The sequence below is a fragment of the Pinus tabuliformis genome, chromosome 2_2 (genome assembly GCF_031772625.1).
Source record: "Pinus tabuliformis cultivar Carrire ecotype Pingquan chromosome 2_2, CPIR1, whole genome shotgun sequence".
NCBI lineage: Eukaryota > Viridiplantae > Streptophyta > Pinopsida > Pinales > Pinaceae > Pinus > Pinus tabuliformis.
Window position 1 is genome coordinate 431,661,474 of NC_142300.1, and position 72,089 is coordinate 431,733,562.

Here is a 72,089-nt window from a genome sequence, read left to right on the forward strand (position 1 = left end):
GTGAATTTTATCCTACACCCACTAGGTTATCGATATGTAATTTCAGTCATTTTGATTTCAAAAGATATTTTAAAGAAATGCAATGATTTCATTTGTGTATTCAATAAACACAATATTCTAATGGAATTCTGCATTTGTGTTTTACCTATATATATTCCATGGAGAAGTGTTAGTGGTGTGACATCAATTGTCCTCAAGCAGAGGCTTTAGTTTTACTCTTTTTGGAAGCAAATACTTTCTTCCAACATTTTTGAGTTCCATGAAAAATTTGAAAGTCCTAATAGTATTCAATTATGGGTTCAAGAGAGACATAGTATTCAATTATGGGTTAAAGAGATCCACACTGAATGATCTATCGGCCTTATCTTCACTTAGTTTAAGACTATTCACTTGGAGAGCCTACATGTGCCCCCACTTCAAGAGCATAGTAAAGTCATGTAGAACTTAGAGAAGCTATCTTTAAGCTTTTAGTGAAGAATGGAAAAACGTCTGGGTTCAATAACAACCAGTTGAGCATTAGCTTCCAATAATGCTAGATTTTAACATGGAGCACTTTTGTGATTTGGAGGAGATGCCCCTCGTATTTGTGACACATCTTCAGTTGTGAACTGGACTATTACTAACTATCATTTCCTTCGAAAGTTACCTGATGACTTGGGGAACCTCAACTCTTTAAGAATGTTAAGGAAGGAAAGAAAGTACATTATGCTAAGTTCTCTTATGCTTTTCAAGTTTTTCTTGGATATCTACAACGTTTTAGGTAGGAAAGTACATTCTGTTAATGAAAATTTGTCTTGATAGAAAGGCCCAATTTCAAATTCTAATGCTTTCAAAAAACATTATATAACTGTAATGTTTCTAAAAGGAAAGCATATTTTTTCAATTTAAGTATCATGATCCCATATTCCAACTTATTTTTCAGTAACCCATTAGGCTTTGTAGCTTTGAATAAATCCATGTCTTTTGATAAGATCCTCTTCCAAATTAGAACGCAGTTTCCTTTTGGCAATAACCACATACAATGTCTTGATTTTGTTATTGAGAAAATAGAGGTTTTGAAACAAGCTTGTGCCATACAAGGACTTGATTCATTGATTATGTATCAATTATGGCTCTTGATGTAACAATGTCTTGATTTTGTTGCTTGAAAATAGAGGTTACGCTTTACTATTTCACAGAATTTCTTACAATCTTTCCATAAGTATTGATTTGTAATCTCAGTCACTGAGGGATGACAGTAATGAAAAAGGTAATATTCCATGGTTTGAAGTTACCCTCTTACTAATATTTTAAATATATCACCACAATTTAACTGTTAGTTAAAGGAATTGTATTTGATTTGTAAACAATTCATTGCTTGATTTATAGATTTTGATTTTTTCCTTTTTTATTTTTTTCTCAGATTTGGTATGAGATGTCTTCCAATATTTGGGTTCCCTAGTTTCCCCACCATAGCTATGAGGTTCAGATGTTATTAAGAAGATCCATCAACAATCTAGAATCAGAAAATGTATTCTTTTTATATTGTAAATATATTCCTATAAGATGTCGACGAAATAGAATCTAATTTTTGGGAATATTCTGGAAAAATCCCATTGATTTCGAGTCATATATTCAATAATGAAAACGATTTCCCAATAATAGAAACTCTCATTCTCTCAGAATGTTACAACTTTTCTAGTAAGTGTACTTTGAAACATTGTTGTTGTTTTTCCATGGTGTTAATGCAAATAAGCACTACAACTAGTGCCATTATTTAGATTAAGTGTCGAAATCTAGGTGATCTTGTAATGATGGAGTGATTGTTTTCTAGCTACTAAGGCCATATGCATTTTTATCTCTTATGTTGTCTTGAGATATTCAAATTTAGAATAAGAATTGAGGTCTCGTTTCCACTGTAGATTGTAGTCAGTTTCTTGAACATAATATATAGTAGATTATATTTTACTAATCAACTATGGATGTGATCCCTCGCAGGAAAGGAAATTCAAAGTGACTTTGATTTCACATTGATTTTTCAAAACATCCAAACAGGAAAGGAGATTCAAAGTGACACTGATTTCACACTGATTTGTCAAAATGGAGGCCAGAGAAAAGGAAACTTTGTATTCAACAATGCTCTTAATTTCATATGTACATGCACAGACATATTAGTAGAAAATATTGAAGGGTTGCCTAAGTAATATTTTCCATTCCACTACATTCTTTACAGCTTGTAAATAAATAACTCGGAACAATTCATTACACTACTTGTTATTCTTTATTAATTAGTGGTTAAGATTTTGATATTGAACTGGCTAAGATTTTTCTTCCTTCTGTGAAATTGTGTGTTCTATAATGCTTCTTTTCCATTCACTATGTATAGCATATAAAGTGTGTCTAATGGAGTAGGAAGATTGGAAAGTCTTGTGATCCTTGAACTATGTTACAAGGTAGAAACCCAACGGGGCAGGGTAGGTGCATCCCCACAAAGGGGTCACAAATACCAAAGTTGGTATTGGCTAGTGCCTTGAGCTAGAAAATTTCCTTTACCCTTGTATTAACAGTGAATCCGGAGAGGATTCTAATATTATCTTTATAAGATTTATATTAGTTAAGATTGATGAATAAAATTCATGAGACATGAGCTAGGATGTCCTTGCAAGGTGGTTGTTGATTATTGGAAGCTATGATGGCCATTATGTCAAGCTAGGTGGTTGCACTCCGTTGATCATGAGCACGATTGTGATCAAGATGGAAGACTTCATAGTCTGGATTGATTGTTTAGCAGTGATAATTAGTGGGCTCATTCGGAAAAGCTTCTATTTCACTAATCCTTTTTATAGAGTTGTCAGATTCAATTTCCAAAGGCTTTAATTAGACTATAGAGTTGAGTTCTGAGAGAGTTGTGATTCACAGTGTTAAGTATAGCAGCTATGACACTTGAATGAAGACAAGCATAGTAGATGTATCAGACTCTGTTATAAGCTTACCTGCATATTATAAGGGACTTGGTTGGCTTTTTTATAATTTTATAAACAAGTTCCATTTCGTGGAAATGTGAAAAAAACAATGATATTGCCACCATGTGGCTCTTGTCATATATGGTTTTATACTTTTTCAAAAAATTCTCTAAGAGTTCACAATGCTAAGATTCACTAGGACCTTACAAATTTTTATTATTTAGTGAAAGACTCACCAAGATCTTACAAGATTTTATAATTGAGTAAAATATTCGCCATGCCTGGTGAGATATTCGCCAAAAAATTATATATACATATTATATTATTGATAAAATCGCCTTCCATTTTTCCTATATACCATGGAGATTCACCCATTTATTATACATATAAATTTGGGGGGCTTCTTAAAATTTTCCTTGTAGTCTGAGATGTCACTGCGGAGGCCCTACAACAATTTGAAAAGTAGCAACAAATCATCCTAGGGGCCATCCAGACAATACTACAAGAGTTGCAGACCCGCGTGTCGCAAGTTGGTACAATGTCTACCAGCTTGGCTATCAGCACATCAGAGGCTACCAATATGTTGTGCACAAAGGCTTCCAGTGTGCTAGTGCTGTCAGATGCAGCACTCACAACAGAAAATGAGGCTGATAGACCCAATATCATTGCCTTGAAGGGAGTGGCATTGAACCTGGCAGCGCTCCCATGCAAAGCACTCCACCTCTTGTAGGATGGAGTCATTGCAGAGCTGAGGGGCCATGAGCACCGCGCCCTCCAGGTGATCAGTGAACAGAAAATACACGAATAGATGGCCTTACAGAGGAATGTTTCCATCACCACCAAGGCCGAGGAGACCAGCCAGAGCAAGAAGATCATACAAGTCGTGGAGGAGTCCTACAAAATGGTCCCGGAATCGGTCGTTCCGGAGGAGGAGTCAGTCGAGGTCCACATTTGTAAATTAGCCACAGGGGTGCATGACACTCGGACAGAGATGGAGCGGGTTTAGTTGGAGCTGAACCTGCATATTACAGAGCTCCAGTTGAGGGCTCGGCCTTCAACACCACCAAAGGTAAAGGAACAGAGGACAGTCGCTGTCACAGAAGTAATTGCGGCAGTAGAGAGTGCAGTAGCAGACTGCACATAATTGTTCCAACAGTCGTTTGAGGTCCTGACCAACTTGCAGGAGGACCCAAACATCCAGAGGCTAGAGACGGAAGTGCGCGAACTCCAACAGTGCTATGATGAAGTTAAAGGCAGAGCATGAACCATCGCACTGACACAGAGCTTAGCCAAGTTGTAGGAAGCCAGGCAACTGAAGGAACAGGTGGATGTAGTGCTGCACAAGAAAGTAGTGTTGAATGTGCGACTAAAGCCCTGGCTGGAGGAAGCTTATGCAGTCACAGGAAAAATTGAAGGCAAGCTTGCGACTCTGCAAGCAACACAACAACAGCTTCAGGCTGACAGCGCAAGGGCAGTAACCGAGAATATAGTCGAAGATGTGAAGCAAGCAGTAACTCAGTGCCCAACCGAAGTTGCAGTCATTAGGGTTGAGCTGGACAGGCTTCACGCAAAGATCTTTGTGCCTACCAAGTGACTCGAGGGCGAGTCACGATGTTTGTGTTGGGGGCCTGTTGGGAGCGGGATCCCCTAAGGGTAGTTTTGGGGCTAAAAGCCCGTGTTTAAGTCAATTTTTGTAATATTATTGTAAATACTCTACATTTTGTGGTCGTGAAGTGCGAAGGTGTTATGTGTCATAAAGGGTAGTTCGCCCTTAGTTTTGTAAAGTAAAGTCAATTGTAAGAGATCTACCCATGTTCCACGAACCATGGGATTGCATAAAAAGAGCTAAGCTCTAAGTAGTTTGGAGACAGCATGTAAGAAATTCATAGCTTTAGAGCAAGAAGTCTAAGTCTTGGGTTGTAGTGTAGTTAAAGGCTCTGCAGCTGATTGCGTAGAGTCATAGGGTAGAAGTTTGCAGCTGAGTGCACGAACCCCTACAGCTATGTGCGCAGGGTGGACAGAGTCTGTAACACTTGGAAGATATTAATAAAAGGGGTTATTCTGCAATTTCTATGTATTTGTTCTGTTGATGGGTTTGGATATTTTATGTATGAATTTCCTTTATTATGCTTCCATGATGCGCGAATGAATATAGTTACATTGAATAATTAAACGCAACTACAAATATCTGATTATGCGGTGATAACTTTAAGTATTCAGAAAGATAAGAAAATCACTTAGGGTAATTGAGGAATCTGCACGGCGCGCTACCATAACAGCGCGAAAGTACCTGAGCCCCAGGTTAGGGCTGCACGAAGGTCGATCATATACTTTCGCGAAGGTATTAAAAGTCGGAATAGAGGGTTTGTCTTACAAGCCCTATAACGGGATCACCTGCGCGAAGGCAAGGATAGAAGAAATCAAATGACATCACAACCATCTCAGGGTACGAAACTTGGTTCCAACATCCCTTCAAGCCAACAGAGACATATCACAAGGCAGGTTGCTTAATGAGTATATATATTTATCAACCATTTAATTTATATGACTACTCTAGTTGATTAATAACTCATATTTCTTGGATGTGAGGAAATGTGTTAATGAAACAAGACTCAAATACATCTAATAGGAAGAAAGTTTAACCCTTTCTGAATCACTTATGAATCATGATTATGAGTGAGTGTGCATTTGCGAAAAAGGCAACTAACGCTAATGAATAAGTATCACTAATTACAACCTTCAAATTCTAAAAAATGAACCAATCAGAACCTATAAGTATAATTATGTCGAAAGGCATTTTCTTTACGGGTTTGGGGTTAGAAGACACTATTCACCCCATCTAATCACATGGCTTTAATTTTTTCCTCCTTCATCCAGTGAAAACCTGACACATGGAAGGGTTTTGCGTGAGAATATTTCTTTGTTACTCCTCACACATAGCCAGTCCATTCACCTGGTACAACATTTAGAATTTTGCAAATGCGATCGATTAGTTTGGATATCATGTACTGTCATTTGAACCCTTCCATAGTTGCACCTTCATAAGTTTCACTCCTAAATTTTCGGAGCACGTGACGGACTATTCCAAAAGTGATATAGTTTCCCTGGAGACCACCCATCAAGAATATGAGAATATTGGAAACAAGGTATGACATATCTCCAGAAAATAGAAGTAATTGGATGAATCCCACTGAAAAGAGGCGTTACTATGACATTTGTTTGATTCCATCATTCATCAACCATTCTTTCATTCCCAATGCATCCAAAATCAATGTTAGTGATGTTAAGAGTATTCATGTGGCCAAGGAAATCAACGAAGGAAAATAAATTACCATCTCCTACTTCAATGTTCTTCTTACATACCATTTTCACCAAGCCACTTTCCGAGCATGGGATTCAACTGTCTCTATGAATAATGAAACATTTAATGTAATGTAGTTTCTCTTGATGGTCGAGAAAGGATTTATGAGGAGTTTTATTCGGTCTGTTATGATTCTTTGATTAACCCTAATCGTGGACAACCTAGCATAGATATCGAAGCCATGTGCAGGCTGTGTGATGAACTGGATGCCTGTTTGGAATCTCTCAAAGGGATTGTGAAAGAAGAACATTCAATGTTGATCCGATCTTCATTCACATTTATTTATCATGTTTGGATCCACCTAAGTTCTCAAGGAATGTGGTCGAATGCATTACGATGAAAACACATGCAGAGGATATTTTTAAAATCTAAGAACTTTCCTAAAAGACACGTGTACAACCTATCTTGGTGACTATCGATATGTTCTTTTAGCTCAAAGAAACATGGAGACATAGAGGAAGATTGTGACCTCATATTTGAAATATGATGGTTGTTATGAATGTATGTTGAAGTATTCAACTTTGTTTACATACAACTTGGATAAGAGGATAATTCCTCGTTACGAAGTAATAGAGGCATTGAATTCCATGCAAGTGCAAGAGTTGAATGAAAGATACCGATTTCAACATTTCTTCTCTAACAGATAAATATTTCATAAGGAAATACATTAATAAGAATGTTGAATCCTCAGATCTATGGGATATTTACAATGGTAGGAAAGTTGGAAAATTGATCATTAAAAAGGAGACACACAACGTCTCAATCAAAGACAAGGTGACATATATTGAGTGTGTCTCAATCAAAAGGATTCATGAAATTTTTGAGAGTTTGTCAGTGCCTTCAACATGAATTTTTGTTTGCATGAATTTTCTTTCTAAAGTTCTTTTCTTTGGTCACAAAGTATGAATTCTTCACCTTCTGGTATTTCTATGGTGTCATTGGCACAAGAAGGGTCCAAAAAGAGTCCTTGTAACATCAAAGTCATACTACTTCCAACTAGCAATTTTAAGAGGTCGATTCTCAATTATGGGCACAAATCCTCATACCATTTGTCCTTTATTGCCTTCGAATGTGTATTTACACTTTCTATACCAGTAAAAAGTTAGATAGAAAAAGTTAGATAACAATTATTGTTTTGTTATTAACACTGCACAATCTGTGCTTTTGTCATGAATTCATGCATTTATATAAACAAGTCACTATTTTAGTTATCAAAAGTTAGGTTGTCTCTAAAGGCATACTTGTATTTTTAGCAAAGAGACGATCTTTGTAAAAACAACCGAATTGATAACTAATATTAGTGAAGATTTTTGTGAATTATTTGTACTTAAAATGTTCATGGATTTTCTTCATTTATTTAAATGGGCAGTGTATTCTACAATGCTTGATTCATTTGTTTTGATATAACAGTTGGGTATCCTTACAAATATATGCATTTTGGATAGAAAAAAATGTTTTAAATTTTCACTAGTTTCTTTTTATCTTTGTACACATTTTCATTCTATATAATATGGGAACATAGTTAAATAGGAAGCCATTATTTGTAGAACTCAACCCGAAGAACTTCTCATTTCTAGGACTTAACTCTAAGCCAAGTAATTTACGTTATATTATATTTTCAATGTGGTTTAAGTATCCTTGGGTTGATCGTCGCGTTGCAAGGTTGTTATGGGTTAAGTTGTGCAAGCCCTGTGCCCACAACTTTCCAAGAATGAACATATGTGTGGATGGATGACCCCAAATTACTATTTTAGATTTCCTGCTATATATCAACATAACAAGGAATAAAAATCAAATTTAAATTTTCACAATTGAAGTAGTATAGTAAATAACATGTTTTTTGTATGTTTTACTTAATAGATTTAAAGTTAAGAGGGATCTATGTTGGTTTATTCTAGTCATTGAACTTCCATAGGACTTTATGTTCTGTGAATAAAAGAAAATAACTTCAAAAATAAATTAGTGCAACTAATATGGCTGAGCAAACTCCTCGGTGTCCTTTTAAATTTTTATAGGAATTCACGAGGGACCTTACCATTGATAATCTCATGTAAGACTATAGAAAGCTCATCTAGAGATAAAGCTAGGTCACAAAGTCTCCTTTGTTCTTTGGTAAGCTTACACAATACCATGTCAAGGCTCCTCATGCAGGTCTATAGAAATCTAATTCAGAGATAAATCTAGGTCACAGAGTCTCCTTTGCTCTTAGATAAGCTTACATGGAACCAAATCAAGGCTCTTTTGGGTAGCTTCTTTCCTATCTACATAGAGGCTTTGGGTTTCGAAGGCCATTCTCTAACATTCAACAAATTCTCTTTTCATTTTTTCTTGGTTGGAGGTTCAACCCAAAGAAGCTTTTAGGGCCAAATTATTCACTCTGGTATCTAAACCATTTATAGTATATATTTAATATCTTTGTAACATCATGATAAAACTCCCCTGAAAAACCATGGCTTAGAATAAAACCAAAATCATGTGAAAAAAGATGTGAATCCCAAACATGTCAACTAGCCATTAGTGTTCATGTTTTTTTGAATTTGCGATCCTCCAGTGGCCATATATCTATCTATGTGTTTGAAGGAGTCAAGTTGTGAATCTTCACGGGATTTTTCTAAGTTGATTGAAGACTCAGCATCATTGCTTAGCCTAAAGACTAAGCATCATTTAGTTCTCGTGCTCCAATTTCAGTGATGGGAGATAGTAATTAGCAATGGTGATGACTAACCATCATTTAGATAGTAGATAGTAATAATGTTGAAATTCAGAGATCATTTTTATATATTAAAAAATATCTTTGTCTTTTATTAAAAAATTCCTCATGGATCGGGTTAAAACCAATCACCGTATCACAAATTTAGTTATACAACATTTGGTTACATGAAAATTCATGAAGAGTTTTGGAAGTGAACAATCACTTTGATTTAATTGGACTGCATATTTTTTATATAGTCTAATTAATAAAGGGCAATTTATTTATTTACTCTCGTATATTTATGAGTAAATAAAATGTTGGAAGTGAAAAATCATGAACTGAGTACAATGTTTTTGAAGTGACAAATCGTGAACAAATAAAGTTTTGGAAGTCAAAAATCACTATGATTTAATATCTTCTATTCATATCCATGGTTCCTTCAAAACACAAGTAGATATTCCTTTTAAGACAATTTTCTTTACAAGGAGGTGCTTTCACTGTGTAAGAATTCAAGAAGGATATCTTTTAATGTTTTATTGATAAGCTTAGTATACAATTTTGAATAAGCTATAAGTTAAATATTGAGTATTGAAATTTGAATATAAATTAAAAAAACCAATTTATATTTGGATTTTAAATTTAAAATTAAATATAAATAAATTAGTATAAATTTATTGGAATTACGCCGAAAGGCGTTTTCTTTATGGAGTTGGCTAGACAAACATTGGTTAGCCCAGCCAATCTCATCGCAACATTTTTTCATTCCCTCCTATTGAAAATCAACACGTGTAAACCTTTATGATAAACATTTATTGATATATCTCCTCTTTATCTCTCACAATCTTGGCCAGCAGTATATGCAGACCTGACTGACCACCTTTGCCTTGTTCACACAAACAGACAATTGTCGACTCGCCACACCTCATCGCAGGACTCCATGCCGTCACGAGTAGCTGCAAGGTAAGCGGAGACTTGAGGAACCATGATTCCCAAGAAGGGATTCTTTTCCATCACTCTAATAGTCAAAACATGCACAAAAAGGATAGTGTAAACGAACACTATGTTGGCCTCCACACCTGCAACTATGACAATAACACGGTCTATAACTGGCCTATTTTTCAGTAAATCCTTATCGTCTGCAGTTATATTGTTATCCTACTCACTCTCCAGAAACCCCACATATCCTCCTAGTGGAATGGCTCTCAATGAGCATTCCACATTTTCCACGATTTTTCAGATTAAATTTCAACAAAGTGGGGTTGAAGCCATTGGTGAGTTTATTTACACAAATATTCTGCAAATATGCTGCAAGAAATTTCTCTCCCTGGTGCACACCTCCACTGCTTGTAAGACTGACTTTTCCCCTTCCAAATTTCCCGTTGCAGGAATTGATAGAAGCAACACACTTGACAATCTAGTTAGAGGCTCAATCTGGGAATCTAACAGGGTTGAATCTACTGGTTCAATGCATTTTTTATTTTTTTGAGTGCCTAGGTCAATTGAGAGACCCTTAAAACACAATCAGGCACTCCAAAACTATGACTTATGAACTATGACAATCATCAATATTTCTTTTGGAACCATTTACTAGAGAGGGTGCAATTTTGGATCATTTTAATCGAATCATTGCGGAAGACCCCAACGAGAATGGTACTCTGGCGGAAAGATCATACTCCTTTGACCTCACTAGTGAACTAATGCCCTATTTCCATGTTTTCGAAAGTGAAGAGAAATGGTAAATTAAAGAAATGTTATCCAAATACTTGAAAATGGATTTCATTTTTGATGTTCACTCACTTGATACCCCATTGCTAATGTTTTGAAAAATGAAGGAAAGGTGTAATTTAAAAAGAAATTCTAGCCAAATATGGATTGCATTTCGAGTGTTGAAAAACTTTATGAGCTATGTTTTTCAAAAACAAATGTGTTTGCCTAATTTCATGGTTCCTATTCAACCAAATTTGTACATGATTGGATTCTGGTTCCTATTCAACCAAATTTGTACATGATTGGATTCAAACTTTTAGTTAAACTGACAATAATGGAATTGTCACTATTCTATGATAATCAAAGATACAAGAATGGGAAAATTCTCATTATTGGATTTTCTTTTTGTTGGTAAATATGAAGCTCTATCACGCCTCAAGACAAGCTGGCTAACTACCAAAACCGCCTAAGTCTTGATTCTCTCTCTCTCTGAGCTAAAATTCAGAGCTCCACCTTCGGCTATCCTTAACTCCTAACTATTGAGCTACTTCATGGTGTCTTTGAGTAGACATGCCTATGCCTTTTTCAGGCTTTGATCCTCTGTGAAAGCCACTCCTCATAGTTGATTGTATTAATTGGGTTAACTTCCTTGCCAATCATTAGCTCTCTATGTATAAGTCTCTATGTTGTGGTCTCTTTGCTCATTATTAAACACTTGGAATAGAAGCATAAACATAGAGACATCAAGTTGCAGTTTGATCAAATTTTATTAGTACTACAAAAAATATATATAATTTTGATTTTTGTGAATAATGGAGAAAGGTTATGCATTATTTGCTAGCAGTATAGATCTGAACTTTGTTGTTTCTATTTTTAATAACTAATTCTTATCATGATGTGGCACGCATGTCCATCCTGAACGGTCAACCTGGGAGTAATACAAGTAATGTAGTTGACTTACAACTGTCGAACTGAAATCCTTTAGCGATGAGGCCATGAGCAGGGATTTGTTCTGTGAAAGTCACCAAGGACTTGCACATGGCCCCAAATGCAAGCATAAGCACATGTGTCCCATGAGGGGAAAACATGTTTCCAGGGAGATATGAACCCTGTTAGGGACAATAATGGCTCCCTACTTTCACTAAACTGACAACCCTCCATTGACTAGTTTGTAGCATTCTAGAAATACATGTCTCCTTATTATGTATATGTATGTATGTGGAAGTTCAGAGTTTGATTTGAGGGGAAATAATTTTAGTGCTTGAAATACTTAGTCAATGCTTGCTATTCATTTATAAATATGTTTGGAATAGGTTTTTGGGAATAAAATCCAAATCTAATAAGTATCACTGCTTACAGGGGCCTGGTTCTAATGTGACTCCTTCTTCAAGTTCTAGCTGTAGTAGCAAAGGTAAGGGTCCTATGATTGGGGGAGTTGCTGGAGGGATTATAGCACTAGCACTTCTTCTTGTTATCTGTTGCTTTGTTCATCAACGTCGTAGTGGGTTAGCTAGTGACAAGAAACTTGGATGGTTTCCCCTACCACTCTATGGTGGTAATTCACACACCATTGGGAGCAAAGTTTCAACTACTTCTGGAAAGAGTGGTACTGGGAGCTATGTGTCATCTGCACCTTCCAGTTTTTGCAGACATTTTACCTTTGCAGAGATACAAGAGGCTACCAAAAACTTTGATGAGTCACAGATTCTTGGTGTTGGTGGTTTTGGGAAAGTTTATGAAGGAGAGATTGATGGTGGTGGTGTCAAGGTTGCAGTTAAGAGAGGAAACCCACTAGCAGAACAAGGTATCCATGAATTCCAAACAAAAATAAAGATGCTTTCTAAGCTCAAGCATCGCCATTTGGTGTATCTTATTGGTTACTATGAAGAAAATTGTGAGATGATTTTAGTTTATGATTACATGGCCAATGGACCACTACGAGGACACTTGTATGGTAACAATAATTTGACTCCTTTGTCATGGAAGAAAATATTAGAAATATGTATTGGGGTTGTTTGAGGTCTTCATTATCTTCACACAGGGGTTGCTCAGACCATCATACATCGGGATGTCAAGACCAAAAATAGAATTCTTGATGAAAACTTAGTTGCAAATGTTTCATATTTTGGATAATCAAAAATGGCCCCAACCCTTGACCATACTCATGTTAGCACTGTGGTCAAAGGTAGCTTTAGATACGTGGACCTCGAATATTATCGTAGGAAGTAGCTCACTCAAAAGTTAGATGTTTCTTCATGTGGTATTGTGTTGTTTTAGGTGTTGTGTGTTTGAAATGTTATTAGTCTTTCTCTTCCTAGAGAACACATAAGCATTGTTGAATTTCATATGTTTATTCATTTGGGTATTGTGTTGTTTGAGGTGTTGTGCACTCGACCTATTATTAATCCTTTTATTCCTAGAGAACACGTAAGAATTGTTGAATGGGCACTGCATTACTAGAGAAAGGGAATTATGGAACACAATATAGGTCCTTACTTGAAAGGTAAATTAAATCATGAGTCCCTTAAGAAGTATGGGGAGGCAGCTAAAAAGTGGCTTTCGAAGCAAGGGGTTGAAATGGCAGCTATGGGAGATGTGATTTGGAACCTATAATTTTCTCTGTATCTCCAAGAAACTACAATAGAGAATAAACTGGTTGATGACAACACAAATAAATTTGTGGAAATCTCTCCTGACTACAACTCAAACAACATAGAAACTTATGTTGTTGATGGACCCAACATTGTGACAAGCACTGGAGGCCATAGTTTGGCAAGTGAGGATTTGGATGATGTAAATCCAAGTGTCGTTTTTTCCCAACTAGTGAATCCACAAGGGAGGTAATTGAATTGGCAAGTAGTACTTTCATGTTTCTCTATTGGTTGTAGTACATGCAGCCAACAAGTTGCACAAAACATGGCAGCAATAGTCAGGTAATTGAAAATTTTCAGTGCTTTATCAAATACCTAATTTAATATCATATTCATGGCCTCTAAAGTGGTTGTTGTTAATATTCAAATCCTTCAATGGGATAGACAATTGTAAGGGTTTGTTTTCATTCTTTGTGAATGTTATATGTGAACTACTGTATTTAGCTTCCTTTATTGCACATCTGTATCGTGATACTGGACATAATGTTTCCAAGATCTCAAAATGGTTGCTTAGGGGGAAAATCATTTGTTTGTAGGAATTTAGGAAAGGAAGTAGATCATTCTGCAAAACATTAAAATTGCATGTGATTGTAGAATTCAGTAATTTTGATGGAGAGTATTCTCCATTATCTAGCATTTATGCTAATATGAGAAAGCATGGATATCTAAGCCAACTCTCATTGTATCGTATTTTCTTCTGCTGTTTACCGAAATAAAGAAGGTGCTTTCACATTTCTAAATTAGATTTATATCAAAACCAGTCCTCAAAGAAGAAGAGTGACATGGTTTGGTTGGTTTCCTCTAGACATTTGGATGCTTGTGCTAAAATGGTATATATTGATTCCTGAATCTGGGTGGTTGTTGCAACATATGCAAAGAGACGAAGAGGAAATACTCCGTTTCCAGTCAACTCAGATGCCTCATCAGCAAGGATTTCAGAGTAATCAGTAACATGTTGAAAATGCAACAAGATGATGGAGCTTAGTAGAAAGAAGTCGCCTTCACTAAGTGGGCCCGCAGGCTATTTTTGGCACAAATTCTATTTTTAGACATATGGATCATGGTCTATGAGTTGCAGTATGTTATTTGTGGATGATTGGTCATGTTGGTAAAAATAGATGGACTTCTATTTTTAGACATATGGGCAGGTTTCTATTTTTAGACTGCCTAGCTAAAAATAGAACAGTCAGATATTATTGTCTCATAATAATATTTGGACTATAAACATTATCTTATCCTCTTGGAGCACTTCAGTTTGAGCTACATATGTGGAACATGCAGCTGTCAGAAGGAAATACACTTTCTTTGTGGGTCAGTTGAGCTATTGCATGCAGGACTTCAGTTAGAACTCATGTGGTTGAGTTTCGGTGGAGTTGATTGTGGAGTTGATGGAGTTGTGTTCAGTTTGACTTGGTTAAACTAGTTGTAATTAGTCTAACTGCAAATAGACTAGTGATGAGTGATGTGAATTAATTGATTAAATTAATTCACTAATTATTAACTCATAAAGCAACTAAAGAATACATCAGTTAACTCAATGCATGTACAATTCAGTGGAGACAGGTGTTAGAGGTTGAGATTGCTATCAGTTGTGACTATAGTTGTGCATGAGATCTTGCACAATCAATGGGATTGAGTTATGCCAATGAGGGCTGCACATTGTGGGCCAATACCAAGGTAATTGTAGCCTGTGCTCACATGATTTTCACTTTCGATTGTGCAGTGGAGGCAGGCAAAGCAGCAGTGGAGATTTGAACCTGTGACTTGTTCGGATTTGAGCTAGTTTTGTGTGTAACAGGTGGAGATAGTACTGAGTACTTGTGAGGAGTATTGTACTATGTATTGTTACATGTTCTCAATCATTATAATATACAGATAGTGTGGGGTTTTCAGCTATATGCTTTCCCTGGGTTACATACTGTGTTAATGTGCGCATGCGATTGATGTTTCATTGTTTTTAATGCTGCAAGATTGATGATCAACGTAGAGGAGGTTAAGTATTATGCATGTAGTCTGCAATAGTGTATAATCAAGATAATCTCTGTGAATAAGTGTCATATTATTCAAAATATCTACATGGTATCGGAGTTGTTGATCATTAGATCTATTATTCAGAAAGTGTTTACATTTATTTCTTCAGGCAGAGTCTGTAATCGGGCCAGGTAGCCTCTGGATTCATCCTTCTTTTGGAAGGTGAGATATCCGGTGAATTCCCATACAGTCAATCTCTGTACGAGAAATACTTTTTTTCCACGAATTTTAGATCAGAAGTAGTTGAGTTTTGATCTGGTGGAATTTGAATTTGCAGCAGTGTTTTCTTGGTGTCAAAGTTGAAATGTCTTTCAACGGATTGCGATTGGAGTATGCTCTTAAAGGCAGCTCGAATTATATTGCATGGAAAGACAGGATGGAGGCGGTGTTAGATGACAATGGGCTGAAGGAGTTCATAGAGGCTGAGGTCCCAAAGCCTACTGATACTGCTCAAGTTAAGGCTTGGCAAAAGAAGACAGCAAAGTGTCGAAGGATTCTGTTGGATGGCTTGAAGGATCACATTGTGTCTAGCCTGCATGGAAAGGCTTCTCCATACTTGATGTGGAAAGCATTGACAGATCTATTCCAAAGCAAGAGTGACCAGAGGAAGTTGGCGCTCAAGGATAAGCTCAGAAACATTAAGTGTGAGAATGGAGACAATATGCCCCAGTATCTCACGAAGTTCACCCAATGCCGGGATGAGCTAGGAAGTGTGGGGGTGACTGTCGATGATGAGGACTTGGTGAGCTTGGCTCTCCTTGGTCTTCCGAAGAGTTGGCATTCCTATCAGGACTTTGTCAATGGTCAGGAGAAATTGCCAGGATGGGAGAGACTTTGGTCGGATCTTGTGCAAGAGGAGATTAGACGGAGCGCCAGAGACAGTTCTTCATCCATGCATGATGAGGAGAACTGTGCCTTAGCGAGTAAGGCGAAGAAGGGGAAGGAGAAGGGTTCTCTTTCCGAATCCAGTTCTTCCAATGATGGGAAGAAGGTTGACAAGTCGAAGGTGAGATGCTTTCGTTGTCATGAGTTGGGCCATTATGCTACTAATTGCCCAAAGAAGAAGTCCAAGAAGGGATCCGAGGAAGGATCTGAAGGTGAGGCACTTGCTTCACAGTTCGAGTTGGATTTCACACTCTTCACATGCATGGTTTCATCCATGGTGGGAAGTGATTGGTTTCTTGACAGTGGAGCTTCTTTCCACATGATCGGTGACAAAAGTTTGTTCAGTACTTTGGAGGAGAAAGATCTCCAGATACTCATAGCGATGGGTAATGACGATAAGTATAGTGTCTCAGGTGTAGCCACGGTTATTTTTCAGAGGGAGCATAGAGCTCGCCTTACCTTGACCGATGTTAAGTATGTACCAGGACTGAAGAGAAACTTGGTGTCAATCGCGATGCTGGAAGACAGAGGCTATTATGTAGTCTTCAGTAAGGGAAAGGTTTTCCTTAGACACATCATCACTAGATAGGTGAAGCAGATTGGTTCACGGGTCAAGAACCTGTATGCTCTTGAGGTTCAAGATGCATGCAAAGCCTTGAGCAGTGAGGCAACTGATGGAGACTTGGTGGTTGAGAGGGAGCGTATATTACCTCTCAACATGCAGAGCCAGAAGAATTCTCAGACGATTGTGGAGGAGCCACGATTGGTGCAGCAACTTTAGGAGGTTGTGGAGCAGCCAAAACAAGGGAAGCTGAGAGGAGATCGAGTAGAGACATCTACTCATGCAGAGACCTCCTGTCACGCCCCTACACTTGTGGTAGTCTTCCAACCGCTTATAGTGAGGTGCGGCACCACCAAACACTTTCTTTTCACCAATACTAATGTTCGTGGACTACGCCTATTACACTTTTTCCTTACTTAGTTTGTGTTTCCCAACCAAGCAATATTATGTTTATCCTCTATACTAATGAACACCCATACTCATTCATTATCATCAGCAATTATAAACAGTATAAAGGGAGGGGCAACTCCCTGTAATATGAGTCTGCCCGATAATATATTAAGAACATCAATTTACAATGTACAAGTATGTCTTGGCAAGACCAAGTCTCATACTTAGCCAATTTTACAATCAGAGGCAACCCTGCCTTTTACAATCTTATGCACACCTTGCACGATGTGCAGGTGCTCACCCGAGCCACCAAGACACCCACGCCAAGTCCTGGCACAAACCGGCACTTCAAAACGACCCCGGGCACACCTTGCCCAACCTTTGACCAACTCCAAGTGTCACCAAGTGAGCGCCTTATGAAGTGCGCATGAGTTATGCGCATATCCCTCCAAAACTGCGCACTTGTCTTTCTTCCTTGAGCTCTTGCTAAGATGTCCAAGTCGAATCTGTTTTGAAAATGAGCTCCAAAGCTCCAATATATATGTTTTTTAGTGTGTGGGTGGGCTGCCCAGCCGACTGCCCACACACCCCTCTCGTACGCCATGTTAAAGTCGGCCTTGGGCTCTTCCATAGGTCGGCCAACCCATCGCATAACGCTCCAACTCATGGTATAAGCCATCGCTCTTTATTTCGCCAAGTCTTGCCTTTTGTCGCACTTGACTCGGCCTTTCGTCACATCCGCGTGCAGCTCTGCCCGCCCGCGCGCCCGCACGCCCGTCGTGTGCGCTCACCCACGCGCCCGCCGTGTGCGCCCGCCCGCATGTCTACCCGCGCGCCCGCCGTGTGCGTTCGCCCGCTCGCCCGCCCGTGCGCCCGCCGTGTGTGCTCACCCGCGCGCCCGCCGTGTGCGTTCACCCGCGCCCGGTCGAGTCTATAAACTCAAGGACCTTACATCCTCCTCCACCTGAAATCGTTGTCGTCCTCAACAACATATCATCTCGGTAGCCATCCACTAAGATCATCACTATCCATGATGTCAACTCCTCCACATAAGGCAAACATCCCTGCAACATATGTAGAGCTCCATCTCCATCATGCCTCACCTTAGTGACCAACTGCCACCAAGTTCGCCATACCAAGGTATACACCTCAACGGTATATCCTCCCTCAGATATCATCTCGATCCATGATCATCGACCCCTCTGTCACAATCTCTACTGCAACATCCCGCGTCGAGCTCATCATGTGTCCCTAATGTGAGCCTCTGTCATGATACTCCAACACAATGCTAACATATCTCTGCACACTTCGCGACCCCATGTCTGAACTAGTTGGGTAGCTAATCCAACTGTCACGCTCAAACCATGAGAGTGAACATCCTCATGCCATCATCAGTTGTTCCTCAAAACATCCTGCCACATTCTTGACTCATCAAGAATCTATCTCCATAATCCATGCTCAGGTCCATGGAAACTCCATCCATCCCATCTGCAACATGTCATGATGCTTCATGTCAAACCATCCCTGCACCATCACTCATACCTGCTCAACATGTTTAAGGACTCACTACCATGAGCAGTTAACAATGAGCCCCATCTTCTCATCCATCTAAGAAGATGTAGAGGGAGTAGAGCCTAAAGCTCTCCCTCACTAATCAATTCGATCCACCTATCAGGATCCTCAATCTCCATCCTTTGTAGATAAGCAACCCGGTCTTCCTTCTGGACATCCAGCCTCACATATACCTCCTCATCATCATCATCATCCTCAACCAACTCTAGCCTTCTTAACAAGTCCAAGATGCTATCTGAAAGTGATCTGATGACCAATGACTGCTCGGTAAGCTTTGCCTCAACAGTAGACAATCACCTACTCATATCTCCCATTCTCTTCTCCTCCTCCATTTGCATCACTCCCAACTTACAATCAGGTCCTGTCACACCAATGGTTGGCACACCAATGGGTACATCTTCCCTTCCATCGTAAATGTAGAGCTTCTTCAAATGTGGAACAATCATAGCATCAAATTGTTTCATGAATTCCATCCCCAATATAGCCTCATAGTCATCAATCTGCACTATAGTGAAGTCAACCTTCCCTGTCCATTCACCAAGTGTCGTGTCCACCTTTTCAGCTATACCAGGAATCTCAATAGGAGGAGAATTCACTGTCTTCATTTGTGCCTTTGCGGGTACAAATTTCAGCCCAATTCTTCTCGCAGTATCTTCACCCATGAAGTTGTGAGAAGCCCCACTATCCACCATAGTGAGTACAGCAGCACCTCCAACCTTCATTCGAACATACTCCAATCTTTTCCTCTCAGGATCCCTCCTAGAGGCCACCTCCGTAGTAGCAGAAGCACCAAGTATCTGCATCATCCCCACAGAAGCATCTTCATTTTTCTTATCTTCTGCAGCTTTTCCCTTATGAGTCAGAGCTATGGAATGCTTCACCTCAAGAGTTAGCCATTCCCACTTCTTTCGAATCAATTTCGAATTATCTCCAATTCCTTGAGTTCTGCTTCAAATAAGTCCACTTCCTTTGCAAGTCGATAGGCTTCGTCCCTATTCTTGTCAGAAATCCCTTCTTTGGCCAAGGCACGAAGAGCATCCTTTGCTTTGAACAAGCTTTTGCCCCATTCTGCAAACCTTTGTTCAACCTCCCTTGATTCTTCAAGTAGACTCCCTTCAAATTCCTCGAAGGTTGCAAAACCCATTTCCTGCAAGATAGACATCCCTCACGATTCTTTTACCAGCTTCACCAAGTCACCTGCAACCTGAACCAACCCTTGTTCCACTTGTGTGAAACGGCTTCCTTCACCTGCAAGTACCCCTTCCACTGTCACGAGCAACCCTGCTCACCGGCTTCAAACCGAAGCTCTGATACCACCTGTCACGCCCCTACACCTGCGGTAGTCTTCCAACCGCTTATAGCGAGGTGCGGCACCACCGAACACTTTCTTTTCACCAATACTAATGTTCGTGGACTACGCCTATTACACTTTTTCCTTACTTAGTTTGTGTTTCACAACCAAGCAATATTATGTTTATCCTTTATACTAATGAACACCCATACTCATTCATTATCATCAGCAATTATAAAGAGAACAACAATTGCACAGTATAAAGGGAGGGGCAACTCCCTGTAATATGAGTCTGCCCGATAATATATTAAGAACATCAATTTACAATGTACAAGTATGTCTTGGCAAGACCAAGTCTCATACTTAGCCAATTTTACAATCAGAGGCAACCCTGCCTTTTACAATCTTGTGCACACCTTGCACGATGGGCGGGTGCTCACCCGAGCCACCAAGACACCCACGCCAAGTCCTGGCACAAACCGGCACTTCAAAACGACCCCGGGCACACCTTGCCCAACCTTCGACCAACTCCAAGTGTCACCAAGTGAGCGCCTTATGAAGTGCGCATATCCCTCCAAAACTGCGCACTTGTCTTTCTTCCTTGAGCTCCTGCGAAGATGTCCAAGTCGAATCTGTTTTGCAAATGAGCTCCAACGCTCCAATATATATGTTGTTTAGTGTGTGGGTGGGCTGCCCAGCCGACTGCCCACACACCCCTCTCGCACGCCATGTTAAAGTCGGCCTTGGGCTCTTCCATAGGTCGGCCAACCCATCGCATAATACTCCAACTCATGGTATAAGCCATCGCTCTTTATTTCGCCAAGTCTTGCCTTTCGTCGCACTTGACTCGGCCTTTCGTCGCATCTGCGTTCAGCTCTGCCCGCCCACACGCCCGCCCGCGCGCCCACCGTGTGTGCCGCCCGCATGTCTACCCGCGCGCTCGCCGTGTGCGTTCGCCCGCTCACCCGCCGTGTGTGCTTACCCGCGCGCCTGCCGTGTGCGTTCACCCGCGCCTGGTCGAGTCTATAAACTCGAGGACCTTACACCTCCAATAGGGGGAAACTTCCAGCCAGGTGGGCAAAGGGATCACATGTAGCCACACCTCCAGGTAGGAGGTGGGGTGACGTGGATTGATCGTCCCAAGGAGGAGGGGCAGGATCGTTGAGGTACCCAACCTCTTGGATGAGACCTTGCTACGGGAGCCCCGATGTGGAGTAGCAGGAACTGACTGATTGGGTAGAGACAGATGCGGATGGAGTGGTAGAGAGAGCGATAGTGCAGGGAATCCCAGGACAACGCATAGTTAGCAGGCTGCAGCAATGCGAGAGGCACAAGTGTTTTGCACAGTGCTAGGTGGCACAGAGAAGTGTGCAATGGTGCGAGATGCATGGAGATGTTGCAGTAGCGCAGATGTCAGAGAGGGAGCACTTGTCAGAGCAGGTAGAGCTTCAGCATCAGAGTATGTTCCTAGCCCAACAGAGTGGTCAGTTGGGAGTGCGTTTGTTCCAAGTGTTGTTGGAGCAAGTGGACCGGGCAAATGTGTTGCATGTAGAACATTCCAGAGTTGTAGGATATGGGTTGCAGATAATCCATATCTTGTTGAGAGGGAATGTTGAAAATGCAACAAGATGATGGATCTTAGTGGAAAGAAGTCGCCTTCACTAAGTGGGCCCGCAGGCTATTTTTGGCGCAAAGTCTATTTTTAGACTATGTCTATTTTTAGACATATGGATCATGGTCTATGAGTTGCAGTATGTTATTTGTGGATGATTGGTCATGCTGGTAAAAATAGATGAACTTCCATTTTTAGACATATGGGCAGGTTTCTATTTTTAGACTGCCTGGCTAAAAATAGAACAGACGAATATTATTGTCTCATAATAATATTTGGACTATAAACATTATCTTATCCTCTTGGAGCACTTCAGTTTGAGCTACAGATGTGGCACATGCAGCTGTCAGAAGGTAATACACTTTCTTTGTGGGTCAGTTGAGCTATTGCATGCAGGACTTCAATTAGAACTCATGTGGTTGAGTTTCGGTGGAGTTGATGGAGTTGTGTTTAGTTGGACTTGGTTAAACTAGTTGTAATTAGTCTAACTGCAAATAGACTAGTGATGAGTGATGTGAATTAATTGATTAAATTAGTTCACTAATTATTAACTCATAAAGCAACTAAAGAATACATCAATTAACTCAGTGCATGTACAGTTCAGTGGAGAAAGGTGTTAGAGGTTGAGATTGCTATCAGTTGTGACTATAGTTGTGCATGAGATCTTGCACAATCAATGGGATTGAGTTATGCCAATGAGGACTGCGCAGTGTGGGCCAATACCAAGGTAATTGTAGCATGTGCTCACGTGATTTTCACTTTGGATTGTGCAGTGGAGGCAGGCAAAGCAGCGGTGGAGATTTGAACCTGTGACTTGTTCGAATTTGAGCTAGTTTTGTGTGTAACAGGTGGAGATAGTACTGAGTACTTGTGAGGAGTATTGTACTATGTATTGTTACATGTTCTCAATCATTATAATATACAGATAGTGTGGGGTTTTCAGTTGTATGCTTTCCCGGGTTACATACTGTGTTAATGTGCGCATGCGATTGATGTTTCATTGTTTTTAATGCTGCAAGATTGATGATCAACGTAGAGGAGGTTATGTATTATGCATGTATTCCGCAATAGTGTATAATCGGGATAATCTTTGTGAATAAGTGTTTAATTATTCAAAATTTCTACATAACATTGGGGTACCTCTTGAAGGATCACTTCTTCAAGAATCATCATGTGCTCTATGGACATTTTATTGTAGGAGAGCTTTCACTGTGCTGCAAAAACACCCCTTTTCTTGTTTTGAAGGCAAAGCCTCTATACTGGGTTCTTCTCTACTTCAAAACTATATGATTAAAATCGAGTGAGATTTGTGTGCATGTTTTGCTACCTGTTTGTAAATCACGCATAGGTTGTGGGTTTTGTAATCTTGTGGATGAGAATTTTCCAACGGAACACAAAGTCATTCAGTATCATTACCTGTATCGAACTTGATCAATGGGTGGATGGTGTAATTGTCGTCACATATCTCAATTTTGCTCCTATCGTCACAATCGTTTTCCTTTTTCATGCAACGAAACCTGGTACAAATCATTTAAAAATATCATTTTTTTATCATGAGTGATTGGTGCATAGTGTTCCTCTTGTCACAACTCTAAATTGTCATGAGGATATGCTCCGTGAGAATTGCGGTGAGGATTTTAGTCGTCTGCAAGAAATGGCTCTATGACGAGATCTTTTTTCAGGGCTTAATAACGTTTTGGACTTTGTTTCGCCAAGGTCATGAAGGGCCCTACAATGAAGCTTCTGGCTATTGGGGAATCCATGGCCATGAGCAAAAAGTCAAGCCAAAGGCTCTTCAGAGTGCTCGACATCTATAAGGTTTTGTGGGACTTAACACTCGACATCAAAACCATTTATTACCAGGAATCATGTGAGAACGTGAGGATGCATGCATCTATGAACTTTGTTCAGCTTGGGGAGTCAACGTTGGAAATAATGACTGCATTCAACACGTGCATCTATGAATTTCATTCGCTTGGGGAGTCGACATTGGAAATAATAATTGCATTCAAGAATGCAATCTAGGCAGAGAATTAAAAAACCCCAATTCTTGGATGCACGATTCATCCATTTACAAGGTAACGTTATGAACTTCTTGATTCCCCGAATCCTCCTTTCGATGTTCCTTTTCACCTCTCAATACAATTGCTAATTTAAAATCTATCCAAAACCAAAAAAAAAAATCTCAAATTCTAAATCCTTTTTGAGTATGAACACTAGAGAAAAAATGTATACCTCAAAATTTTGATTTTTTTTGGTGCCTTTAATAAATCTCATATTCAGCATTCCTTTACATCTCTTAATACAATTGCTACATAAATTATCTAAAAAAATTTATAATTCTATATCATTAGCAAAAATATAAATAACCATGCCTTATTCACATTTACTCTTACACATAACTTATCACCATTTCTCACACAAAATCGTATTACCTAAAAACTTTTAAACCTTCTCTTAACATCAACCCAAAGAATATATATATATATATATATATTAAATCATAACAGGGTTGTTATTATTATCAACTTTTAATAGAATTTAACTTCTTACTATTAACTTTTAATACAATTTAACCTTAGCTGATACACCAGCCATAAAACAACATAACTTTTGGACATCTGGTCATCTACTATCATTATTTTAAATTCGTCCTACCACTGTACGCAATGTCGACATCTATTTTTCAGTTTTTTAAATGATAAGCTACCTTCTTGGATTGGCCCAGCTGGACAGTAAGCATTGCTCAGCTTGTTGCATTTATTCCTCGTTGTTAACGAAGGCAGCTACCTAAGAAAGAGGGCACCGCCATGAGCACAACTCGATATAATGAGAATCAGGAGCCTTCAATTTCCTCTGCATTCACCCGAGTTATATCCCATGAGAAATTCAACAGCTTCCATTAGAGACCAGCACCCTGTTTCGCTTTTTCAGAGAAGGCAAGTCTATTCCTCAGCTCCAGAAATGTCCTTTGTGCCTCAGAGCCGCTCTTTGGGTGTTTACTACCCAAATGCGCTGCCAAAGTTGGACACCATTTCGCCCAAAATGGAGCTCTCCCAGCAGCGGCAGAAGATGAACAAGAAGGGAAGCCCCAGAAGTACATCTGATATGGAATTTCAAGAGCTAAAAGGATTTATGGATCTTGGTTTTGACTTCAGCCACGACAAATTGAGCCCGCGACTACTGGATCTTCTCCCTGGATTGAAGCGCTTATTAATCGATCGTAGTATCAACAAGAAAATAGAGTTTCGAGAATCGCCCTTGGAAAATTGGGATTTGCCTAGCCTGAAGGCAACAGGAGTGGACATAAAAGCACATCTGAAGCTCTGGGCGCGTTCCGTAGCTTCATCACTAAGATGCTAGTGCAAAGACTATTCGAAATTTTTGCTCGGTAGAACTGTACAGCAATGTTTCTGCCGATTTCTTTGTTGAGATTCCCTGCCATGGTATTCACTTCCTCCCAACTCTATGATTACAATTAGGACATTATAGTTAGTCCTTGAAGTTTTTTTACCAAACATTCTTCTAACATCTATGGTAGATGACCCTCTGATTGATGAGATTCATGTCCATGTAACTTGATTCTATATGAAGTTGATGTTTCAGATTGTTGTCATAATATGTAACTGAAGTATGATAGCCTGTAACAGAGGTGCCAGGAAGTAAGTAAGGGCTGTAAGATACTATATAAATGTGAGAAAACAACAGATGAGAATGAAAACACTACAGAGCTAAGTCCTGGGAGTGCTTAAAGTTTTATGAGATGGGTATATATACGTATATGTATATATGTTTGTATTCATATGCTATGACAATTGAATTAATAGAAGTGTGTTAAAATAGTGTGTTACAGGACCTCTTGTTGCTCTTCATTTGTAAATCTCTTAAAGTGTCTTCTCTATATGATTGCCTGAGGTCTTTCCCACTCTAATTTAGCTTTGCCCTTTGCTCACTTGCTTCTTGTTCCTTCAAAATAGGTTCTCTCAGTGTTTGCAGAAGTATTCCTGTCTGAAGAATGCTCTGTTGAAGTTTCCAGCGTTTCTCATTCTCTTTATTGTTTTGAATCGAAGGTCTTGCATAATCTTTTGCTACACAGTTCCAATGTGAGAAGTTCTTTAACTGATTTCAACACGGACATTTTAAACCTTAATTTCAAGCTGAATGCAAATTACTTCTAGTCATATGTTTGATGTATTTCATTACAAGGGTTTATTGGACATTGTAAAATTCAGAAGGAGAATCCCTTCTTGATGATAAATATTGGGATGCTCAAAAGTATATGCACAGGAGAAGATGGTTATTAGACACCATCTCCTCTTTCATTTCAGGGCGCATAGTGATACTGATAGACCTTGGCAGCGTCATCATATTGTTTTTCAACATCTCAATTATGTCAATATTGCTGAATGCCCAAATCAGCCAGGAACTCAGCCTACCGAAACCTCAAAATTTTGACCATATTGATGAGTGCTTTGAAAAGTTAAGTAGTTGAAGATTCAGCTGACTGAATCAGGAGATCAATATGTTAAATTACACAAAACATACAACAATCAAGTTTTGCCTTGATGTTTATAAGGTTTTAACCTCTGATAAGTTTCACCGTGCAATAGGTCTCCTGATAATTTAAACTCTATTTTTTCTATGTGCCATACTTTTCCTGATAGCATTGGAAAAATTGCGCTATAAGAATCCTCCAACTTGTTTATTGTCGATCATGCGAAATTATATATGGGAAATTTGTCGATCATGCGAAATTATATATGGGAATTATGTATTGTAAGAATTCTCAGACTCTTTTATTGACAAACAAGAAAAATTGTGGAATGTAATTAATTTTCACTTCACCGATCATGCACAGGTGACAAAGGGCAAGATTTTTCAGAATTGACAAACAAGAAAAATTGTGGAATGTAATTAATTTTCACTTCACTGATCATTCACAGGTGACAAACGGCAAGATTTTTCAGAATTAATAAATTTCCAAATTTGCGAATTCAATCTAATGAAATGAAGCGTTCGAAAGAAACTGCGATTCCCGTGGCAAATCTAGAAATTGCGATTCCCATGGCAAATCTATCATTACTGTAATGCTCTTATTCAAGTGAATGTCTGAGGCAACGAATGTCTGAGGCAACAAATATAAAGCATGTTAGAGGGCATTAAATGAACTGCTCCTCTGTAATGTTTTTATTCAAATGAATTGTTGCCTTATAGACATGGCATTAAATGAATGGTGAAGGGCGGTTATGTAATGCTTTTATTCAAATGAATGTACGAGGCAATAAATATAAAGCATGTTATAGGATATGAATGGAGGTTGTATATGTTTACAGGGCATTAAATGAACTGGGTTGTATATAGGTTGTATATGCTCATAGTTCTAATTCAATTTTCCAGAGTTGTCTAACAAGGCCGAGGAATTGTTCAAATGGTCACAATTGGTCGGAATTCAGGCAAAAAAATTTCAAAAAATCCTGTAGAGATAGTGTTTGAATCGTGTTTTTATGGTGGAAATGGATTCAACACCATCAAAAACGTCCAGGACACCTAAAATTTTGAAGTTTAAAAACTATAACTTGGATTTACGAAAATCTTTGCCAGATTTTTTCTAAATATGACCAGAATTTCCATAACTTTCCGGGCAATTCCTCCGACTTAAGCTAATTAGACTAATGCGTTAAAATGAAACTATAAATATATACCGCCCACACTCATTTAATGTGATATTACTTATTGAAATTTAATAATGTCATATTACTTATTTTCAATAAATGTACAATAAACTATTACTAATTTTAAGCGGATGTCTGATATGTCAGTAAACTATTACTTAGTTTCAGAGGATGTCTGATATGTACAGTAAAAATTAATTAAAAATATAAGGTAATACTTCTTCAGTTCCCTTTGTCGCCTCGATTTTTGTAGCTGCTAAGGACACTGCAGAAAAAGGTCAGCTTATAAATTTTGTGGGTCTCAGCGCATGAATCAAGATTTTTCTTCTAGTAGTTCTGGTCACATGAATCATGGTTTTTCGAATTTTTTGTTCTCGTCACATGAATCATGATTTTTCAATATTTTTTTTGTTTAATAGTCTTTGTAAGGTAGAAATGTGAAAAAAATGTAAAAGTGAAAATGGTGAAAAAAAAAATTTACATTAAAAATAATAAATGTGATCCTGATTAACGTACAGGATATAATGATCTAAAATTATGAAATTATTGATATTCATCTGGTATCACATTTAAAAAATAACCTTACAATAGTTAGAACCAAATATATTATTGCTGTCCATCATATGGGAATATAACGACTTAAAATGATCAGATTCTTAATATTCATCATCATATTTCAAAGATAACCTTACAGCAGTTGGACAAAACAGATTATAATGATTAGATTATTAGTATTTTTCATATTTCAGAGATGACCCTTACAGTGGTTGGAACAAAACAGATTATTGCTCTATCATATGGGAATATAATGATTTATAATTATCCTAGTATTAATATTTATGACTTTACCGTTGTAGTTGGTGAAAGCCTGCTCCCTTACGGACCACCAGCGGGTTATTACAGGTGGCGTGGTTTTCCTTGATAACAGTGATGAGTCAAACCAACATTCGCGGATAGCAGCCAGAGATGGCTGTCCTCACTGTTGGTTTGACACCTGAGTTTGATAGGTTTTGCCACCTTCGGAAAAAAAAAAGTTGTAACAAAATAGATTATTGTTATCTATCAAATAGGTTACCATAATTTAAAATTATCAGATTATTAATATGAAATGTTTTAAAATCGCCAGAGTATTAATATTTATCGCTTTACAGTAATGGGAACCAAACAGATTATTGCTATCCATCGAATGGCGTTACTATGATTTAAAATGATCAGATTATTGATATGAAATAATTAAATTATTAATATTTCATAGATAACCCTTACCACAGTTTGAACAAAGCATAGTATTGCTATCTATCATATAGTTTAACTGTAATTTTCTTTTACATGCACCACATCAGCCTATAAACAAAGTTGAATAGCTGTATCACTCCAAAAGAGGTTCATTAACCATTATTAAAGAAAAGGGTAGACTTAAGCTTAATTGTTGATCTCAATAATCCTTAAGAAGGTAGGAGATGGTTTCGTTGATCATAGTTATAGATTGCACAAATTTGATCAGTTTAGTGTTTATGTATTTTTGTGATTAATCATATTTTCATCATGTTTGCACTGGGTTATAATTTATTTACGTAGAGTTAGTAAAGAAATGTTTGTGTTTTTTTAGGAATATCTAAGTTAACAATGTGCACTTCTTGTTATTGCTTATATTAATTTTTAAGTGGTAGCAGCTTTGTTTTTCCCTGCACAAGGAGTTGAAAGAACCATGCAAGTTTTGGATTGCAATTGAGCAACCAAAGAGAATATTTGAGGAGAGATTGTGCAAATCCTTGGCCTACATTTCAAGTGCGAATTTCAATAGACTTAAAAAAAAAATGACCCATCAACTTACCTCTCATGATTCTTTGCAAAATACACTAAACATTTAGTGTACCAATCTATATTTTGCATTATTCTTAACCTTTCATAAAAGAGCGTGCGTCTTGGGTAAATTATTATTCCACTATTTTATGTAAACTACTTTAAGGAAATACAAATGTTATACTTTTTTTTCCCGAAGGTGGCAAAACCTATCAAACTCAGGTGTCAAACCAACAGTGAGGACAGCCATCTCTGGCTGCTATCCGCGAATGTCAGTTTGACTCATCACTGTTATCAAGGAAAACCACGCCACCTGTAATAACCCGCTGGTGGTCCGTAAGGGAGCAGGCTTTCACTCCTGCCAGATGCCTCTGGGTCTTGGGCCGTTAACCTGTTTCCTTACGTCCGAGGAAGACGAGCTCTTAGCCAAGCAGAAGCAGTTTTACGGCATACTCCAGGCCATACAAATGTTATACTTATTTGTTCAACTAAAAATTAAGAAATTTTAATTTTGAATTGATTGAAAACTTTATTTATATGTAAGTTACAATGCAATAAAACATCTTAGCTCTCTACTTTATTTTTTGTGAGCTACTACTCCCTTGATGGTTTCAAAAAGGCTTCATTATGATCTTGTTTTTAAAGTTTTATATTATTGTTTTGGATGCTTCAAAATGCTTGGAAATTCATTATTTTTATTATTTTTCATTAATTTTTAACATTATAAAAAATGGAAAGATAATATTTTATTTAAAATAATTGTAATTTGAAATGTGTACTTAGTTTACCTTATTTTATTTTGAAGTATGTATTTATTTTGAAATAATATTTTACTTTATTGAATTGTATGACACTTGATTACTATTGAGTCCACTCAGAAACCAAATCCAGCATCACCTAAGGGTTGTAGCAAGCCCAAACCCATAACCACCAAACACTAACGATGAAATTGGTGCAAGTTCTATGAGGACCCTCATATATAATCTTTGAAATACTAGAGAGACCCCCTCAATTGTCTCTAACCACTCTTCTAGATACAATTGTAGAACCCATTGCAAATGGCCAAGGCCTATTAATTAATATTTTTTATTATAGGACTATAATATTTGAGCATTATAGAATTTATCCAAATAAAAAGGAAGTTAAAGACTTAAACATTACCACCAACAATTGATGACTCTATTTGTTAACCCACATACCCAATTACAACCACCAATCAACAAGAACTGCATTTGTATGGATTGTTGCACCTTCTAGCCCTTTCTAGACCATTGGATGAATAGGTGGTTTATGGTATATAATAACTCCCATATAATAAAAGGAATCTACCTTTGTATTTTATTAGGAAATTTTGGGCAGAGTTCATTTTAGGTCTCCATGTCAACTACTTTGACATTGGATAATTCCAAGGGTGGGTATGGTATATGCACAAGATAGAGAGTGCTAGTTATAACCTAACATTATCTCCACATCTTTGCAGGAGAAGGACTAGGCCCCCTACCTAGCACCCTCCATTGGCAAAGAGAATTATTTGAACATAGACAACTATAGCTCCCTTAAGTCATAACCTCATGCAACATAGAAATTTTGTAGTCTTATCACATGAGGAGTGAGCCATCACTAATGTTGGTGGAGGAATTGGACCTTCATCCCTCGTAGCATATTTATTCGATAAGATGCAACATGCAATGTCGCATGAGTCCCACAAATATTCAAGCTATGGGGGAGCCTTGATATGGACCACTGAAGGACATTTGACACGAGACTCATATGGAGGAGGTTAGTAGCTTGGCCATCTCTATATTATTCATTGTGTGTGTGTGTCGTTGTGTGTTTTCTTTAAATATCTAATCATATGTTGTTTAGAATTTCTACACCTTCAGAACACACTCCCAACCTCAAAATATACATCAATATTAGTTTTTGCCACTAGTGTGACAATAACTATGGTTTGCCCATTTTGATGTACCACACACTTAGGTATGGTGAACTAAAATGATTCCTTGTAAAAAAAATTATTCATCCTAGTTCATATTATAGGTTCTTTTAGTTTGAATGTGCCTTTAGTTTGGGTATATAATTTCAAAGTTCATTTAATGTTTTTAGAGACTACGGTATCATCTAGAGAGAAGCCGCATCCATTTGAGATGGGCATATCATCCTCTTTCCATGAATCTTGTTATGTGTATGTGAATGTTGTTATCTAATTTTGGTTAACTAATTAAACTATTATAAATGTGTATGTAGGTAAACACAATGTATTATAGGTCCATAGTATCATCCTCATATCTTTCACCACCACCCACTATGTGCACATCATTTGTCCCAAACAATAGAGAAAGTTTGGCCTTTGGTCACCTTGCCCCAATTATTTGAATATCACTTTCATCCCCTAGGGCACTTCTATCATTTGTGCAACTCATGGGGGTTATTTTTTCCCACCCTCATCACCTTTTCCAGCCCATCCATTAACATTAGTTGCATTTGAACACCATCCATCAATCCCTCTATTGTATTGACCATTGTTTCATATACAATGGTTTCTCCATCTATCCCCCATGCAACCCCATGACCATCATCCCATGATGATATATAGTGGATGTAACATCATATGTTTCCTTTGAGCAAGTTGTGCAATGAAGTGCTTCGTCTGCTAGTAAATATAATTATTGATTGAGACATTCACGGTGAGATCATTCGCTGGTAATTTTTTTCATATATCATGAGTGGAACTTATTTTAAGCCTTTTTGTTTAAATTATGTTCTTTAATTCTTGTAACTGCTATAGGATGGTATAGCGAAGACATAACAGTTGCATAGAAGAGTAATATCATCACTAATAATAGTATAATCTATAATGAATTTTCTTAGCTTGAATTATAAAACTCATCATTTTGTAATTTGTGGTAATTCATTGTGGAAAAAAATCTTATGAGAATGTTGTTTCTTTTTTTAGTCTTTGAAGATATGAACCATAACTAGAAAGAAAAAAAATTGAGATACTTCTTCTAGTAGGAGGAGAAATGTCAACCTATAGGATGCAATTGATTGTGGTGAGGGTGGTAGTGGCAAATGAGTGATTAATGAGTGCCATTTGTATATAGTGGATCATATGCCATACTTCCATTTTTGGGCAGGAGGTGTCATTTTGTATATTGGGCACATTGTGCCATTTTGTTAAAAAAAAGTATAGTTGAATTAATTTTGAATGAGCACACACAAACACATACAAATTCCACGGCACACATTTTATGAATTAAATTATTTCTTTATTCGGTGTTGAAGTGTTAGATTGCTAGTTTGAATTTACATATGTTAATTTAAAATTTCAAAGTTCAACTTGATTTCCTTATTAAGATGTCGAAATGTTGACCCAATAATCAATATCCATTGAAGACAAAAAAATATTATATATAAGGCATTTTCTCTTCTATCAAAACTAACAAGTGGAATTATCAGTATGAGAGTTTTGCAATTTGTGTATACTTGAATATAATAACTTCCTTTCCACCTGTTATATGGACACATGGAATTCTTGACAATGTGTTCCATAAAAGGATGAAAACCATTTAATCCTACACTAGTAAGGACTATAATAATTATATAACTATGGATTTCTCTCTAGGGTTATACATTTTTTTAGACATGAGACCTCATGATACTTAAAGAACATGAGGATGAGCCTTATATGCAACTAAAGTACATCAATTCCTAATAATACATGAAGTTTAAAGTAAAATATATTATGTCACCCAACATTCTTACCCTCCCAAGGTTGTAATTTGCATCAACACATTACAATTGGATTGATATTCAATAATGAATTGAAAAGGCTCCACCATGTCGAAAGGATTCCTTCTTAATGGCCATAAAATATTGGCGTAAACACATTAATCACATACGCAACAACATGTGTGGTATGTTGATATCATATTTAGAGTCCAATCTAGTCTTATATCTTCCTCAAGACCAACTTTACCCTATTTTTCTTTTGTTTTACCCCCTTTTGAGGCGGAAAAATGAGTCCAATATTCATCACCAAAGCATTATGATAAGCTAGTCTTAGAAACAATTCTATTTTAATCAAACCAATTCCTTACACCCAAGCTTAATCAACATGGTAGTTATCATTAGAAAAAAAATGAGCTAATTAGATGGAATATACCACCCTTGCCACATTTCTATCCCCACCGACTATCTCTTGCATGAAAACCTTATGAAGTGTCTCCACATTAATTATAAGGATTTATAGGGTTCCATTTATCCTAGAGCCACAATCCACCTTCTAATTCCCATTAGAAGAACTCACAACTAAATTGCTAACAACGAGGTTCCTATATACCCAAACTAGAATAGTTGACAACCTCCCTGTCCAATTTTCAATGGGATTTTAAGCCATTTCTATTACAAAAATCCTCCCCATCACAATATCAGAAGTGGTCTTACTAGGCTTCAATATACTTGGAGTAATCTTCATCAACATTTCACTATTCGGAACGTTTCTTACAGGTAGTCCACCTCATCTTCCTCCCATCCCATTTTTTTATCTTTACCTTGATAATGGATTCAATTTGGTATGATTGTTGAAGAAAGTGCACAAGATTTGGGGGCTTCATGAAGAATTTAATTATTAGTAGGTCCAAAGGATTGACTTCATTAACAAGTATAATTGACCAGAAAAATCACAAACATAATCTAAAAATATTACTTCCTTACCTTACATGTTAATTTCATATTAATGAATCTATGTATAGGTGAAAAGTGCTTGTTGCCCCTATTTTCAATCAATATTATTTATTTATGTACCGAGATATCATAATCACATAATGAAAATGCAGTGTTTTGGTATATGCATTTTATAGTCTTCTTCCACCTCAAGTAATTTAACAAGAAGCTGATCCATTGTGCTATTATAACTATTCTAAGAATATGCACATACATAAACATCCTTTCAGCATAGAATAAGTTCTTCAAAAAATGAATGTGAATATATTATAAAATACTTTAAACACCACTAGTAATAAATTTAGCACAATACATACAATCATTCATATAAACACATGGGATTCAAGTGGAAACATTAATGTGAAAAAAAATGTCTCAAGATTATCCATCAATCCATCTCATCAGTAATCATGGAATCCTTACTATTATTGCATATCATGATTTCCACATTATCATCCTTGTCAACATCACTTTTCCACATCATCAAGTGTACTTCCACATGATCATATTATTTCCCATATAATTGTGATTGTCTTACTTCCACTATCTTTGTTAACATTCCACTCAACCATTTTTATCATTGTTCACAACTTCAATTCAACAAGCATGGCAATCACATACAATATATGGAAATTTGATGGTTTTTCATCAAGTCTTCTTCTTTCACAATACACTAAACACCATCACTCTATTATCATATGGTTCACTCTTTTTGCATCACCTTAGGAATTACTTAGGTGCTTCTAAACCACACATTGATTGCATGACCTAAATTGATTGATCACTGTACATAGCCATTCCAATACCTTTTGTGGTGTAGATTACAAAGTTCCTTTCATTTAGCTAGAAACTTGGTCAAAACTTCACAACATAGAGTCACTTGCTTAACATTTAACAAGACTTCCCAACTTAAACTATCAACAACTTTGTCAAAATTAAATTAGAGACATATTTTACTCATCAAAAGAATTTTCTCTTCATTCAACATCTCTAACATTTTTTATAACATATCTTGTGTTCTTCTGCATCTTCAATTGAAAATTTAAAATCCCATGTAGTTTTTTCACAACATATTCAATAAAAACTATCGTATTTTAACTCTTTCCTTCCTTTCAACATTTCCTCCCTCATGCAACTCCAATAATTAGTAATTTTTATAATTTCCTCTCTAATTATTGAAACTCCAACTTAGTGTGGGGTTCGTGGAAACACCAGTCACTCAATTTCACCCTTCATCCTCCATGTATTCAATAATGGTTAGGGTGATTACCAAATTTGTCCCCCCTTAAAAAGACCATAATTTCATATAATATTCTATTGTTATTTTGCATTTATGTTCTAATTTCCCATGACTTTCATGAATTCTTATGTTACATGATTATTGGAGTCATTTTTATAGTTATAAACAAACAATTGTGTTGAATATAAGAGGGAAAATAGGTATCCAAAACATTAAAGCATTTTTTCTCCACTTACAAGCTACCATGAAACTACAAACTCATGTGTGACAATTAAAAACACACTCTAACATCTTTAGATAATCCTATGAGCTTCTTGAGAATTATACCAAACTCACCAAACTCATTGATGCTTCAAACATTTTTCCTTAACGTTAATTTATAGGTTAGCATATTGTTCTCTATTTGTTAAATAACTTTTGCATGGTATTTATTGAGAAAAACCCTAGCTTCAAATATCATTAAATAAATACCTTTTTAATAAATAAAATCACAAGATAGGAGTTCACCTAGCTACAACTTAGTGTCCAAACTCCAATGCAATTGATAGTTCACCCATCCAAGTCTTGGTTAGATTTTTATGGCGAGTTGCAATTGATTTTGTAAAGCCAAATTAGGGACACATTGTGAGTTTGATCCAAGGGAATATAAACCAAATCAAGAAGCATATGTGAGTTTAGTTAGCTCGAACAAGTGTATTTGGCCAAAGCGCATGTGAACAAGCTATGCATAATTGATTGAGCTAGCATTTTGTAAAATCTACCCCATTGTGTAAAAAAATTGCATTAATTCTTACTAAACAAGACCCTAGAATCGAAGATCCCCTAATAAATCATTTGACCAATGGAACCATCAAAGAAGAGTTTTCCTAGATGTAAATTGATGTTAGGATTCCAATGCTATTAATGGTTCACACATCCTCGCCCCCATTATAGATTTATGGTGATTTGCAACTCTCTTCCTGGAGCCATTGAAGGAAACATTATGAATTTGGTCCAACAATATAAAAACCAAACCAAGAAGCATAATTTAGTTCCATAATCTTCGATAACTATATATTTCTAGGACCCATTAACATGCTACCCACAATCACCAGAGCTATCGTTTTTAAAATTTCAACCCCTTATGCAAAATTTGCATTTGTTATTAATGAGAAGACCCATATATCTATATATTTTTGAACAAATTAACTTTAAAATAAGGAGCGACATACCCCTAGTTGTAACATGGTTTTAGGAGTTCAAAAAAATTGATGGTTTGCGCCTCAGTTCTACTTATAGTTTTATGGTGAGTTGCAACTTGCCTCCTGGAGCTATTTTTGGACACATACGAATTTTGTTTGCACTTATAAAAAGAAAATCAAGAAGCATAATTGAGTTCTATAAGATCCATTAAGTTTGTTTAGCCAAGGGTCAATCCATAATAGCTTGAACTAGGGTTTAGAAAATTAAACTCTTTGTGCAGAATTTTCATTTGCCCTTATAGAGTGAAAACCTTAGCTTTAGACATCCTCAAACAAATCAATTTATGGCCAATGGAATCCTAAGAGAGAGGTTCCCCTAGTTGTACCTTATTTTCTAGAGTTCAATCAATTTGACAGATCACTTATCCAATTGTGAATTAGAAATTTATGGTGAGTTGCAACTCCCTTCCTTGATCCATTTAAGGACATATTGTAAATTTGGTTTTAGGGTACAAAAACAATAGTGAGTGGGATAAGTGAGTTACATAATCTCCCACAAGTATATTTTTCTAAGTCCCATATGGTAACACTACCCATAATGACTCAAGCAATAGTTCTATAAGATTGATCCCTTTGTGCAAAATTTTCATCACTTCTTACTATCCAAAACCCTAGCTTTGAAGGTCCTCAAATAATTCAATTTTTTTCCAATGGAATCCTAGGAAAGGGGTGCCCTTCACTATAAGTTATTGCTAGGATTTCGATGGAGTTGAAAATTTTCCAATTTGAGCCCTACTTAGGGTTTTATGATGAGTTGCAACTCGCTTCCTAGGATCATTCAAGGAGACATTGTGATTTTGGTTTGGGTATATAAAAACCAAAATATGACTATAAGTACAATCAATAGAAAATAAATGTAATTTAAGGACATAACAAATTTTCTACAAAGGAATTAATGTGGATACTAAAATACTTATAGTGTCACTAAAAGGGTGTGACATTAATGAGAAGGATGTATAATAAATGAACTACCTATTACTGAAAAGGATGCATAATAAATCTAGAGAAAGCCCACTAATCGAAATCAATGTGCATCATGCATTCAACCTTCTCTTCTTTGTTTGACTTTTAACAAATTTATTTTCTTCTTTATTTGACTTTAACATCCATTGATTGATACGAAAAGAAATAAAAGAGTAACTAAAGTAGTAGGAGCAAAACTTTGTATGTATGTGTGACTTTCAATCAACTTTTTTGTAATTACAATTGTGAATTATACTTTGCATATGGCTAGTTTTTGAGGTCAAAGTTAACAAACCATGGTAATTTTTCAGAAGGGCTAGAAAATAGTTTTGCATATGAATTGAATGATGTTATTTTAAAACCACAATTTGTCCATGAAGTGAAGAAAACATATAGTTTTGGGGAAACAATAGAGGAGTAAGTAAGCAATTAATATTGATAATGTTTTGTGTCATTTGCAAACCTTGGTATTTGTAGAGTGCTTAATGTGGAGAAGATAGAATGTGATTATTTTATATAATTTGTGATGCTAGTGAAGGTGCCAAGGAGGGACATTTTGATCTGTTATAGTGTCATGTTGTGGATATTTAATGGAGCAAAGTGCATTAATTGGGAGAGATTCTTTTTTAGGAAGAATTACATGGTGAGGTTAAGGGTGGCATTAATGAAGTGTATTTTCCTGGAGAATAATATTGTGGTGAAAACTAAGTAGTTTGTGTGAATATTATCATGTAGATATACATGTTGGTAATCACCTATAGTTGTCACTATTGGGAAAATGTTGAAGTATTGTGTTGGAATAAAGATGTTATATATGTGGGGAGAAAAGAATAGTGTTGCATGTTGACATATGAAGAACTAAAAAAGGGGTGTCATTTGCAAACCTTAGTATATTTCGAGTTCTTTATGTAGAGAATATAGAAGGAGATTATCTTATACCATTTTTGGTGCTAGTGAATGTACCAAGAGGTACGTTTTGGTGTGTTATAGAGCCATGTTGTGGATCTTTCATGGAGAAAGGGCTTTGGTTGGGAGAGTTTCTTTGCTAGAAGAAGTTACAAAATGATAGTGCTATGCTAAAAGACTAAGTGGTTTTTGTCAATGTCATCATTTAGATGTATATGGTAATGATCAATAGTTGTCACTATTGGGAAAATGTTGAAGTGTTGTTTTGGAACAGTGATGATACATATCTGAAGAGAAAGGAATATTGTTGCAATATGTTAGATGTAAATATATGGAGAACTACGAAAGGGTGTGTTAGAAACCTTTATTGTTGGAGTGCTTGAACATGGAGAAACTATAAGGATATTAACTTGTAAAATTTGTGATGCTAGTGAAGATTTCAAGGGGGGACCTTTTGGTGTGTTATATATTCATGTTGAGGATGTTTCATGGAGAAAAAATAAGTGATTCTTGTCAATGTTATCATGTATATCTACATGATGCTAATGGCCTATAGTTGTCATTATTGGAAAATTGTTGAAGTGTTGTGATGGAAAAATGATGCTACTTATGTGGAGAGAAAGAACAATGTTGCATGTAAGTGTATGAATAAATATAGTCCATCTATGACCAACAAAAATATCCAATGGTGGAAGTAGACATGTGTGATATGGATTATTTCCATGCCTTAGCTTACTATACCTTAGTGAGAGATTTGTTTGTCATAGCATATGCGAAAACTAGGGGAGTCAGGGAATAAGGGTAAATGTAGGATAGAGAAGAATATAAAAACATGTATGTAAGGCAATGTTATTGAAACTTTTGGCAGGTTTGTGAGAGAGTTGTAGTAAGAGGACACACTCTTTAAGGATCAAGAGCACAAATCCTTTCTCATGATTTGGATTTTCAAGTGAAATTTGAAAACTTTATTGTTGTGGAATTTGAAAACATTACCTGGTGTTGTGAAGGTAAATCCCCTCTACGGAGAGAGGCAATACCTCTAGCCCAATGAGTGGTTCTAGCAACAAAATAAACAAACTAACATACACTTTCCTAGTTTATGTTTAACAAATGCAGAGATAAGGAGAAACCTACCTCGCTCTGATGCTAATCGATAAATCCTTTGGAGATGGCTTTGATTCTTTCATTCCAGGCCTCGCTCCTTACTTGTTCTTCACGTCTGAGTACCGACAAGGAAGATAAAAGAGCTATGCAAGATACAAGAGCATATATGGCATACATCAAACATAAACTACTTAGTAGATCAAGGAGTATTAAGCTAAAAGCATAAACATTTACACAATTATGGAAAGTGAACATCAGATGTATATATTAATAAGTTAAAAAGGGAAGCATAAAACCTATGCCTTGATGTTGGAGACCCCCTTGTAGTGGATATCCAAGTCCAAGAATAGACTCTTCAAGCACTTCTTCTCCAAGCTAGAATGGGTGGCATGTAAGCATAATCTCAGCATAGGGATGCAACAATCAATGACCAACAATTTGGGGATGGATGGGAGTGAATTTATAGGAAGGGAAAGGGAATTAGGGATACACAAAAGAGGGAGGAATGTCTGCATTTCAAGGGGAAAGCCCATGATGATAATATCAAGAGGTCAAATGGGAGAGCTCGACCATATCAACAACAACCAATATCCAGCTCGCTATTATCGAAGGTTCTAGTGCACGAAGCTTCTCCTCCACTTTGGGAAAACCTGCCAGAAGAGGTTCAGCGCGAGTTTTCCTATGAAAATATGCGCTGGCAACACGAGTGTATAACTGAGCAACCTGTTATTAGCACAGGCAGGCAATGGATCAAAACGCGTTGATGTCAAAAGTTAGGTTTTTATATAACCTTCTCCAGAATGGATTCAGGGAAGTTTTCCTTTGATTCTTTAGGGAGGTTTTGGTCTATATATCATGATGGACATGCTCCACAGTAGTCAATGTTTTGGAACTTCGGGATATGGAATGGGAAGTGAACATGAGGCATGACAGAATATTGTGTAACAGATTCCCCCTAAAGTATGAAGGCAGAACAGGGAGCGATGGTTGAGATGCTTTACAAGTTAGTGAAAGGACGAGAACAACATCGTCAGGAGACCTGCAAATAAAGAATATACACATACATATACATATATGATATCTCTAATGACTATGCCTAATGATACATGAATAGGCATCTAATAATACATGAATCCATGGTATGGACGCAACCATCCAAATAGGAGTGATCATGTGCAAATATCCTCGATATGGTCACAACCATCCGAATAAAAAGGATCATGAATAGGGACCCACGGTATAGTTGCAACCATCCATCCAGAGGAAACATGTGTACAATCATGAATGACTCATAACTCCACGCAACCTAGATTGTATCAAAAGAAATTCTGGGTCTTGCGCTCCATCTCGACCCAGTCCACACCTGGTCAATGTACGAATTCTAGCATGTGAATAGATGTGTCAAAGTCGAACATGATAGAAAACCACCTGATTACCGTCAATGATGTAAACCATTAATAGGTACAAGAGAAACCACCAATAATGAAAATGGATCGCAAGGTAGAATCAACACAATCCACAAATTTGAATAATGAAGCTGAAGGCAATGTAACACCCTCCTCCCACATCTACCCAAGCAATCGACCAATCGGGGTAAACATGCGACGAGAGGCCACTATGATAAGATTAAACCTCCTTGGTGACTTTAAGGAAATTGAATCAATGGAACATCACACATAGTCATCCAATATCATCAACAAAACCTTCAGGAGACAAGTCAGTCACTTAGACAGCCTGTCTGTTAGGCCCCTATACTACTAGTGTAACCCCTTATTGTTATTAGTATAACCCACTTATTATATTGATGTACTCATGTAGTGCCCATATTGTTACTATTGTGCCCCATAGAAGCCCACTATTGTTATTATTGTGCCCTTACATTATTATTGTTATGTCGGCTCTCATTATGTTATGACCCCTTAGACTCCTATATATAGAAAGGAGGTCTTTTCATTTGTATCATCCAAGAATTGTTCATTTATGTAATGTAAAGGAGGTTGCCCCCTCGAAGAGGCTGAATTCTAAGGCGTTGATCTATCTTTTCTATCTTTTCTTGCGCTGGTTTCATAACATTTGGTATCACATGTTAGGCCCCTATACTACTAGTGTAACCCCTTATTTTTATTAGTATAACCCACTTATTATATTGATGTACCCATGTAGTGCCCATATTGTTACTATTGTGCCCCATAGAAGCCCACTATTGTTATTATTGTGCCCTTACATTATTATTGTTATGTCGGTTCTGATTATGTTATGACCCCTTAGACTCCTATATATAGAAAGGAGGTCTTTTCATTTGTATCATCCAAGAATTGTTCATTTATGTAATGTAAAGGAGGTTGCCCCCTCGAAGAGGCTGAATTCTAAGGCGTTGATCTATATTTTCTATCTTTTCTTGAGCTGGTTTCATAACATTTGGTATCAGAGCTTTGGATTCTAGGGTTTCGCTGCTCCAAACAGGTCATCGTGGCACTTTCACTATAACTTTTTTTCTGCGATGTTTCAGAAGTTGCAAAAAAAACCCATTTGAGAAGAAATCACATTGAACCTTGGGTCCACATTTCAGAGAATTTCGCGCTATATTTACGGAGATATGATCTGAGGAAGTTGGTCTTTTTGCAGACTCCTGAATTACATTCCAAACAGGTGACCTAGGGAAAATCGTCATAACTTTCTCTCTGGGGATCGGATTGAAATTTCGTAAGAAGCTAGAGAAAGAGGACGGACTGTAGTCTTTTTTATATATTTTTTAGATCCAAAGGTCGAAACAGTGACACGTGGCACTTCATACAAGTTCGCTCTTCTGGAAAGGTCTATAATTAGGTCATCTTGGGAGATTGTGCATAACTCTTTCTTAGAGAATCCAATTTGGATCAGACTGGTGGCATTGGAAAGAGGACACAGAGAGCTACTATAGGTCGTAATTTCAGAACTTAAAGATCTGAAAGTACGGAGTTACAGTCATTTCAAGGTCGAGCTCCTAAAATCAAGAAAAAGCAAGATGAGGAAGTTTGATGGCAAGGACCCGGTAAATTGGGTACTTCAGATGGAGCAATATTTTGATCTACATGGTGTACAACTATTACAAAAGGTATGTATTGCATCTTCATATTTAGAACCAGATCAATTTTTATGGTACGAAGGGCTTTGTTCTCGTAAACAACTTGTTATGTGGTCAATTTTCACGGAGGAAATGATAGCACATTATGAGGATACAAAGAGCAACACCTTCTTTAAAGCAACACCACAACAATTGGAAAGAGTAAAAGGGATTTGTGACATAGTGGAAAGAAAAATTATGGAAACCAGGAAGCGTACCCCTCACAACTATAAAGATGGAAGTGTTGTTTCTCCTAGCCTTCCACAACCTACAAGGGTTACACCACAACAATTGGAAGAAAAAAGAGAAAAAGGGATTTGTTACAATTGTGATAACAAATGCACTAAAGGTCATAAGTGTGCTGAGAAGAAATTATTTTACATAGAATATGAAGAGGAGGAAGAAAAGGATCAAGAAACATCAAAAGAAGAAGATATACGCCAGGACCCCACCCCAGAGAAAGAAGAAATGAATTAGACCATATCTTGTAAAGCATTGGCAAGAATTACCACTCTTCAAACTCTCAAGATAGACGGACATATCAAGAAGAAAAATGTGCAAGAAGTGAAAGATCACATCGAGAAAGAAGAAATGAATCCAACCATATCTTGTAATTCATTGTTCGAAATTACCACTCCTCAAACTATCAAGATAGAAGGACATATCAAGAATAAAAATGTTCAAGAAGTGAAAGATCACATCGAGCATCAAGAAATGAATCCGACCATATCTTGTAAAGGATTGGAAGAAATTACCACTCCTCAAACTCTAGAGATAGAAGGACATATCAAGAAGAAAAAGGTTCAAGCAGTGAAAGATCACATCGAGCATCAACAACAAGTTCTCCAACTTTTAAAGGATAACGCCACTTCGGTGCAAAATCAAACGAAACAACAGGTAGATAAACATCGTAGTGAAAAATGTTTTGATGTAGGCGATTGGATATTTTTACTGCTACATCTCAAGCAAGCTATTTATGAGAAGGAAATGTTGGCAATACTACATGCACTTAAAAAATGGCGACCTTACGGAATGGGAAGACTCTTCAAGGATGAGGATGTGGAAGCATTATTTTGTGCTATTTATATTATCCAACCAGATTGGATAAACGAATCAAGGGATGAATGGAAGAAGGACAAAGAAGTATGGCCACTTATTCAAAAGTTACAAAAGATCCCAATTCAAACAATATTGCCAGAAATTGAAGAGGAAGGAAAAATCATATTGGAACCTGGAGTAGTCACAGAAACAAGAACCCAACAGCTACGAAATCGATCAATTTCAGAGTATCTCATCAAGTGGAAGAACTTACCCGCTGAAGATTCCACATGGGAGGACAAGAATTTTATACAGAAGCATCAAGAACTACTCAAGCATTGAGGACAACGCTTTTTGAAGGAGAGGGGCATGTTAGGCCCCTATACTACCAGTGTAACCCTTTATTGTTATTAGTATAACCCACTTATTATATTGATGTACCCATGTAGTGCCCATATTGTTACTATTGTGCCCCATAGAAGCCCACTATTGTTATTATTGTGCCCTTACATTATTATTGTTATGTCGGCTCTGATTATGTTATGACCCCTTAGACTGCTATATATAGAAAGGGGGTCTTTTCATTTGTATCATCCAAGAATTGTTCATTTATGTAATTTAAAGGGGGTTGCCCCCTCGAAGAGGCTGAATCCTAAGGCGTTGATCTATCTTTTCTATCTTTTCTTGAGCTGGTTTCATAACACTGTCCCTGGGTCCAACTACTGTTCAAGAAACTTAGGGCAGGGTAATGCTCGCAAGACACTGCCCAGGAAAGTTATAACGCTCCCCAGACACTAGAAAGGTGAGTAAAAATGCTCCCCAGACACTACCCAAGTGAGTTAGTCTCTAAACTAACGCTCTGTTTTGTTAGCATTCTGGGATTTGAGCCACCTTTTTCAGCCCAGATCCCGAGACACTACCCAAAATGGAATGATCACTTAACATTGGTAAGAATAAAAGGAAACAAGGATGCAAAAGAAATAAATTGAACAAGACCATAACCAAAAACCTACTACCCATGACAAGCGTTTTGTCAAACACATCATCAACATGTAATCTATAGGTGTAAATAACAACATTAAGTGTAGGGATCTCATACTTATTTGAGAATCACTATGAACCATTGTTCCCTTATGCCAGTTGTTGCATTATCCTCCATTAAGTCATAGACACATTATCCATTCACATACAATTAAAACATGTTGAGGGCCATATGTAGATGCTATCATAAAATGTGCATATAACCAACATAATAGGAACAAAAATATAATAAACATATCAGCCATCAAATCCATAAATACATTAGTACCTTTACAAAGGAAAATCAAGGGAATGGATTTCTCATTAATGAATGCAATGAACCAACTGGAGATGGTACTACCACATTCCACCCGATTGCAGAATGGATGAGCCAAATCTCTCTTCATCCATTCACCCCCGTGCCATATTCCAAGCATGAACGTGGGATCTCATAGAAAACATCAATCAAAACTCATACAAGGCTTCTAGAGGCCATCCACCTCAACCCATCAAACATTAATTCCACCTCACGGTCGAACATCACCAAAAACCATCATCAAATTGGTCTCCATCCAAGCCTTCCAGGGCTTCCAGAGTGTTTGTTCAACCAAGGCTTCCAGAACTAGTAACTCAACCCACAACTTATACATGGTTTCAAGAGTGTTTGTAGAACCAAGGTTTCTAGGACTAGTAACTCAACCCACCAAGGGATTTCAGAGCATTTGTCCAACCAGGGCTTCCAGGACTAGTAACTCAACCCAAGCTGTTATAGGGCTTCCAAAGCGTTTTTTCAACGAGGGCTTCCAGGACTAATAACTCAACCCAAGCTAAGGAAACATGAGAACCAACCAAAAAAAAACAATGAAAGTAAACCGACAATCACCATGGCTATCCAGGAAATGGAAAGGCTAGGCAATCCAATGTTGATCCAGGCAATCCTCCATGCCAATGACAGATCAAAACCAAGAAACCACATGTATATGCCATGCATTCCCAAAACTAGTGAAGAAATCATACATGCAACTCTATACCTACAAGGAAATCTGATGTAGTTGTTGATGTCGATGCCTTCTTACACTTTCCTGCTCTTTATTTTCCTTATTTCTCTAAGAATCCAAGTATTCCACGCCCTCCAAGAGTGCTCCTAGAAAACTCTAAGTATCCAAGAGTATGAGAGTGAGAGAGAGAATAATGAGAGAGCTCCAAAACTGAACTGAAAAAAGGCTACCAACTAGTGCTCATAAGCCTTTTTATGTATGAGGCCTTTATTTTCTTCATTTTTCCATTATTTTCCTTCATTTTCCTCCTCACATGCAACATGTGACCTTTCACCTCCTTTTTCTCCTAATTTCCATTATTTTCATAACTAAATGTGCCAAAATGCCATTTTAATGCCTTAGCCATTGCCTTTTCCAATGTCCTTAGTCATAAACAATCAAATGAACACCCCCTAGGATGTCTTTCCCAACGTTCAGGATGGAATAAGTGTCTCAGTCATCCATGGTTATTTTTTTTTACATTTATTACATGGAATTTTCACCAGGGTTGTTATAGAACCCTCCCCCTTGGGGGACACCATCCTCGATGTTCAATCACACATATACCTCAACAACCTGCTGAAAGAAGAGATATTGCTGATGGAGCTTTATAACCTAGCTCGATGCAATATTTACAATGAAAGATCTTCTCAAGACATAACATCGTGACACCAGGACAACATACCACATAGTGGAGCTTTATAACACAACTCGTTACGATATTTACAATGAAAATCCTGCTCAAGAAAAGATCATATGTCATCATAGCATCATGATAACATAACCACATAATGGAGCTTTATAACACAACTCGTTAGTATTTACATCCATAGATGGGTGTACATATAACAACATCATCAAAATATATATACCAAAACATATGCCAAATAATATACCAAACATATATCAAACATGCAATAACATCATATAGCATATATCAAAACATCATAAGGCATATATCAAAACATCATATAGCATGTATCAACCAACATAAAGCATATATCGATCACCATAAAGCATATGCTAAACAACATAAAGCAAATACTAAACCATCATAAAGCATATACCAAGCCATCATAAGCAAATACTAAACCACCATATCAAGGCTTCTTTGCCTCAACTGGAAAAAAGGAAGGATACATGGCCCACATCTGATTCACCATCTCCCATGTAGCTTCATTAGGCCCAAAGTGCTTCCATTGCACTTTAACTTGCTCTATTGCTCGGTTCTAAAGCATGAGCACATTTTTCTGCAATCTACAATGAGGCTCTGGTTGGAATTCTCCATCTAGTTCCACCTACAATAAAAACGAGTCATTTACATTATCAACATCCTTAACATACTTCTTAAGCAAAGATACATGGAAAACATCGTGAAATTTCACTCTTAGAGGCAGTGCAAGTCAATAGCCTACTGGCCCAATCCTCTCAATGATAATGAAGGGTCCACAAAACCATGGTGCCACATTGGCACATGAGCCAATCTGCAAGGAGCTCTTCTTTGGGTTTGATACTCAAGTACACCTGTTCCCCAACCTAAAACTCCTTGAACAACATGTTCCTATCAGCATAGCTCTTCTGCCTATCTCGTGCTGCCTTAAGATTTTTCTTGATCACTTGCATCTCCTGTTCCATGTCTACCAACATATATGGTCCAATCAATACTCTGCTAACTAGATCACTCCAACTAATGGGAATGTTACAACTCCGCCCATACAACGCCTCAAAGGGACTCATCTCTAGTGACTCCTAATAACCATTTTTGTATGAAAACTCAACCAAAGGGAGATAATCTGCCCACTTCCTCTTCTGATGCATCACATACATCCTCAACATTTCCTCCAATATCCTGTTGAGCCTCTTTGTCTGTCCATCTGTCTGCGGATAATAGTTATGCTGAAGGCCAACTCTCTGCCCAAACCTGCAAATAACTCCTACCAAAATTTGGAAGTGCAATTCGCATCCCTATCTGACACAACCTTCTTCGGAACACCATGCAGTCTAACCACATCTCGGATGCATACCTGTTCCACATCACTAGATGAGAACGTAGACTTCACAGGAACAAAGTGTGCAACCTTTGTTAACCTGTCCACAATGACCATGATGGAATCATGTTATTTCATTGTCTTCGGAAACCTTGTTATGAAATCCATGGAAATGACCTCCCATTTCCACTCCAGAATTGTGATCGGCTGTAGCAATCCACTTGGATGTTTTCACTCTGCCTTCACTCGCTGACAATCAAAACATCTTGCCACAAATTCTGCTACATCCATTTTTAGATTCGACCAATAGTAATATCTCTTCATTGCTGTGAGTGTCTTCTGATAACTTGGGTGACCTGAATGCAATTTCGCATGAAATTCCCCTTAAGATCATCTTCTTGAGTTAACTACTATCTAGTACATATATCCTGTCTCAAAACGTGACCAATCCATTTGTTGTAAGACAACGATCCAAGTCTTGTGCACCTGCACCTATACCTGTACTTGTGCCCGTGTCATCAAATGTACTTGTACATGTACTAGTACTTGTACCTCTATGTGTACTATCACCTATACATGTACTCTACTGAAACCTATGAAAAATCTCCATATAACTGACATCCTATTGTCCTGCACACAAAATCATGTCCTGTAAATATGTCCCATACGAGCTCATAGCTGCCAAGTGATGTATATGTATCCATCTACTAAGAGCATCTGCCACCTTGTTCTCCTTTCCTTTGATGTACCTAGTCAAACTCATTGATCGTGGCCAACCATCTAGCCTACTTGGAATTCAGATTCGACTGGTTAAACAAATACCTCAACCCAATGTGATCATTCATAAGCACAAACCGCCTGCCAAGAATATAGTGTCTCCACATCTTCAATGCATGTATAATCACTGCCAACTCGAGATTATGCATGGGATAGTTCTACTAGGGCTCATTTAGTTTCAGGGACTCATAACTTACCACATGTCCATCCTACATAAGGACTCCACCAAGTCCTCTCTTGCAAGAATCTATACACGCTACGAACTCTTTGTCTGGATCTACAATTTGTAGCACAGGTGCATGTGTCAGTAACTCCTTAAGCTGCTCAAAGCTAGTCTCCCACTCTACGTTCCATTCGAACTTCTTACCTTTCCTTTGCAATGATGTAATAGGATAAGCAATCTACGAGAAGTTCCTGATGAACCTCCTATAATAGCCTGCCAGACCCATGAAAGATCTCACCTCATCTACATTCTTAGGAGCTACCCACTCCATGATGGCCCTTATCTTCTCTAGATCTACTACAATACCTTCCTTGGAGACAACATGTCCCAAGTAGTGTACCTCAGTCTGAAAGAAACTATAATTGTTGAGCTTAGCATACAATTGATGCTCTCTCAACAACCTCAATACTGCTGCTAAATCCTCGACATGCTCCTCCTAATTTTTAGAATATACTACTATATCATTGATGAAGAAAATAACAAGCTTATCCAAATATGGACGTAACACACTATTCATCAAACACATGAATGTAGCTGGAGAATTAGTTAAGCCAAATGGAACAACAACAAACTCATAATGCCCATACCTGGTCCTGAACGCAGTCTTGTATATGTCCTCCTCTTTGATGCACACCTGATGGTATCTGGATCTCAGATCAATCTTCAAGAACAATGTTGCTCCCTTCAACTGATCGAACAAGTCATCAATCCTTGGAAAAGGGTATTTGTTCTTGATCGTTACTTTGTTCAACTACCTATAGTCAATACATAATTTGAGTGTACCATCTTTCTTTCTCACAAACAAGACTGGTGCGCCCCAAGGTGATACACTTGGCCGAATGTACCCCTTGTCCAACATCTTCTTTAGTTGCAACTTTAACTCAACTAACTCAGGTGTGCTAATCTTGTAAGGTGATTTCAATGTTGGATATTCCCTTGGCACTAAATCGATAGAAAAGTCTACCTCCCTATGAGGTGGCAACTCTGTAATGTCCTCAGGAAATACATCCTTGAACTATTGTAAAACCGGGTACTTGTTCAACACATCTGCATCCTCAACCTCCTTACCCTTATCACTAGAAATATGCATGACAAATAGCTTGCACCCTTTCCTGTAGGTACACTTTGCTTGCATAGCTATCACCATCCCAATTGATGTGGCTTTCCTCTTACCTTGCAAAATTCTTGGTTCCCCATTATCATCAACACATTCAATAACTTTGTCATAGTAGTCAACCTTGGTTCTATGTAGATACAACCAATCCATGCCCAAAAACATACTATATGAACCCAATGGTAAAACATTCAAACTTGTTGTGGTAGGCATACCATTCAAATAAAATGTGCAAGCTCTTACCCAATGATGAACTCGCTTCTTCATATGTATAGCCAATTGAACTAAGCAAGACTCTGCATGCAATTCCTTACTCAAACCACACTTATCCACCAAGTCAGGACTAACATAGATATAATTAGATCCATGGTCAATCAAAATAGAAATAACTTGATCACAAATCTTGCCATCCATCTCAATGATAAATGCCTAGTGTTCTGCCTGCTTGTTGTCGACGACTGCGTAGATATGAGGAATACTCTGGCCAACATCTCCAACAGTCTGCGCCTCCTATGCACTGTATATCTGAGGTCTACCACCTTGATTCTGCGGACAATCTCTCTTGTGATGGTCTTTGCCACAAGTCCAACACTCTATGGGCTTCCAACCTCCATCCTTGTTCTTCTCTTCAGCTCTATGTCCCTATCCTCTATCTGATGCATTGAACCTCTTAGGTGGTGCAACATTCTCCTTGTTATCTATACTCTGTGGCCTTGCCCACTTTTTATCCCATTTGCCTTTGTTCCTTTCATTACCTCTCCAGACTGGCTTAGTCTCAATTCTATGCTTCGATTTCTCATAGCAATGCTTTAGCTTTTGAATGGCCTCCTCCAATGATCTATGCTCATCGAATTCAATCATATCTTTGAATGCAACTGGTAAAGCAAATATTCTCTTAGAATGTCTTGCATACATCCACATTAAATCACAATTTCAAAATATCTATTACAATACCAATTTGCCTAACCTTTTAACTCACCCAAACCATGGTGATCTAGGAATGCTTCTCTTAAAGTTTTTTAAGCACATAAATAAAATTCTAAAGCAAACAAAATAATTCCTTACATTTTTTAGGGTCTCAATGGACATCATCGTCATCATCATATATATGTATATGTATATGTATATGTATATGTATATGTATATGTGTGTATATATATATATATATATATATATATATATATATATTGATCAGAATGAAGACTATTTGAAGACTATCTGTAATTGACTACATTCTTATTATTCACATTTTCTATCATTCAACACTGTTACTTGTAACGTTGCATTCGAAATTCTTATTGCATCATTTTTCATTATTCAAGCTATTAACAGTCTCTATCATCTCAACAAACTAAGGTAACTAAGGAAATTTAAGATTAAAATGACCATATAAATCTTTGAAATATTCACTATATTTAAAATGATGAGAATAATTAGATATTCAACAAATTTTCCATGGTTGCACATGACTGAAACTTGCATAGATCCATCTCAACCCCAGATCTATCATGCATCGAGAGGGATCAATTCCCTTGAGGTGCAAACTTTTCCTCAAGTTCTACACTCAAGAAAGAAGGTTTGCACCTTGAGGGATTTCATCCCTCTCGGTGCATGATAGATCCAGAGTTAAGATGAATCTATGTTGGTGTATATGACACTAAGAGGGTTGAAGATGGGAAATAATCTCTTAGAATCTCTTGCATACATCCACATTAAATCGCAATTTCAAAATATGTGTTATAATACCAATTTGCCTAAGATTTTAACTCACCCAAACCATGGTGATCTAGGAATGCTTCCCTTAAAGTTTTTTGAGCACATAAATGAAATTCTAAAGCAAACGAAATAATTCATTACCTTTCTTAGAGTCTCAATAGACATTAGCCATCGTTACCATCATCATTGCCATATATATATACACACACACACACGGTGAAAATACTTATTATAATTTAAATGTTAATCAATATTGAGGACAATCATTAGCAATTGTTATTAGTAATTGCAAGCTTATTTATCACCATTATTTGAGGAAAATCATGAAAGAACCCAATGGTGGTCTCTATGAAGATAGGCATTCACTTTTCCGAAGTTACTCTAGGTCTTGGGGGATTAATTTGTTTTGTTATATTTGAGAAAAATGAACATTTAACCAATCACAAATAGTTTGAAGGTTTACCATAAGATGAAAAGATAGTTGAAATCTAAATAGTATTCACAAAAAAGCTAATATCTCTTACCATCATTTTTAAAATTATCTAATTAAATTACTTTCTTTTAATATACTTTTAACCTTACTCCCATGATTATCATCACAATTATTAGAGAAATTATTACAATTTATAACTTCACACTGATTATCACCATTATTAGAGAAATTATTACAATTTATAACTTCACAATGGGAGAAATCGGGATATGTATATATAAATTGCCAACTCTACATTAAATAGCTTATAGTAATATTTTTGAAAATTGAGACATACCAATAGTTTTTAAAATAGAGAAATCTGTGTACTATAAAAGACACACGTTGGGTTTTCACCAGTATTTTTTTTAATAGAGATATTTATGTGCTAGAAAATCGATGAAAACACATATATCTGTTCGGCTTGTCTGACTAACTAAAAACTCCGCCGGCGAATGACTTCAATGCAGACATGGCAAGGCTTGATGGTGTGATCGTCAGGCTATCTTTCAGATTTCATTCTGTGATCAAATAAACTAGATTTCCCTTCAAAGCAGATTCAATTCATAATTTGCTGATGGTTTCAGGGCGAAATGGGGAAAACTTCGCCCGCCATTTTGAGATTTGTACGCTCTCAGTTCATTCACAAGACTATTGTAAATGTGGATCATCATAGCATTTGCCTTTGCTTCTCCACTGTCGCTGTTGCTGCTCTTGAACTAGAAGACAGCGAACATCAAAACATCGAAGAATACACCAATACCGGCAGCTGGGCAGACTCCCAAACATATGCCAACCTCCTTAATAAATGCATCTCTACGAAGCGTTTAACAGAAGGCAAGAGCATTCAAGCCCACCTACTCAAAAATGGATTTCAAGCTCACCTCTTTTTGCACACAAGCCTTGTAAATATGTATTCTAAGTGTGGCAATCTGTTGGATTCGCGCCAAGTGTTTGACGAAATGTCCGAGAGAAATGTCGTCTCGTGGAATGCAATGATTTCAGGATATACTCAGCACGGGCAGTGGAGAAAGGCGTTGGATTTGTTTAGCGAAATGCAGGGAGCGAATGTTAAGCCGAGCCACTTTACTTTTGGTAGTGTCCTTCGGTCGTGCGCCGGTGTTCCGTCTCTTGAACATGGGATTCAGATTCATGGTAATGTTTTAAAGCTTGGCATTGAGTCAGATGTCTTCGTGGCGAGTGCTCTGGTTGATATGTATGGAAAATGTGGTGATGTAGAGGATGCACGCCAAATGTTTGACAAAATGATTGACAGAGATATCGTCTCATGGAATGCAATGATTGCTGGTTATGCCCAGAATGGATACGGTGAGGAAGCCCTGAAAGTCTTCTCTGAAATGCAACGATCTTGTATAAGTTTGAATCAATTTGCTCTCAGCAGTATCCTACGCGTTTGCGCAGCATTACCAGCTTCAGAACAGGGCAAGCAGGTCCATTCACTGGCAATCAAAACGGGATATGAATCAGACATCTTTGTTGCCAGTGCGCTGGTTGATATGTATCCAAAATGTGGTAGTATGGAGGATGCTTCCAAAGTGTTTGACAATATGCCTGACAGAGACATTGTCTCATGGACAGCAATGATGGTAGGATATGCACAAAATGGATATGCTGCAGAGGCTTTGAAACTCTTTTGCCAGATGCAGGATGCAGGTTTGAAGCCAAATCGCTTTCCAATTGCTAGTGTTTTGAGTGGATGTGCCGGCCTAGGAGCTTTGGAACAGGGGAAGCAAGTGCATGCCCATATTTTAAAAGTTGGTTTTGATTCAGATATGTTTGTGGACAATGCTCTGGTTGATATGTATGCGAAATGCGGAAGCATTGAGGAAGCACAACAATTGTTTGACGGCATGTCCAACCGAGATGTTGTATCATGGAATGCAATAATAGCCGGATATGCTCAAAACGAACATGGTGAAGAAGCCTTAAAACTATTATATGAAATGCAATGGACAAACTTGAAGCCAAACATATTCACCTTCGGCAGTGTTCTTAAAGCATGTGCTAGCTTAGCAGCTCTAGAAAGCGGTCAGCGGGTTCATGCACTAGTTATCAAAAGCTTTATCAAGCCAAACGCTGTAATTGGTTGTGCTCTTGTTGACATGTATGCAAAATGTGGTAGCATAGAGAATGCACGAGATGTGTTTGACACATGGCCTAAAGAGGATGTGGTTTCATGGAATGCAATGATTGCAGCATATGCACAGCATGGGCGTGGTAAAGAGGCTATTCAAATATTTGAAGAAATGCAATTACTCGGTATCAAACCCAACGAGATTTCATTTGTCAGTGTCCTTTTTGCTTGTAGCCATATGGGTTTGGTGGTTAAGGGGTGGTACTTCTTTAATTCCATGAGCCGAGATCATGACATCACGCCAGGAGTGGATCACTACGTCTGCATGGTTGACCTTCTGGGTCGTTCTGGGAACCTGGATGAGGCAGAGGCATTTGTCAATTCATTGCCCTTTGAACCTAATGCTCTTGTGTGGAAGACATTGCTTGCTGCCTGCAGAGTCCATTTTAATATGGAGATAGGAAAACGTGCGGCAGAGCACATTCTCAGGCTCGAACCAGAAGACCATGCAACATATATCTTGCTGTCAAACATTTATGCCTCATCTAATCAGTGGGATGATGTAGCTAAAGTTAGAAAGATGATGAAAGAGAGAGGAGTGAAAAAGGAAGCAGGATGTAGCTGGATTGAGGTCAAAAACAGGGTTCATACTTTCATTGCTGGAGATAAATCACACCCGGAAGCAGAAGCTATATATGCAATGTTAGAGACATTAACTACCCAGATGAAGAAGGCAGGGTATGTGCCAAACATGAGCTATGTGCTGCATGATATGCAATAGGGGTCTATTACAACAGTGAGAAGCTTGCCTTGCTACTGTGTTGATTAGTAGATCCCTTTGGAACCAATCCTCAAAATGTTGAAGACATCTTTGCTTATGGCAATTCCCATGCTGCAATTATGGTCACATGCGAGTCTGTTGCACGAGAAATTGTCTGAGGGATGCTGGCCATTTCCATTATTTCAGCCGTGGACTATGTTCCTTTAGAATTGATTTCTGAAGTTTAGCCAAAGAAGAAATGAGTATACGGTACTAAATTTGTATTGAATCTTATTTGGTAGGCAGGACATATGTTCAATCTTGGTTTCTTGCACAATCAATATTGGATCTTCGGGTGGACAAGGTGGCCAAATACACCCAGTGTATCCTATTAACACTGATGGGATTTGGGAATTTGCTTGATCACGATTCATTAATGTTGACAAGACTACTTGTTCTCATCAAGCTTCATGTTTGTGTTGGGCATTAAGGCACAAAGCACAAACATACTGATAAAAGTCTGATACACATAACAATTCTAATGGCTGAAGACATGGTTTATATGGATTTAAATGAAAACTCTTGTCAAGTCGAGGGACATCAAAGGAAAAAGCTCTGGAGGTGTTGCCTGTGGGTTTCTTCTTCTATTGCGTGGTTGCTATCACCGCCATTCAGTATTCGATTCCATTACATATTATGATGCAACTGCTTGCATTTGGGATTACGTATGAAGCTTGTAAGATACATGATTAATGATTAATGTGGATGAGACTGAGTAGCATACATGATTGGTACTGCTCAGGAGGGTGTTCTGAAGCTGTGTGCTACAATAAACTGTTGTTCATATTGATGATAAACTATAAATGTTTTACGATTTTGACATTTTCTGGTTTGTCATTATTGGAATCCAGTTATAAAATCTTTGCTAAAATTACAATTTTTTATGGTTTAAATTGTTGTTTTTAATGCATAGATCGATTCAGCATCCTTGAATACCCTAATGAAACCTGATTATTCAATGTTAATCATTAATATCTGCAATTCCATCAAATCCAAAATGATTTTTGTCAGATTTCAGAGAAAAAATGGTGGTTTCCCTTTCTGTTATTTTAAACCACCAGAAAAGAACGAATTCATAGAATATTTAGACTAAGGCTATATTAATTTTTGTGTGTAAAGCCCATCTTGCCATGCATGACTGGGCTCGAACTTGAAGTTCGTATTGATTTAAGGATTTATTCCGGACAACTATTGTTCCAAAGGTTTGTCTAGCAATAATGTTGTTTGATGTCGTTTTATGCAAGAATGAAGTTCAAACAAGACAAATAAACGAGTAAATATAGAATCTCAAGAAAGTGTCTTGCCCGTGTCCTTTTCCATAAGGAACCTCCAATATATTTCTGAAAGTAGCCTTCATAGTCCGCTTTTGTATCATATGCAGCAGCATATTCTCTCATGATTTTCAGAATCTAGTTTCATAGTCTGTTCATTATCTGTCCTGTTCTTTTGTACTTCATTTACTGCGTGGTTCATAACAGTCGTATGTTAGCAACTTGCTATTTTTTTCGGAAGTCAGGGAACCAAAATTAAAATGCATATTAGATGTTAAAAAGGCTGCAGAAATGTACATCAGGCATTAGAATATTTGTGGGTTTATCGATTTATCTATGGCTGAAACATTCATACAACTATGCTTAAACTGGTCTTGGAATAGTTTCCGCAATATGGCTGACATGTACGAGGGGCTGGTGACATCCATGGGATGAACCTTTTTGAGTATTTAATGTCCAATATCATTATCCATTACATTACATTTTGGATTTTTCTTTTTGAGTATTTACTGTCCAATATCATTATCCATTGGATTACATTTTTGAGTATTTACTGTCCAATATCATTATCCATTGCATTACATTTTGGACTTTTCTTTTTGAGTATTTACTGTCCAATATCATTATCCATTGGATTACATTTTGGATTTTTTTATCGTCCTCTCTGCATGTAGCCATTATAGGACTGATTAATGAAGCCCTTGGACCCCGTAATCAAAAGGGATTAATAGGTTAAATAAATTGCAAATAAACATGTAAAATTATTAGTATGTTATGACATGATGAATAGAAAACTCTGTAAAAACTGGAAAGATTACCTCGACAGGAGCCATGTCTAAGGTACATGCAGCATCTATCATGATGTCAAAAAGTAGCTGGTTTATTCTATTGAAGGTACATGCAGCATCTATCATGATGTAAAAAAGTAGCTGGTTTATTCTATTGAGTGAATGAGAAAAACTCTGTAAAAATTGGAAAGGTTACCTCCACATGAGCCATGTCTAGGGTACATGCGACATTGATCATGACTTCAAAAAGTGGTTGGTTTATTCTATCGAGTGAATGCAATTTCTCATTTAACATCTTCATATAAAATGATTTGTTATTAAATCAACATAGATCCATCTTAACTTCGGATCTACAAAGCACCAAGAGGGATCATATATCTTAAGATGCAATCTTTTTTTTGAGTGCAAAACTTAAGGAAATGTTTACACCTTGAGAGATTCCATTCCTCTCATTGCTTGGTAGATTCTTAGTTAAGATGTGTTGATTTCTGGTAGCATTGGATGTGTTCAAACTCTCAAATTTTGCAGGGAAACTTGGGCACATGTATTCCAAAGAACCCAGAAAGTGTTTTGGGAAATTCCATTTGGAGACATTTTTATTAAAATAATTAATTATTTTTAATGGGTCCCTAAGTTTAACTTAGGAAATTAAAATAATTAATGGGTATTAATTTAACCGTGGTTGTAACTTCTAGAAGAAGATGAGGATCAAGCAGAAATGATCTTAGCCATTGATTAACTTCTAATCTGAGCCGTTGAATGTCAACGAGAAGATTATTTAAGGAGGCTTGAGGGTCATTTGGAAGACACATTGAGAGTTGATCAGTCAGATTGAATTGCTGAGCCAGAGAGCAGCGCAGTGATTTCGTGGTGACCCGTAGAGAGGGGCATAGATAGTTTTGGCTGGAGAATCTTCTATGGGGCCAAGAATACACAACAGAGAGGTAGAGAAAGATGCAGAGGAGGCAACACAGTGCTCGGTGAGGGTGATGCAGAGCTAGGAAGGGCTCACGCAGAGCAACGCAGTGCCTTCCAAGCAGAAGTTCGAGATTTTGCTGGGGGTTTGACATTCTGAGCTGGGAGGGATGAAGTCGAAGCTCCTAAGAGGAAATCGATCGAGCAGAGAGGCGACGTAGTGCTTCAAAGGTGGTGACGTAGTGCTTCAAAGGCAGTGACGCAGGCCCACGTAGTGGCTGCATAGGGGCAGCACAGAGGTAGTTGGGTACTCGTTGGTTCAACTGCCGGATCAGCCAGAACTTGTAGTGTAGAGTGAGGTAATCTCACTAATTTCTTCTGTCGAGTGATCTCTGTACTGGATTGCCAACAAGGAATCCAGAGTTTGTATTTGCTTAATAATAAAAACCCTCTGCATTGGGTATTTTCGAGAACATTTGTCCAAAAATAATTGTGTTAATTGTGTTGTATTTTCCTTCTTACTCAGTTGCTTGTGTCCGCATTATATTTAATTAAGTAGAGGCTGCAGCGTAAGTATTTCGATATTTTCCGTAGGAAACTGCAAGTAATTTGTTTAAAAGAATTTAACAAATAAGAGAAATATCATCAATTGCTGAAGTAGGGATTTCGGTTTAGGAATTTTCACATGGTATCAGAGCAGTGCAGGTGAGAAGAAGAACAATGCCAAAGAACCCAACGTTGAGCAGAGAAGAAGGTCAAATAGTTGTAGGAGGCAGCTGTTCGAATCCCCAGAGGGATTGCATAGTCCAAGCCAGAAGGCTGAATTTTCGAGGAATGTCTCTCTTTGAGTGAGTCGACAGAGAGGAAAGACTTCCAGTTTGAAATCTTGCTAAGCCAGAGGGAGCAGAGCAAAGCCTCAGTGTGAGGAAAGAACTCGTGGGACGCAGTTTTCAGCAGACAGATCGCTGGGCTGAAAGACGTCAGAAAAGAGAGGAGAAGCATAGTGAGGGAATTTTTCCTCAGTATACTTCGTGCCAAGAAGTCTGTTTTCTTATTCCCTGAGCAACAGTACTAAGAGATAAAGAGGAGCAGTTCGACATTTTCGTGGTAGAGATGGTAGCCAGTGGGCTGAGAGATAAGGACAAGTTGGATGGGGCATCTAACTATGTGATCTGGAAGGCAAGGATGTTGTGCCTTCTAGATGAGCATTTTCTCAAGGCCTATGTTGACAGTGTGGCAGTTGAGCCTGCAGATCCAGATCCACTGAAGAAGTACAAGGGAGAAATGGCGAAGGCAAAGAGGATGAACATTGATGGAGTAAAGGATCATGTGGTATGTCACATCGCTAACAGAGGGACTGCGAAGGAGATGTGGAATGCCTTGGCAACACTGTATCAAGGATCTTCTGAGCAACGAATAATGTACTTAGAGTAGAAATTGAGATCTGTACAGATGCAGAAGGGGGAGTGCATTGATCCGTTCTTCACGAAGCTTCAGGAGACCTGGGATGAGTTGGCAGTTGTGGGCTCTACACCTCAAGGTTTCGAGATGGTGAGACTAGCCCTAAATTCAGTCTCAGAAGAGTGGCAAGTCTTTGTCCAAAGCATATTAGGTAGGTCAACTTTGTCAGATTGAGATAGTATGTGGGAAGCTCTCAAGCAGGAAGAGTTGAGGAGAGATCTGGTCAAGTGTAAGCTTGATTGAAGCAGCAACAGTGGGTCGACGCTCAAGGAGGAGGAAGAGTGTTGGGTGCCTATAATACTAGTGATTACCCCATTACTATTGTAGTTATACCCCTTATTAATATTGTTGTGCCCTTATTGCCCCCATATTGTTATTACTGTGCCCCATAGAATCCCTCTATTGTTATTTTTGTGGCTTTATATTATTATTATTAGGTCGGCTGGATTATATTGTGACTCCTTAGACTCCTATATATAGAAAGGAGGTTTTGTCATTTGAATCATCAAAGAATTGTTCATTTATGTAATGTAAAGGGGGTTGCCCCCTCGAAGAGGTTGAATTCTAAAGTGTTGATCTATCTTTTCTATCTTTTCTTGAGCTGGTTTTATAACATTTGGTATCAGAGCTTTGGATTCTAGGGTTTCACTGCTCCAAATAGGTCATCGTGGAATTTTCGCTATAACTTTTTTCTGCGATGTTTCAGAAGTTGCAAAAAAAAACCATTTGAGAAGAAATCGCGCTGAACCTTGGGTCCGAATTTCAGAGCTTTTCGCGCTATATTTGCGGAGATATGATCTGAGGAAGTTGGTCTTTTTGCAGACTCCTGAATTACATTCCAAACAGGTGACCTGGGGAAAATCATCATAACTTTCTTTCTGAGCATCAGATTGAAATTTCGTAAGAAGGTACAGAAAGAAGACGAACTGTAGTTTTCTTGTATATATTTTTCAGAGTCAAAGGTCAAAACAGTGACACATGGCACTTCATACAAGTTCGCTCTACTGAACTAGTCTATAATCAGGTCACTGCGGGAGATTGTGCATAACTCTTTTTTGGAGAATCCAATTTGGATCAAACTAGTGGCATTAGAAAGATGACATAGAAGGCTACTATAGGTCACAATTTCAGAACTGGATGATTTGAAATTACAAAGATACATCAGATTCAATATCAGGCTTCTACAAAGTGAAAAAAGGTGTGTATTTTTTTTTTAAATTTTTGCGTAAGTTTGGTTTGAAGGAATTCAAAGGGCATAGTAAAGCATTATTATCGGTAATTGATGCCCCGAGGAAAGAAAATGCAAACACCTAGTAAGCAACCTGAAAGCTCTAGCATGACTCATGAAGAAGAGGAAGAAATGCAACATGATATATCAAAATTACGAGACCAAGTGCAACAAGTGTCACTTGCACAAAAAGGAACAGAATCTAAGATGGATGGTTTAAAGAAAGATGTAGAAGCTAAGATGGATGGTTTAAAGAAAGGCGTAGAAGCTAAGATGGACGTTTTGAAGATAGATTTGAAGACAGATATGGAAGAATTGAAGAAGTTGCTACAAGAAAGGGTCACTAATGGTGAAAGGGTAGTAAAGGAAACTCATGATGAGAACAAAAGAAATGTTAATCATGATTCCATAGACTCTAATGTTGGATCGAAGACCCACCATATTCCAAAAATCGATATGAGGAAGTTTGATGGCAAGGATCCCGCAACATGGATATTACAGATGGAGCAATTCTTCGATCTCAATAATGTGCAAAACACACAAAAGGTACGTATAGGAACTTTATATTTGGAACCAAATCAGTTTGTATGGTATCAATGGCTTTGCTCTCGTAAACAATTTATCACTTGGGCAATTTTTACGGAAGAATTGATAGCACATTATGAGGATACAAAAAGCAACACTTTTTTTAGCCAATTGATAAGTCTCAAACAAAAGGGTTCAATAATGGAGCACATTGAGGAGTTCCAAAAATTGAACATAAGGGTAAAAGATATTCCAGAGGAGCATAGGATTGATGTGTTCATAGGGTCTTTAAAGGATAATATCCAACATGATGTTCGCCTTTGGGAACCTGATTCATTAGAGAAGGCATTCAGGTTAGCAAGAAAAATGGAAAGCAAAATTATGGCAACCAGGAAGCATACCACTCACAACTATAAAGACGGAAGTGTTGTTTCCCCTAGTCTTCCACAACCTATAAGGTTGACACCACAACAATTGGAAGAAAAAAGAGCAAAAGGGCTTTGTTACAATTGTGATAGCAAATACACTAAAGGTCATAAGTGTGCTGAGAAGAAATTATTCTACATAGATTGTGAAGAGGAAGAAGAAAAGGAGCAAGAAAGGTCAAAAGAAGAGGATATACTCCAGGAACAAAGCCTAGATGAAGAACAAATAAATCCGACCATATCTTGTAATGCATTGGCGGGAATTACCACTCCTCAAACCATCAAGATAGAAGGACAAATCAAGAAGAAAAAGGTAATAGTGTTGATTGATTCAGGAAGCACCCACAATTTTATTCATTGTAGGGTAGCAAAAGAATTGAATTGCTTCCTATATCCAGCACCAGAGTGTCAAGTGATGATTGCAAATGGAGGAACAATAAATTGCTCTGGAAAGTGCCATAATATCAAGCTATCCATGGGAGAATATGTATTGACTAGCCCAATGCTTTCCATTCCAATGGGAGGTGCTGATGTTGTACTAGGAGTCCAATGGCTACAATCCTTGGGTACAATAGCTTTTAATTTTCAAGAACTTTTCATCAAATTTTCTACGGAAGGAAAGGAAGTTGAATTAAGGGGTATTGCAGGGAAACCAGGAAAGATAATCAGCTCTAATGGTATGACAAAGCTTCTAAAAAAGGAGCAAAGAGGTGTAATTGCACAATTATGTTCGCTAGATGTTTCCACATTGGAATCATCTATTTCTCCAGATCTCCAAAAAGTCCTGGACAATCATTCCAAGGTATTTGAGACTCCCAAAGGTCTCCCACCTATGCGTGATCATGATCATGCTATTCATCTGATTCCAGGAAGTGTTCCTCCAAACATCAGGCCGTACAGATATCCCTATGTCCAAAAGAGTGAAATTGAACGTATGGTTGCAGAAATGCTAGAGGCTGGTATAATTCAACCGAGTCAAAGTTCTTTCTCTGCTCCAGTAGTATTGGTGCACAAGAAGGATGGATCATGGCGCATGTGTCCGGATTATAGGGAGCTCAACAAGCTCACTATTAAAGATAAGTTCCCCATTCCTGTCATTGATGAATTACTGGATGAATTGCATGGATCAATTTACTTCACCAAGTTGGATCTTCGTTCAGGATATCATCAAATCAGAATGAAGATTGAAGACATTCCGAAAACAGCATTTAGAACTCATGAGGGTCATTATGAATTTTTGGTCATGCCTTTTGGCCTTACCAATGCACCTTCAACATTTCAAGGTTTGATGAATTCAATTTTCAAACCATTCCTTAGAAAATTTGTGTTAGTATTTTTTGATGATATACTAATCTACAACAAGTCTTGGAAGGATCATGTTGAACATGTTGACAGGGTGCTACAACTATTGGAGGAGAAACAATTATATGCAAAAAGATCCAAATGTTTCTTTGGAGTCCAGGAGGTGGAATATTTGGGTCATATTGTATCTCATGAAGGAGTTAAGGTAGACCCTAGCAAAATTAAAGCCATTAAGGAATGGAAAATCCCCACATCCATAAAGCATCTGCGAGGATTTCTTGGGTTGACAGGGTATTATCGCAAGTTTGTTAAGAATTATGGGAGAATAGCAGCACCTCTAACAACATTATTGAAGAAAGATGCATTTTCATGGACTCCGGAAGCAACAAAGGCCTTTGAACATCTTAAAGAGGCAATGTGCCAAGCACCGGTCTTAGCTACACCGGACTTCACAAAAACCTTTATTGTGGAATGTGATGCTTCAGGAAATGGAATTGGTGCTGTTCTAATGCAAGATGAAAGACCCATTGCTTTTGAAAGTCGTCCAATCAAGGGAAAGTTTTTAAGAAAAGCTATTTATGAGAAGGAAATGTTGGCAATACTCCATGCACTTAAGAAATGGCGACCCTACCTAATGGGAAGACACTTCAAGGTAAAAACGGATCATGATAGCCTTAAATACTTTTTAGAACAAAGATTATCCTCTGAAGAGCAACAAAAGTGGGTCACAAAGATGTTGGGTTATGACTTTGAAATCATCTACAAAAAAGGGAAGCAAAATGTGGTGGCAGATGCACTCTCAAGAAAGGATGAGGATGTGGAAGCATTGTTGTGCGCCATTTCTATTATCCAACCAGATTGGATAAACGAAGCAAGGGAGGAATGGAAGAATGACGAAGAAGTGTGGGCACTTATTCGAAAGTTACAACAAGATTCCAGTACATCTGATACATTTAGCTGGCAAAATGATTCGTTATGGTACAAAGATCGCTTATACCTCTGTAAGAATTCCCAGCTAAAACAAAAGATTCTTATGGAATTGCACACTTCTCCCTTAGGAGGGCACTCAGGATTTTTAAAAACTTACCACAGGGTTAAGAAGGAATTTTTTTGGGATGGCCTTAAATCAGATATTCAAAAGTTTGTGGTGGAATGTTTGGTTTGCCAACAAAATAAAGTTGAAACAATTAAGACACCGGGTCTATTACAACCTTTATCCATTCCAAGCCAACGTTGGGAGGAGGTTTCAATGGATTTTATCACAGGTTTACCCAAGTCTGAGGGAAAGAGTGTCATCATGGTGGTAGTTGACAGACTTACCAAGTATGCACACTTTTGTGCATTATCACATCCATTTAAAGCCAGTACAGTTTCTACTGCATTTATGGAAACAATTCAAAAGCTACATGGAAACCCAAAGATTATTGTAAGTGACAGAGATCCCATTTTCACTGGAAATTTTTGGACAGAATTATTTTCTTGTCTTGGTACTCAGTTAGCTCATAGCTCATCTTATCATCCTCAATCTGATGGGCAAACTGAGATAGTAAACAAATGTTTGGAAGGATATCTTCGTTGCTTTGTATCTGATAAACAGACACAATGGGTCAAATGGTTGCCTCTGGCTGAATGGTGGTATAACACTTCCTTCCATACAGCAACAAAAATGACCCCATTTATGGCACTTTATGGGTATCAACCACCATCCATCACATCATATTTAAGAGAAAATTCTAAGGTTCAAGCAGTGGAACATCACATCGAACATCAACAACAAGTCCTCCAACTCTTAAAGGATAACCTCGTGTTGGCACAGAATAGAATGAAACAACAGGCAGATCAACATCGCAGTGAAAGAAGTTTTGATGTAGGTGATTGGGTATTCCTACGGCTACAACCATATAAGCAAATGTCCCTCAAGCAAGCTAAGAAGGATAATAAATTATCACCAAAGTATTATGGTCCGTACAAGGTGTTGCAAAAGATTGGTACTATGGCATACAAATTGGAGCTTCCTGCAGCTTCTCGATTGCACCCAGTTTTCCATGTTTCATGTTTAAAGAAGGTTATAGGCGACAAGCTCCCAGTTCAAACAATATTGCCAGAACTTGACGAGGAAGGAAAAATTATATTGGAACCGGAAGCAGTCACAGAAACAAGAACTCGACAGCTACGAAATCGATCAATTTCAGAGTATCTTATCAAGTGGAAGAACTTATCCGCTGAAGATTCCACATGGGAGGATGAGAATTTTATGCAGAAGTATCCAGAACTACTCAAGCGTTGAGGACAACACTTTTTTGAAGGAGAGGGGCATGTTGGGTCCCTATAATACTAGTGATTACCCCATTACTATTGTAGTTATACCCCTTATTAATATTGTTGTGCCCCTATTGCCCCCATATTGTTATTACTGTGCCCCATAAAATCCCTCTATTGTTATTTTTGTGGCTTTATATTATTATTGTTAGGTCGGTTGGATTATATTGTGACTCCTTAGACTCCTATATATAGAAAGGAGGTTTTGTCATTTGAATCATCCAAGAATTGTTCATTTATGTAATGTAAAGGAGGTTGCCCCCTCAAAGAGGCTGAATTCTAAGGTGTTGATCTATCTTTTCTATCTTTTCTTGAGCTGGTTTCATAACAAAGAGAATGCAATCCCTGCATCTAATGAGAAACATGAACAACAAAGGTGGAAGAAGGATGTCTCGAAGATCAAATGCTTTAGGTGTGGTGAAATGGGTCACTACGCAACACAATGTCCTCTCAGGAAGAAGGAAAAATATGAGAAGCACGATCCGAAGGCTGCACCCACAAAAATCGAGGAGGACAATTTTGCCATGACAGTTGGGATACCTCCACAAAGGAGGTGGGCTAATTTAGAGTTGTAATTCGAAAGAGCTACAGATAGGCAGGATCCTTGAGGAGCCCACCTCTCAGATCAATTTCTTGCTACGGGAGACCAGATTAGAAGTAGCAAGATGGACCAGTGTCAATTGGTGCAGAGGAGTGTTTGAGCGATAGATGCAGTGGTTAGAACGTCAAGTCTAAGCGGTTTAGTGTAAAGTTGCAGTAATGCAGGGAGGCACAGTGCAGTGGCAGTAGCAACACAATGGCTTTAGAGGAATAGCGTGGGACTAGCAACAATTAGATCTACAGCCTCAAGATGCATCTATGCTAAACACTTGTTCAAATTTTGGGATGTTTTTCAGTTGCAGTGCATATGAAGTGTTAGTAGTGGCATTGCTAGCAGCAACACAAATGCAACACTTGAGAGGGCGCTATAGTACGGATGCAATATTGATAGTGGAAATGTCAGCAATAGTAAAATTGTAGTAGCAATGCAGTAGTTAGTGGACAACATGTTAGACATCAACAACGTAGAGGACGATGTTATGAAGTTAGGGTGATGCTTTAGTGGGAGGCATTGCTAGAGCACATTCTTCGCTAAGAGAGAGTGCTGATTTTTGGTAGCATCGGATGTGCTCTAAGTCTCAAATTTTACAAGGAGGTTTTGGTACATGTATTCCAAAGAACCCAGAAAGCGTTTTGGGAAATTCCACTTGGAGATAGTTTTATTAAAATAATTAATATTTTTTAATTGGCCCCTAAGTCTAAACTTACGTAATTAAAATAATTAATGGGTATTAATCTAACTTTGGATGTAACTTCTAGAAGAAGACGAGGATCAAGTATAAATGATCTTAGTGATTGATTAGCCTCTAATCTCGGCCATTGAATGTCAACGAGAAGATTATTTAAGGAGGCTTGACGGTCATTAGGAAGACACACTGAGAGTTGATCAGTCAGATTGAATCGCTGAGTTAGAGAGCAACGCAGTGATTTCGTGGTGATCATGCAAAGAGGAGGAGAAATAGTTTTGGCTGGAGAATCTTCTCTAGAGCCAAGAATACACAACAGAGAGGTAGAGAAAGACGTAAAGGAGGCAACGCAGTGCCTAGTGAGAGTGACGTAGAGCTAGGAAGGGCTCACGCAGAGCAGTGTAGTGCCTTCCAAGCAGAAGTCCGAGATTTCACTGGGGGTTTGATATTCTGAGCCGGGAGGGCGGAAGTCAAAGCTCCTGACAGCAAATCGATCCAACAGAGAGGTGACATAGTGCTTCAAAGGTAGTGATGCAGGCCCACGCAGTGACTACATAGGGGCAGTGTAGAGGTAGCCAGGGATTCATTGGTTCAACTGTTAGATCAGCCGAGACTTGCAGTGTAGAGTGAGGTAATCTCACTAATTTCTTCTGCTGAGTGATATTCTCTATATTGGATTGCCAGCGAGGCATCCAGAGTTTGTATTTAGAAATAACTTCTTCTTGATAATAAAAACCCTCAGATTTGTTGCACTGGTTTTCCCGCATTGGGTTTTTCGGGGACATTTGTCCAAGAATAACTTTGTCAATTGTGTTGTATTTTTCTTCTTGCTCAGTTTCTTGTGTCCGCATTATATTTAATTAAGTGAAAGCGGTAGTGTATGTATTTCGATATTTGTCGTAGGAAACTGCAAGTAGTTTGTTTAAAGGAATTTAACGCATAGGAGAAATATCATTAGTTGCTGCAGTAGGGATTCCGGTTTAGGAATTCTCACAAGATGGATCTGTGCTATTTCTTAATAATATTATTTATATTATATAATTTTCACACTTTTACTTATAAAAGTATTCACATTTTTAATTTTATCAAAACCTTGATTTAATATCTATGGAATATTTTTAGTAATAGTGATGATAGAGGATTTAGATATAAATCAAAGTAATTATAACTTTTTTGCTTTTAAATTTAACTAAAAAATGTTATACAATAAAATATTTATAAAATATTTTGTTTGTGAAATGAGTTACGGCTTTTGGGCATGTGGTATTGATAAGTCGTGATATTGGCCCATGATATTGTAACAAAGGCTATATACAAGTTAATAATATCCATGGTAAAGTGGGGGTTAATATCTATGGTTAAGAATCTTGTTGCATTGTAAGTTTATTGAAGTATTAAGTTTTTATGTGCATATTAATTAAATTTAAATATGATTACAAAATCATTATTTAATTTATATGGTAAAATGGATCTTAATTTATAGCTGCTATTTATATTATATATTTTAATGTGATATGCATATTATGATTTTTTTTTGTTTGTTTAAGTTTGTTTGCATTTTTTATTAATAAAAACCAAATTACAATATAAGAAATTGGATTTTATTATTTTTAACTTTTTCTTATTGATTGAGCCAACATTTAAATGTTTACAATTATTTATGGACACTACAACATCTCTCCATACTGGGTTCTATATTACTTTTAACCTTTTATTTTTTTTATGAGCCCACATGTAAATGTTTACAAACATTTAGACCACTACAACATTGCCCCATACTGGTTGTAAGGCGTCTTTTAACGCAATAAATGATATAAAAACTATAGTTTGTTTCTTCTCTATTTGTATTTACATCTTAAAAGAATCATTTTGGATATGGATCCTAAAGTGGCCCAAATAACGCTTGGTGGTAGCTTGGACAACCATGGGGAGGATAAACATTTGGTCCATAACATCCTCATGCATCCCTCGATGTCTCTATGGAACATTAACACCTCTCATACACCCTCAACAAATGTACAATGATGTAATGTGTTCTACATTTGCGTTGAGGTGAAATCACCTTTTGTTTATTGATTACGTAATAGGAGTTTGGTCTGAGTTTAAAATTTGGGTTTGTAGGCCTCACACCTAGTCAGTGCATGTATTGTTAACCCATCTCTTCTTTGGAATCATAAGAGGTAAAAAAAAATAAGTGACACCCAACACAAAAACTATAGATAACTTGTTGAGCAAATAAAAAGGAAACTCTTTGTCATTGTTAAGGGGCCACTCAACTACCATGTATGCTGAACACTTTTGGTTTGCATGAATCTTCTAATTGATGTACCATTAAAATATTGTGATTTCTATCACCTCTAATATGATCATTGGTTTTGGGGCTGCAAACTTTTTTTTGGTAAAGCACATTCCAAACATATCGATCATGCATTTGCTCTAGTTAAGCATGTAGTTGGCCTTCTGCTTGGCGAAATGGTCTAATGATGATCTTGAGGGTATTGGCAAAAGATGTTGAATTAACTTTCTGCCATGTTTAAATTTACACAATTAGGTGCCTTAAACCACTCAAACATAAATCCTTTGTTTTGGAATGGAGGTCTATAAGTTTTATCTCTTGGCTTAGGAGCATTCTAGTGTCGATGTTCATCCATGATTAGGTCTTCATGTTCATGAGTGTTTTGGGGTTGACATTGATTTACTTTATGATCCCAATGGATTATTGTACAATTTGTTCTCTGTTTGAGTCCATTATAGGTGAAAAAGTTAGAGCTAATTGGCAAGTTTTACAATGGTGATTTGGGGTCTAGAAACTTTCAAAGCTTCTTTAAAGCCTTAAATGACCATTTTTGGGATCAATTTTTTTGAACAAATTTCTAACATTTCAATGTTGTTTTACACTTGCTTTTCAATAGTGTAAATATTACCTAAATCAAAATTTATATGAGAAAGTGATGCCTCCCTTAAGTCAACCTATCTTTTCAACCACCTTGATACTGTGCGGGCAACATGTTAGCCTCAATTACTTACACATATAGAGCTAGTCACATATGGACTTTCAAGAAATTTATAAAGGGTCTAAAACCTTAACCCTATCAAGAAATGAGGCAAGCGAAAGCCAAAACCCTAATTCTATATGGATATTAAGCTAGATGATATACTAGGATGCTAGGGAATGACATTGTTCCATTTTTATGATATTGTTTATAATTATATAGTTGAACGGAACATCTAGAAGTAGGATTTTGGAGCAAAACAAAGAAGTGGAGGATCTTTTGGTAGACATACCAGCCACAATGTCCATAGCAACTTCATAATGATTGCACTATATTTATTCATTGTAATAATGCAATCATTAACTTCATAACAATTGCACTATGTTTGTTGAATGTAACAGTGTAATTGTTATGGAGTTTCTATGAACTATTTAATATAATGATACTTGGAAGAAAGAAAGAAACGACAATTAGGGATTGGTTTTACAAACATATAAGGCAATTCATTAAACTAAATGTGTAGGTTTTAACCCTCTACCGAAATTACCAGCAGACTAATTCTAAAAACAAAAAATAAACAATGACAAGAATATAAAACAAATACAAAGAGATTTTCCTCTGAATCCAAAAACTGGGATTACCAGATTGATTTTTCATTATGTTCCTTTCAATGTTACAATACATATATATACATGTCGAAACATTCATAAACCCCAATCCATTAACCTTGGATTAGAACATAACCGTAGTTCCCTTGAACGGATCTAAAAAATACTATGGGCCGAAAACCATCATGCCCAAAACCATGTGTAAAACCCATGCACAAAACCATAGGTAGGTTTGCCCACCTAATATAAGGTCCAAAAAACTTTTTCCCAGGGCGCTGCGCTGAACCCCATGCAAGGGAGCTACTGCCCCCCTGAAACCCCCCGACAGAGGGGGTTGTGCCTGACGCAACAAACGGGGGTGGGCCTTGTCCCCCTTATGACCCTTCCATGTGTGCGACTTTTTGTGCAAAGAATATAACACACACCCAACATTCTCCCACTTATTTTCTTTTCCATACAGGGGGTCACAGGGGAGCTTAGTCATTTGTCAAGTCCTGCAACGCCAATTGTTTCTCTACACCAGAAAACTTCTCAGTTCTCACAGACTTCGTCAATGCATCTGCAACATTGTTCAAAGTGTCCACCTTTACTAGAAACACCTTTTTTCCTCAACCATATCCCTCATAAATTGATATTGTGACATCAATGTTCTTCGTCTTTGAATGATAAGCATGATTTTTTTCCAAGAAAATTGTGCTTTGACTGTCGCAGTCTATCCTTTTAGCTCGTTGTACTAACCCCATACTTGAACACAATCTTTACAACCAAACTGCTTCCTTGCTTGCATGAGTGGCTTATTCAAATTATTTAGTTGAAATATCCATTACAGACTGTCTTTTGCTCATCTAAATGACTGCACCTCTAAATAGGTTAAACACATACCCACTTGTAGATATTCTTTGATCCAGATCTCCAGTCGATTCTGCATCAACAAAGCCATGAATGTCCAAAACTCTGTCCAATCTTGGTGTTCCTTGGTAGCACAGACCATAATCACTAGTGCCATGCAAATACCTGAAAACCCGCTTCACAGTTGTCTAATGCTCATTTCCTCGTTTTGACATAAAACTGCTTAATACTCCCACTGCATGTGCAATGTATGGTCTATTACAAACTACTGCATACATCAGGCTACCGACTGCACTTGCGTATGGAACATGGGACATGTCCTCTTCCACTTCTTGTGTCTTGGGACATTATTCAATAGATAACTTTACACCTACATGAATAAGAACCTTCACCGGTTTACTATCTTGCATATTGAACCTCTACAATATTGTCTCGACATACTTTCTCTGGTTTAACCAAAGCTTCCTCTTTGCCCGATCCCATTTAATTTCCATGCCCAAAATATAGTTTGTGGCACCAAGATCTTTCATGTCAAATTTGGAGGACAATTGGGTCATCAAATACTGGATAATTTCTTTGTCATTTCCAATGAACAACATATCATCCACATACAAGACTAGATAAATAACATGGTCACCAATTAATTTAAAATACTCATAATGATCCACTTTTCTTCTGGTGAATCCAAGTCCCATATATATGTATCAAATTTTTGATACCACATCCTTGATGATTGTTTTAACCCATACAAAGACTTTTTAACCTACATACTAGTTCTTTCTTTCCCTTCACCGCAAAGCCTTCAGGTTGCTTCATGTAAATCACTTCTTCCAAATCCCCATGAAGAATTGTTGTCTTCACATCCATCTGTTCTACCTCAAAATCAAAAGCAACAACAACCAATAAAAGTAATATAATAGAAGCTACCTTGGCAACACGAGAAAAAATGTCACCAAAATCAATTCCCGACACCTGGGAATAACTTTCTGCTACCAATCAAGCTTTGTATTTTTCCACCTTTCCTTCTGCATTCATCTTCTTCTTAAATTCCCATTTACTTCCAATGGGTTTCCTTCCAGCCGACAACTCCACTAGATCCCAAGCCTCATTTTTGTCCAAAGATACGATTTCATCAACCATGGCCTCTTTCCAGAGTTTTCCATCCTCTGAATCTACTGCCTCCCTGACAGTTCTGGCATCCTCATCAGTGATAGATAAAGAAAAAATTGAACATAAAGCAAATGGACTATACCTTTCTGGCTGCTTTATTTCTCGAACTGATCTTTTCACATCTAGAGTTTGTGGCTCTTCATTTTCTGATTCTTGTTCTGTTGTAGAGTCTGGTTCTTCCTCTAGCTCAAACTCT

The 72,089-nt window shown here is 37.6% G+C and overlaps 1 protein-coding gene and 2 pseudogenes across 3 annotated transcripts; all 3 read left to right on the top strand.

Annotated features, from left to right (window-relative positions):
- Window positions 1-11,891: 11,891 nt before the first annotated feature.
- Window positions 11,892-13,546, top strand: LOC149193108 (receptor-like protein kinase FERONIA pseudogene; annotated as a pseudogene).
- A 10,885-nt stretch (window positions 13,547-24,431) lies between these two features.
- Window positions 24,432-26,658, top strand: LOC149193109 (uncharacterized). 3 transcript variants are annotated; one of them, XR_016254408.1, is made up of 2 exons: window positions 24,432-25,142; window positions 26,640-26,658. XR_016254408.1 is itself a non-coding variant. In XM_089404782.1 (1 exon), exon 1 carries the CDS (start codon window positions 24,526-24,528, stop codon window positions 25,057-25,059), a length of 534 nt encoding a protein of 177 aa, XP_089260908.1. In that variant the 5' UTR covers window positions 24,433-24,525; the 3' UTR covers window positions 25,060-25,551. The 3 variants fall into 3 exon arrangements, 1 of the variants encoding a protein (XP_089260908.1); XR_016254407.1 differs by lacking the exon at window positions 26,640-26,658 and adding an exon at window positions 25,674-26,322; XM_089404782.1 differs by lacking the exon at window positions 26,640-26,658 and having other exon boundaries at window positions 24,433-25,551.
- A 25,542-nt stretch (window positions 26,659-52,200) lies between these two features.
- On the top strand, window positions 52,201-55,575 carry LOC149193110 (pentatricopeptide repeat-containing protein At2g33680 pseudogene; annotated as a pseudogene).
- Window positions 55,576-72,089: the final 16,514 nt, after the last annotated feature.

What these genes read in the sequence shown, in the direction of transcription:
- LOC149193109 (XM_089404782.1), top strand. Translation starts at nt 24,526, where the DNA reads ATGAGAATCAGGAGCCTTCAATTTCCTCTGCATTCACCCGAGTTATAT.